We start from the raw sequence: 72,089 nt of genomic DNA, 5'->3' as shown, positions 1-72,089 counted from the left end.
GATCACAAATTGTCTTATTTTTTATATTCAAATACGGCGATAAGTTATACTTTTTATTACATTGGCTAATGACTTTTTTTCATGGAATTAATGTAGAAAATGTAAGGAACAATATATTTTACCTACGCATTCACAATTTGTTTTGATCCGACGTTATTGACAACTTGACAACGCCTATTGTTGTATGACGTCAGAGAGTGAAATAACCACGTTTATTTCACATGTGAAATTATCGGTTTTTATTTAACTGGAAAATCAATGTAATTTATTGCAACCAATGTAACAATTTATTTTATTAACACACCAAATCCAAAGAACTACAGATTATTATTTCATTTTTTTGTAAACTCAATGTTAATTGATCAGAAAAAAATGGGATAATAACAAACTGAAACTGAGGTAATCACGTGAACTCTACAAGTTGCAAGAACACGTGTGTCGACATTGTAAAGTTCACTCCCTATGTCTATATGTATCAACCAGTTTGTGAATGCATACTCAGTAGAATCTCTCTCTAGATCAGAATTAGGATTCAATTGGTTAATTACAGATAACCATAACACAAAAACCTATCATTTAAGATCTGAGATCGAAAAACAATTTTCGCCATTGGGTTGAAAAAACGAAATCGGGGTAACAAACCATAACCGAGGGAAACGCATTAAATATAAGAGGAGGACAACGACACTGAAACTGAGGTAATCACGTGAACTCTACTAGTTGCAAGAACACGTGTGTCGACATTGTAAAGTTCACTCCTTATGTCTATATGTATCAACCAGTTTGTGAATGCTTACTCAGTAGAATCTCTCTCTAGATCGGAATTAGGATTCAATTGGTTAATTACAGATAACCATAACACAAAAACCTATCATTTAAGATCTGAGATCGAAAAACAATTTTCGCCATTGACTTGAAAAAACGAAATCGGGGTAACAACCCATAACCGAGGGAAACGCATTAAATATAAGAGGAGGGCAACGACACAAGACTGAAATGTAACACACATAAAACATTTGAATTAGATTTTATACAAAATTAACAATGAAATGAATAGCTTATCAGGAATAAAAAGTGTAAAAATGCACGTCTCAATCCAAGTTATGATGCGTACACTATATCGTTGACATCATGACTATGTTCTGTACATGTAATTTAGATAATATGACAAACATCAGAAAATATGCAAATAAACGAATGTTTATAACATTCATAAGTGTTAGAACACCCTTATCAAACTTATTGGTTCATGCCTGGAAAAGTACTTAATTTAAAACTTTGTTTATTATTTTTAATCATAAATACATTTGACACGTAGCATTTTAAACTAAACCCAATTTGTATAATCACTCGAAAAAAATCTGACCTACTAAAAAAAGCCCGGACTGCTCTAAAGAAAAAACCCGAAATAAGACATTAATTTAGTCTCAAAATGTCGTTTTCAATGCAAAAACAAGAATTTTTGTAAAGTGTCTGTATTTTTAATGATATATAGATTCCATGTATGCATTTCCTTCAACATTATCAGTGTTTTGTGCATAAATATAGCATTATTCTGTATTTTGGAGTTTAACGAAAAAATAATCTCGGGTTAGTAATATCTTTCTATGTCAAATACTATCATACAAAATATAACTTTGCATATTAAACTCAAGCGTCTATATCACGTACTGTTGGAGATGAAATCTGTTTTTTTTTATATGTTTGCTCATATTTACTCGAAAAAAAGTGGTCAACCTCGAAAAATCCCGAACAAATAACTCGAAAAACCATGATCCTAGCCAGACACTATTCCTACCGTTGAAAGAACTTTGAACCAAAACATTTCTAAAATTGTAAATCATAGTATTTTGCTTGGTGTTTTTTTCCCCGATCTTATTGATTTTTAGAGGGCGAATGTAATCGGTCATGCATGATAAACATTTAGTTAACTGACCCTTAACCAAAAGACCTACACAGGTTATAACGAATTTTGATGATCATTTTTTTTTTATATAGAAGATTTAGACCATACTTATCCCTTCTCGTCCAATAAAAAGTCACTTTTTAGCCCTCTAATTTTCATAATACATGGTTTTCCATGCACTATGAAATGCTATACATGAATGACTTTAATTATGAAAGTGAACTCGTAATAACTGCACTAACGAAGTGTACAATCACCTGAGACATTTTTATTGGGAAAATAGCCTACTGATTAAAGATGAAAAGAGAAAAAATTAAAATAAAAACCTTTTGAATTTTGCCAAATTTCATGCATTACTAATGGAACAAATATACAGAATACACAAAAAAATAACTCGCAAGGATAAATAAAATGTTATATAAACTACATTTGAGGGAATTATTTTCTTTCAAAAAACACAATGCCAAACTGCTGATATATTAAGCAAAGGATTGTTTTCGGAAAAACACAATACATTTTGATTCATCAATGAAAAGTAAGCATTTAATGTTGAATGGTCTGAGTTCAAATATTCATGCAGAGAGTTTTATATTTATAGAAAAATCAAATTTCAAAAAGGGGTTAATAGTGTTGCTTTTAAGAATTAAAAAAACCTAAAGATATATAAGTATTAAATTTTACATCAAGCAAAAAAATAACAATGTATCCTTCACTAACTATGTCAGTGCCATTTCATTTCATCCATTAAAATGCTCATTACCTATGTTTATAAAAAGATAACTCTTACTTTGGTTTGAATATTACAATGGGAAAGGATGGTTTTGTAAGGCACTCAAAAGTGTGAATATGTTCTAAATTGGTCATTTGGCTTAAAACTTCGTAAGACATTACCAAGTGTTGTCTAACCTATAAGTCAATAAACAAACACCTGAGTTTTCTTTGATAAAGTCCACTTATTTAAACTTTATAAATCACCTTTGATGAGTAGATTTGAATTTTCCCTCTATTGTCCATTTCAATTACAATAATAACCCTAATGGGACTCTCACAAAGATGTCACATGACTTTCTTGATTTTTACACAACCTGTAGCATGGAAAAGATCATGTTTAGTAAAATCCCCAATTTCAGGATCTGCTTACCCCATCTGGAGTTCTTTTTTAAAACACAAGATGAATTTGTATATATTTAGGTGCTACAACTATTTAAAAGTTTACGAATTACACAGTATTTTCTGCATTCAGAGAAACATTCATGTTGTTAACACAGTTATTTTCGTAAAAGTGTAAAAATGAATAAGGAACCTTTTATATGTATTCATCAGTGATTTAAACAAAAAAAATCTGGTTGCAGTTTTGAACAGTTATTACTATGGGCATTCAAATATTTCTTAAATTTTGGCCAAAATAGATGACCTGATTGATTCTAAGTTTGTTGTAAGATAATAAATCAAAAGTATTAGCATTTTATTCCCCACAGGTGCTAGCATTTTCTATCATACTTTTCCTGATAGAGGGTTGCTGCTCACAAGGAAGCTATTAAATAAAAAAAAATCCAAATGGTGAATTTGAAATCATCTATTTGTAAATTTTACGGACGCCATCACGAGTTGGTTGACCGTTATGGAATAATGGTTTCACACATGATATCGGATATGTTCCTAACGTCGTAACTACAATCCCCTTCCCTTTCATAAATATGACCCACCGATTATCTGAAAAGCAGCAAGACGGGTGTCACATGTGGGGCAGGATCTGCTTACCCTTCTGGAGCACCTGAATTTTCCCTGAGTTTTTTGTGGGGTTCGTGTTGTTAATTATTTAGTTATCTTTGTTGTGTCATGTGTACTATTTTATGTACGTTTGTCCTTTTTCATTTTTAGCAATGTCGTTGTCAGTTTATTTTCAATTTATGAGTTTGACTGTCCCTCTGAAGCCTTTGGTCCCTCTTTTATATAGCTCTGCATATTACAGCAACAGCACAGATCTGTAGCGTTGTAATGTTATACAACAAATATTTGAAAGCCAAGAATGAATAACAACCAAAACGTTTAAAGTCGAGATACATTGTACTTGGAAAACTGCGTGTTATCGTACATTTTGTTCTTGTAATAGCATGTCTATTTTTTTTAAACCGAGTTTACGTAAATGTCGAATATGACTATTGGGTCAGCTTTCCCACACTACTAAAACTCAGTGCAAATACAGGCACTAGAACGATGCAGATTATGGTTATGGTATATTTTCGTATTATTTAAGTTACATTACACTCATACGATAAACATGAAAAAACTCTATGAGGGTCAGTTTTTTGTAATGCGTTTTCAAATGGTCGACTTAAATCTTAGAATTTTCAACTTTAATCTAGGAATTACCATCTTTTATCGTTGAATTTTCAGCATTAATTTGGAATCATCAACTTTAGATTTGGAATCATCAACTTTGTTTTTAAATTTTGGATTAAGAACTTTAATCTTGGAACTATCAATTGAATCTTGGTTTTTCCAACTTTTACCTTCGAATTATCAACTTTAATCTTTGAATTGGCAGCTTGTATTTGGAATTATTAACTTTAATCTCGAAATTTCAAATTTTATCCGTGGAATTATGATTTTTCCATCTTTTAATTACCAACTGTAGTCTTGGAAATGACTGATATTTTAATTCTAGCTCATATGTTGATGTATTTTTGAATGTGCTTATAATTCGCAGCTTAAGTTTTGGTGAAATTTGAATAGAACATAGGCTTGTATCTAGCTTCACAAAGCCTTATATTAATGACGGGTGAAATTTCCTAGTGATTGGTATACTTGAATATGCGAGCTGATCAGCATGTATGACACTATTTTCTATTGTTAATGACTTTCTGTATTGACGTGCTTCATTCTTTCATAATTTTATGTTGATTTGGCGTATGTGCCTATTTGATATAGATATGATATTGGACATCATATATAAATGGCCAAATCTGGTATTAGAATCAATCAAGGACTTTATATTTACATAAATATAAAGTCCCTAAATCCATGCATTCTAAAATCAAAATAACGTAGAAAAGTAAAGTTCTTTCTTTGTATATACTTATATATAAATTAGGTACCAAACATTAGTGATGCTATATAAAAATAGGAACATTTTTAAAGTAAAAAAAGTGGAACAGCTATACCTAAACTTTGTTATTAAATATCCATTTGTAATTATGTATGCAGTAAAAACATTTATTATAATATATTACTGAAAAGACAGATCGATATTTATAATAGGAATGACCAACAAAAAGAATGAAGCACAACTGAAGTCCTATGTTTTGCAGCGGCAAGAATACAGTGAGCCAAAAGTCACAATATTCTCGGTTCAGAAGTTCAACTAGATTAATAAAAGTCGGAATAACCAGTGTCGGACTTACTAGGGTCGGACATAAACACATATTCTTAAACCAGTTGTTGGTATGAAACGGTGTCATTAACAGATTTCTTCACTGGTACAGCTATTTCAGTAAATATCCCTGTATACTAGTACCTTAAGACCAGGGTTTCTGCCGGTAGTATATTTATAATTTTGTTAGTTTATATATTATATGTCAATAATACATTCTTTATTCTCTATAATTTAACAATTATAACTCTGAATAAATATCTTATAATGATATGATACTATACCACTAACTAGATTGCCTCATGGTAATTGGATTACAAAAACAAACAATTCGTTGTCTAACTATCCGCAAGATTACAAATGTGAGTTTCCAGAAAACCTTCAGGACACTCTTCTTAAAAAAATAATCCAATGGAAGAGATATGGACCCCATGGGATTCACTTTATACAATGATACTAATTGTATCCACTTCTGGATTTTTCATACTAATTTTGATGTTTTCTGCCTACAAATGCCACTCTTACATTCTAAACTACCTTTACTCATTCCGTCTACATCGCTTGCAAATAGATGGTTCTTTAAAATTAGACAACAGGGGGATTTTGCCTTTCATGCTTTCGTTGTTTATTGTGATACAGATAGAAAATGAGTCCATGCAGCGTTTGTTAAACGAATTGAACATGAAGGAATAAGGCTTTGCATTCATCGTGGTAATTTTGATGTCGGTGTTAAAAATTCAGAAAATGTTGACCAAAAATGGAAGAGCCGCTGAAAGTCGTAATAATAATGAGTAATATTTTCGCCGAAAACGAGTGGTGTCAATGGGAATATTATTGTGTGCAAGAACGTAGACGTCACCATGGAAAAGATGCATGTGTTTTAATCATGCTTCGACCTATTGATGCTAACCACGTGACCAGTTCTATAAAAACTTTATTACACACGACTCCATATTTAAAGTTCAAAGAGAGAGGTGGAGACGAAATATTCTGGCAGGCGATAATAGATGCGATCCATAAACCACTAAGTGTTTCTCCTATGGCAATATAAATATTCGTCTATGCCATTGAAATTGATAAAGATATGAGGAATTTCGATTTGAATTTTTAAATACAATGTATTGCTTTGTACCTTTATCAGGTCGAAACCTCTAGATTTCCTGACGTCAGAATATATTTGCATATAGTATATTCCTAAACACAAGGCCAATATGGCCTTGAAAAACTTACCAATCGACTCAATGAACTTCAATGCATAGTGGGCTACTACGAGATTACTACTACTTGAAATTACATGGAATTAGTGAGAAAACTGTCAACTAATATAGTGTCTGGGACTCTCAAAATAAATGTTTTTGTTCTATAGATATAGGAAGATGTGGTGTGAGTGCCAATGAGACAACTCTCCATCCAAATAACAATTTAAAAATTAAACCATTATAGGTTAAAGTACGGCCTTCAACACGGAGCCTTGGCATGTATGTTTATTGTAAAATATATAATATAATCTTCAATTTGGATGCTCAGATTTAGAAAAAATATTGTTTCCGGGATTCACGACTTGACTTTCGTTTTCGCCATGTAAAAGTAGTTAAACAGATTTTTCCTTTGTTATGTCCTTGTGCAATTATTTCCTATTCATTTTCTGTGTTAGTTGCATTTTACGTTATATTAGCACACAATACATACATGATTTAGTAATATTGTATATTTATTACCAATCATATAAGAGCGAAAAAAAAACGGATTGTTGTCCGTCATTTGTTTTAATATAAAAAAGAAACAAAAGTGGTTACAACCGAAAGTAGATTTAACAAGATAAGCATAGTTGGTCACACGGCTAGACAAATCATTTCATGAAGTTCTATGTTTGGTAGCGGCAGGAATCCAGTGAGCCAAAAGTCACGATGTTCTTGGTTCAGAAATTCAACTAGTTTAATAGAAGTCGAAATAATCAGCGTCGAACTTACTTGGGTCGGACATAAACACATCTATAAACTAAAACCAGTTGTTGGCATGAAACGGTTTATGTTCATGCTGTTAACAGATTTCGTCACTGGTACAGCTATTTCAGTAAAGATCCCTGTATATTCAGGTAGTATATTTATAATTTTGTTAGTTTATATGTTAAATGTCAATAATACATTCTTTATTCTCTATAATTTAACAACTATAACTCTAAATATATATCTTATCATGGTATGATAGTATACCCCTAACGGGAGGTATTGTTCTTGATATTCACATAATCTTTCAATCAGTTTAATTGAGATCTGGAGCTGACATGTCTGTTACTGCTAGTAGTTCTTTGTTAATTCATGTAGCATTGTCATTTTGGTTAGTTTTTTTCTTACCTATTCTGACATCGGACTCGGACTTTCTTTAAACTGAGTTTTACTTTGCGTATTGCTGTGTGTTTGGTTTTTTTTTACATTGGCCAGATGTGTAGGGCAGGATTTGGATCTCACAAAACATGTTTACCCCCATCTCAAGTAAAGAGTATGCGGCCTATATATGTTGGTCTTGTATGATTTTTGATTTAAGTTTATTTATATATTTCGGAGTTTAGTATGCCGTTCATCATCACTGAACTAGTTCAATTTGTTGTTAAAGGGGTCAGCTGAACCACGCCTCCGGGTGCGGAATGTGTTCGATGTTTTGATATTGGGTGCCTTCGGCTGTTTTCTTCTCTTTAATCTAGTTGTTGTCTCTTTAACATGTTCCCCTTTTCCATTTTCAATTTTAAAGTTGGACTTTCCAAGTTTAAACATTGATGCTTCTAAGATTAATTTTGACAATTCTAAAATTAAAGTATGAATATTCAAGATTAACGTTGATTATTAGAGGATTAATGTTGATAATTCCAAGTTTAAATTTGTTAATTCTAAGTTTGAAAAAACATTGGAACAAAGCACAAACAAGACCACATTCATTTTAGCATTGTATCGATACATGTGCATATTGAAATGATATTCAACCTACAACTATAAGTAGACATAAGAGTAACATTGTACACACTGCGTCATAAAATACCTTGTGAAGTTATTTATTAAATCAAAAGTCAGTATTTAACAAGAAAATATTTACCTGGCGTTTTGGTCTGAAGGATAACAAAAATTAAAGATCATTATTTCCTGGTTTAAAAATATTTGACGTATGTATTTAATAATGTCATGTGACATCATAATATCCGATATGAATCATTTGGTAAATTATGATACATAGATATTGAAATAATGTTTTATATAAATAAAGCCCTTTTAACGACGGAAAAACTTTTTTTTAACATGAAATATGATCATAAATGAAAGAAAACCGGAAAAAGTTTTATTTTAACAATAAGTTCCAATTAACATGCGTAATTGTTATGTAAGCGACTATAGAGGAGATGGTACAGTTATGCCATATACAATTTGTAGTGCAATTACATGTAGCAAATACTTTTCGGAAATCAATCTTTCATCTGTAATAGTTTGTTTGACATTGAGTCTCTTTGTGATTAAAATATGATCGGGTATGTTCCTTATTTTTTATTTGAATACATTTCATCTTTAAATTTTATTTTTTGTTTGTTAATTCTGTTTTTGTAAAATATGTTTAAACAAAATGTATGTTTCAATATTATATCTTCTTTCTGAAGACAATTTACTATTTTTTCGTGACAATTTATGTGGAAATTTACTCTCAAATTCCGTTTGCTTTTTAACCGGATATTTGGGACAAAAACGTCGGTCATTGATTTGGGGATTTACGGCGGCGGCCGGGCGGGCGGGCGGGCGGGCGGTCGGCAATCAAATGTTGTCCGTGCATTAACACATGAACCGTTCAATCAAAGCTTTTAAAATTGTGATATGTTGTTACTGACAACTAAATGAAGATCATGTTCAATAATGGGGATTTTGACTTTTACCGTTCAGGAGTTATGGTTCTTGAAAGATGAAAAAATAGAGTTTCCAGTCGTGTCCGTGCATTAACTCATAAACCGTTCAACCAAAGCTTTTTAAAAAAAAATAATAAGTTGTTACTGACAACTAAATGAAGGTCAAGTTCAATAATGGCGATTTTGACTTTTACCGTTCAGGAGTTATGGTTCTTGAAAGATAGAAAAATGGAGTTTCCAGTCGTGTCCTTGCATTAACTCATGAACCGTTCAACCAAAGCTTTTAAAATTGTGATATGTTGTTACTGACAACTAAATGAAAGTCATGTTCAATAATGGGGATTTTGACGTATACCGTTCAGGAGTTATGGTTCTTGAAAGATGAAAAAATAGAGTTTCCAGTCGTGTCCGTGCATTAACTCATAAACCGTTGAACCAAAGCTTTTTAAAAAAAATTAATAGTTGTTACTGACAACTAAATGAAGGTCAAGTTCAATAATGGCGATTTTGACTTTTACCGTTCAGGAGTTATGGTTCTTGAAAGATAGAAAAATGGAGTTTCCAGTCGTGTCCTTGCATTAACTCATGAACCGTTCAACCAAAGCTTTTAAAATTGTGATATGTTGTTACTGACAACTAAATGAAGATCATGTTCAATAATGGGGATTTTGACTTTTACCGTTCAGGAGTTATGGTTCTTGAAAGATGAAAAAATAGAGTTTCCAGTCGTGTCCGTGCATTAACTCATAAACCGTTCAACCAAAGCTTTTTAAAAAAAAATAATAAGTTGTTACTGACAACTAAATGAAGGTCAAGTTTAATAATGGCGATTTTGACTTTTACCGTTCAGGAGTTATGGTTCTTGAAAGATAGAAAAATGGAGTTTCCAGTCGTGTCCTTGCATTAACTCATGAACCGTTCAACCAAAGCTTTTAAAATTGTGATATGTTGTTACTGACAACTAAATGAAAGTCATGTTCAATAATGGGGATTTTGACGTATACCGTTCAGGAGTTATGGTTCTTGAAAGATGAAAAAATAGAGTTTCCAGTCGTGTCCGTGCATTAACTCATAAACCGTTGAACCAAAGCTTTTTAAAAAAAATTAATAGTTGTTACTGACAACTAAATGAAGGTCAAGTTCAATAATGGCGATTTTGACTTTTACCGTTCAGGAGTTATGGTTCTTGAAAGATAGAAAAATGGAGTTTCCAGTCGTGTCCTTGCATTAACTCATGAACCGTTCAACCAAAGCTTTTAAAATTGTGATATGTTGTTACTGACAACTAAATGAAGATCATGTTCAATAATGGGGATTTTGACTTATACCGTTCAGGAGTTATGGTTCTTGAAAGATGAAAAAATAGAGTTTCCAGTCGTGTCCGTGCATTAACTCATAAACCGTTCAACCAAAGCTTTTTAAAAAAAATTAATAAGTTGTTACTGACAACTAAATGAAGGTCAAGTTCAATAATGGCGATTTTGACTTTTACCGTTCAGGAGTTATGGTTCTTGAAAGATAGAAAAATGGAGTTTCCAGTCGTGTCCTTGCATTAACTCATGAACCGTTCAACCAAAGCTTTTAAAATTTTGATATGTTGTTACTGACAACTAAATGAAGGTCAAGATTAATAATGGCGATTTTGACTTCTACCGTTCAGGTGTTATGGTTCTTAAAAGATGGAAAAGTGGAGTTTCCAGTCTCGTCCATGCATGTTCGCATGAACTGTTCTACTAAATCTTCCCAAATTTTAAAATGTTGTTACTGATGACAAAATGAAGGTCAAGTTAAATAATGACGATTTTTACTTTTACCGTTCAGGAGTAATGGTTCTTGAAAGATTGAAAAATGGTGTTTCCAGTCGTGTCCGTGCAATTTCTCATGAACCATCCAACTTTTGAAATTTTTATATGTTGTTACTGATGACAAAATAGAGGTCAAGTTCAATAATGACAACTTTGACTTTTACCGTTCAGGAGTTATGGTTCTTGAAAGATCGTAAATGGCATTTCCATTTAGATTGTTGCATTTACAAAGTTGAGGTTGTGTACTTTTTATAATTTGATTAAACCTAAAGATTTTAAACCTGCAAACAAATCAAATTCAACTTATAAGTAAAACATCTATAAAATCTGAAGTCTTACAACTACTGATTCAGTTTGATTTTTCAAACAATCATCTTATGTGTACTTTTGATCTCCTGTGGTTTCGTAATTGGATTACAAAAACAAACAATTCGTTGTCTAACTATCCGCAAGCGTACAAATGTGCGTTTCCAGAAAACTTTCAGGACACTCTTCGAAAAGAAAATAATCCAATGGAAAAGATATGGACCCCATGGGATTCACTTTATACAATGATACTAATTGTATCCACTTCTGGATTTTTCATACTAATTTTGATGTTTTCTGTCTACAAATGCCACTCTAACATTCAAAACTACATTTAATTATTCCGTCTACATCGCTTGCAAATAGATGGTTCTTTAAAATTAGACAACAGGGGGGATTTTGCATTCCATGCTCTCGTTTGTTTATTGTGATACAGATAGAGAATGAGTCCATGCATCGTTTGTTAATTGAACATGAAGGTATAAGGCTTTGTATTCATCTTCGTAATTTTGATGTCGGTGTTCAAATTTCAGAAAATGTTAACAAATACTCGAAAGAGTCTTGGAAAGTCGTAATAATAATGAGTTATGATTTCGCCGAAAGCGAGTGGTGTCAATGGGAATGTGATTATGTGCAAGAACGCAGACGTCATCGTGGAAAGGAGGCATGTGTTTTAATCGTGCTTCGAACTATTGATGCTAATCACATGACCAGTTCTATAAAAACTTTTAAAATTACACACGACTCCATATTTAAGGTTCAAAGAGAGAGTCGGAGAAGACATATTCTGACAGGCGATTATAGATGCGCTCTGAACACCACTATGCGTTCCTTCTATGGTAATATAAATATCTGTCTATGTCATAGAAATTGATAAAGATATTAGGAATTTAGATTTGAATTTTTAAATACAATGTATTGCTTTGTACATTTATCAGGTCGAAACCTCTAGATTTCCTGACGTCAGAATATATTTGCATATAGTAAATTCCAAAACACAAGGCCAGTATGGCCTTGAAAAACTGACCAATCGACTCAATAAACCTCAATGCATAGTGGGCTACTAGATTACTACTACTTAAAATTACGTGGAATTAGTGAGAAAATTGTCAACTCATTTAGTGTCTGGGACTCTCAAAATGAATGTTTTTGTTCTGCGAATATGTTTATTGTAAAATAAATAACATAATCTTCAATTTCGATGCTCAGATTAAGAAAATTTTGTTTCCGGGCTTTACAATTCGAATTTCGTTTTCACTTTGTAAAAGTAGTTAAACAGATTTTTCCATTATTATGTCCTTCTGCAATTATTTCACGGGTTGAAACAGAGAAATTTTAGATGAATTCACCATTGTCTAGTATGTACATTTTTTAGCTCTTTTAAACCTGACAGGCGCGGATCCGTGGGGGGTCCGGGGGTTGGAACCCCCTTTTATAAACGACCAATGCATTTGACTTGGTACATGTTATTGGACCCCCATTTGTACTGGGTTAGAAACCCCACTCCTTTTTTTAAATGGCTGGATCCACCCCTGCCTGTATAATGTCATTCCAAAAACATTTCTGCCTCGAAAAACATAAAAACTGTCACTGAAACACTTCTATCTGTACTGGATGCGTAAACTTTTTCATCATGACCTGAACAAAATGTAGGAGCACCACAATATTCAGTATGCTTAGAATAAGTGTTATTAAAACGGGACGTAAATAGCTTCCCATATTTTGTATAGTCTCGTCCGTATGTTGCTAATTTTATCTTCCTCTTCCGGTATCAAAACTTTTTACAATCGATTTCTGTTGATTACTGCATAGTCATTGTGAATATTTTCTCGTATTCAAATTGTATACTTGAATGAAAATATGCTGTTTCAAAATTGTAGGCATTTTTGTATACTTAGAATTTCTTACAATGTAAGTTATATTTTGTCATTTCATACCTACTACATTTTGCGTTATGCTATTTTCGTTTTCAAACTTAAAATGATAGTCTTGTTATCGCTTATTTCTTCTGATTTCTTCTGCTTTGTAACTACCATTATTCTTCTGACCACAGATATATCAATTGCTTGGTAAAGTGTAGTTCTTATAGGGGTTTATCAATTTGCCTGTCAACATTTTGTTGCAGAAGTATAAAAACAAGAAGGTTTGTTTAAATTGCCACTGAGACCACTTAATGTTAAAGTTAATTCCTATGTAACGGTACGGTCATCAGTGGACATACGTTTTGATTTTAACAACAAAAAGAGACGTCAAAAATAGATGGTGCACAATAAGCTGGAAAAAATTGAGACCTATAATGTTATTTTGTAAAACATCAAATGCAATTATCATATCAAAGCCGGTCATATTTCTTTTGGTTAATTCAAATTCAAGGTATTTTTTTCGACCTTTTCGTATGCAATTAGTTGTGACGTATTATGATTTGGTTGTATTACCAAGTACATTTAGTATTGGCCCTTTGATATATAAAGATTTATACATGGCCTTTTCCATATCAGCCTGGGTATCATCCCAAGACCCCCATATCAGCCCGAGACGGAGTCGATGCGCTGATATGGGTCGAGGGATGATACCAAGGCTGATATGGAAAAGGCCATGTATTAATCGCTTTATCATATACTTCCAACAATAGTTTTATGTAAGGCAAATAATGAAATGCAACAACTAAAACAGTCAAAAACTTTATAAAGAAGTTGAGTTATGAATCAAATATACTATAAATGTCCAACAACAGCATCACTACCTCCATATATACATATGGTAACATTTCCTCTAAAAGCATTTTGAAACACTGAAAATTTGAAAGAGTTTTTTGTTCATTATTACTCCATGTTTGTTGTTCAAAAAATGATTCATAATTGTCAATGGCATTTGTTACCTAGTACTTAACTATCCCCACAAAAGTTCACGTAAATTGTATATTAATGCTAAGTATATGTTTAATTAATTTATCATATACTTAGCCTAAATAACATATGATTTTTACCGTATTATAATAGCTTTAGATTAAAGTATTTTCCATATTTTTTGAATTGGTGCTTAGCGGGCTGATATGAAAAGTTAATCACATACTTCGATTGTTATCACATGCCTTTCCGTAACGTTATCATATGGCATTCCGGTGATACTCGGTAAATTTCGGAAAATACACCTCAATGCTATGTTTTCAGTGAAAAAAATTACAAAGTAGTGTACAAAACAATTATTTGAATACTGGAAAGTATATTGTGTAAAATGATAAAATTAAATTAAAAAAAAAATTAAAAAAAATTATTAAATAAATGCATTTTTTTAAAGTTTTTCTGAAATATCATATATAGAAAGTTACTTTAAAAAAGTTGACTTTTCCAAACAATGTTCATTACGTATATTGTTGAATTTTATGTGTGTCGATTTGTCCATTATGATATTTAAATGTGGTTTTTTTTCTCCGTTGAGGCATATGATAGAAAGGTTTCTTATTGAATGTATCAAATTTTGGGTCCGACGTCCGTGAACTTTTTATTCTTTCAAATTCTTTTCGGGAACCACGTAAAAGGATTAATATATGAATCTGTTATTTTTCTCTACTGTTGAAGCATTAATGCGGCTCTTGGGCTGATATTGAATCTAGGGCTGATAATACATACGATATGAAAAATGCCATGTAATAATCTGATAGTATCAAAGGGCCGATACTAAATACTTAGCATTAATATGATAGCTTTTGCATATGTGTAACGAACGGAAGTACACAAGCAATAATTTTCCCACCCAGGCTGATAACCCATATCAGATGAGTCTCGTGCAAAAATCCATAACAGTGCTTCTCGTGCAAGTTATTTCCGGTGTTTCCGGTATCGGTTGTTTACTTTTACCATTGTGACGTCAGATATTTTTTATGACGACGTCAAAATTTACGTGAACTTTTGTGGGGATAGTTAAGTACTAGCTTATATGGGGGTCTCGGGATAATATCCAGGCTGATATGGAAAAGACCATGTATTAATCTCTATATATTTACTGTACACACTGTGCATTCTTGAAAATCATAGTCACTTTGAAGAAAGTTTAACCATTGACTACTTATTATATCTGAACTGTTGCGATAAACAACATAACTTTAAGCACTGACATGGTTTGTAATAAACTCTTTTAAATACTTCACGTTGCCTTTATGTGTAAAATGCAAACAAAACACATAGGTGATTTTATATAGTCATCAAAGGTACCAGGATTATAATTTAGTACGCAAGACGCGCGTTTCGTTTACACAAGACTCATCAATTGACGCTCATATCAAAATATTTATAGAACAAAACAAGTTCAAAGTTGAAGAGCATTGAGAATCCAAAAATCACAAAATTTGTGCCAAATACAGCTAAGTTAATCAATGACTTGGATAAGAAAATCCTTAGTTTTTCAAAATATTCAAAATTTGTAAACGGGAAATTTATAAAAATTACCACATTATTGATATCATGTCAACACCGAAGTGTTGACTACTGGGCTGGTGATACCCTCGGATACGAAACGTCCACCAGCATACTGATGAATTTAGTCGGGGAATATGCAAGGTACATTGTAGTTGGTTTAACGTGGATACTCTTTCCTAATGGATTAAGGCTGTTGATACAAATAAGAAATCTAAGACCATCTTGATCCAGACAATTTCAGACTGAACCAATGTCATCAAGTACTGAATCAGATCTATTGAGTAAAGTTGTAATCTAGTCGAATATAGTTTAGAACAGTTTAGTACTGTCGAGACAAGGTCAAGACTAGTCGAGTTAAAAGTTTGCTCTATTTTACTGGTTGAGCACAAAATCTGGCTTTTTAAGATTCTACGCAGTTGTTATGATGAACAATACGACGGGTGCCACATGCGAAGTCTGGTCTGTTTACCCTTCAGGAACACCTGATGTCACACCCAGTTTCTGGTGGGTTTCGTGTTCTTAGTCTTTATTTTTCTATGCTGTGTTTTGTGTACTATTGTCTGTCTTTTTTTAGCCATGATGTTGTCAGTTTATTTGTGTATCTATAAGTCCCATTGGCATCTTTCGCCACTGTTTGACAAATGGAATAAAAACAAAACGTAACAATACCTACTGCAAATACATGATGTAATATCATTGCAAACAGCAAGTATTATCAAAACTGATAATTAAGGTAATTGCCAAATTGATTAAAATTACAAGTAGTATCAGTTGGAAATTGAAACATGTTGCAATTTTGTAAACGTGATCATAAAGTCGTTTAGAAAATTTCGTAGATTTGTAAGGAACAAAATATTCAAAAGACATTTTAATCATGTGTTTTTATACGATCTCAACATATTTGCGTTAGTCTTATGATGTGGTGGTTTCTGCGTCTGAGGGCATGTTGGTACCTATGCAATAACTTTAGGATAAGTACATGGATCTTATAATAATTTGATACACCTAGAAAAATGGTTCAGATGAATTCTGAAGTCTGCTATCCTTGCTGTTTTGTAATGGGAAACCGACAACGGTTAGTTTCACTTTTCATGAAAAAAATGGTTTCGTAGACAATAACTTCAGTGTAAGCGTATGAAAGTGTAAAGAATTAAATAAAAAAAATCATTCGACAATAAATGGATTGCAATAAGGTGTGGGGCTATTGTCTTAGAGGTTTGTAAAGAGTAAAATCACAAAAACACTGACCCCTGATGAAAAATCAAAAGGGAAACTCCGTAACTAAATGACGAAATGAAAAAGCTCAATTACATCGTGTATAGGTACTGAAAAGTACTAAAATATTTATTTGCTCTTGTGATACATTCCCTGATATATTTATTTTGTCCATATTTTAGCACATGATTTCATACCATAATAGAAAGCATTTGATCAATGTTGGTGATTATTATCACAGCTGTTAAAGGATAAACAAGGGTCTTACAAAAACATTTGTTTTATCCTTTTCTCAGTCAATACCTTTATGTGGGTTATTATGGGGGTTATAATAGTATGTGTTTAGGAATGAAATGCACAAAGGGCCTTAAAAATACACAATTTTTCTGGTTCATAGATATTAACTTGAGTATCACTTCATAGAGCTCTCATGAATGTCAAAACATGGTTCCATAACACAAAAGATTGATTGAGGTTTATTTTTGGATGCTTTGTTGTAGCTGTTCAGAAGCTACGGACCGACAAGAGTCTAAAACAAATATTTTCTTGTTTCAGGACACTAATTTGTGTTTTAGACTATCAATTTATACTCCGAAAGGAACTATGGAATTAATTTTATGGGTCATAGTCTAAACCGTTTCATATGTGTGTTATAAGGGGCTACAAAAAAGAACGAAAAAACTATGATTTTCTGATTTATGGACAATATTGTCAGTATACATTGTATGTATATGTATTGCTATCATATAGTGTTACAAGGTGTAAATCTGTTAACGGATTGATAGTAATTTGTTATTACGCTGTTGGTTTAGAAAAAAGGGACTAAATCGAATACAGTGTTTATGTTTATAGGTTGCATTTCTATAAAATATATATAGACAATGTAATTTCCAATAAGAAATCCCTTTAACTATGAAGTTTCGTGAACAATTATATCCTAGAATGGAAGTTGATATGCACAACTATTTTATTCAAAGGTCAAATCATAGGGCTATGCGGCACATTTTCAACTTGTATATGCCCTGAACGTGTACGAGTTAAAAATTATACTAAAATTATGAAGTATTCCAACGTTACTTCCGACTACGGTATATGTCGCTATGAGGTGAACATGGGAACCAGTACATTTTTGTACGTTAAAACATGAACATATCTATGAATATTATATATCCCCCTTCATGGGACCTGGTTTGAGAAATAGCTATATTTAAAAAGTGCAATCTTTAGCAATATCAATGTGGTGTTATCCAAAATTATTGAATTGGTTGGTTTCTTTAATATGCTGAAACTAATAAAGTAATTAAAATTTCAGATTTGGGGGTTTGGTTTTGAAATGATCCATTTTAAGGTCCAAAGGGAAAAAAACTAAACTTTGTTTCATAAGCCGAATCAACTTGTGTAATGTTTTTTTATTATTATTTTGAGGACTATCTTCAAGTTGATCCACAATAAATTCCTCAGGATCTCAAATACAACTTAAACATACAGATTGTTTGGGTTCTTTTATATATCCTAAGAGTGTATTTAGAGTCTTGATTCGGGGCAATTGCAGTTCACAGTACGGTCCAAAGGTTACAAATGAGTTTGACTGTCCCTTTGGTATCTTTCGTCCCTCTTTTAAAAAATAAACATGTGTTTGGTTTAATAAACAGAATGGTTACGGTTCATTGATATGCTGAATCAAAGTGTGAATTTACAATTTTGATTTTGGACTTAATATACAAGATGGTTGAAATTGAGTCTAATTGAATGTTGGTTTATTTTCACTACAAATTGAATCATTTTTGTCATTTGGTATAGCTAATCCAATATTGTTTATTTTTTTTTATTTTGTATTAGAATCTAACGTTGGTCAAAAGTTGGTTCAAGATTAAACTGTTTGATTATTTCTTCGAAACGTACATCGGTGGTGATCTTTAAGGTGTGATATCTTACAATGTCTGATGGTTCTTTTTTCATTTTCGGCCCTTTTTGAAAACTGAACCCCATAAAGGTCTTAAGTGATAAAGAATCTAAATAAAACTTACTTTCATAAAAAAATGAAGAAAAAAAAATGTTTGTTTTTCGATTCTGAGATTCTGAATCCAACCACGGATTTTTAATTTTTATATTGGATCATAATAAGTGAATGTCTGATTTTTAAACTATTTACTACATTCATTATGTGTACAAAACTATGTAGTCATTACATATTGGCTTATAATCTTAATTTGAGAGAAACATGAATTTTAAGTTGAGTCATAGTTGACGAAATATTAGGAAAACAATTTGTGTGGTTTCATCACTTATTCATGGAAAACAGATTGGTCCACAGACATTGACTGTGTGGCAAGTGTTAAGCAAAATGTTCTATTCCTTATTGCATGTAATAGAAGGGTTGATATATTAATTTGAGTGATAGTATACATTAGATTTGTGGATTCAGATTTATTCATCAGGGTGATAATTGTGTATATATTGCGTTCTTTCTTAAGATTGTTAATAGTTGTTAATGTTTGTGTCATTTTGGTCTTTTGTGGATAGTTGTCTCATTGGCAATCATACCACATCTTCTTTTTTATATTTCTTAAGATTGTTAGCATGTTTGATTTTTTTTCTCATGGTTGAAATATTCCCTTGCCTATCGAAAACATGTTGAGCTAGTCCTTTGTCTATCTGTTGCAGTGGAAGATAAAAGTTCACAACCCGCCTCGAGCTAATCAATTGCATTTGTTTTTAAGATAATTAATATAACTAAAATCTGATTTATAAAGCAGTACATGCTCCGCCTGATGTAGCTTGATATGACCGTACAGGTCAAATCCGGTTTTTAAATATTGAATTTTTAGGGTCCCAAATTAAACTTTGTTGATTAAAATGTTAATTGAAATTACGGGATCCTTTAAAATGCTTTGTATATAAATTTTGAATTTTGGGGCTCAGTTAAGTTTGATTCCTTAAAAGGTTTATTATCGGGCTTCTTTGATATTCTTATAATAAGTATGCACTTAGATTTTTTTTATTAAACCATAATTGGTAAACTTGTATTTTTTCAGATCTTTGACTACATTTACATTGTATCACAAACCTATGTTGTGTCAGTCATAATCAAAATTCAATTAAAGCATAAATTTTGTATTCATACTTGTCTAAATTGTTCGGAGCCTGACCTCTACGGTCGTATAAAGCTGCATCTGGCGAAGCATGTTATGATTTATAAATCAGATAGTAGTGATAGTAGTTCACAGATAAAACCGAATACAATTGCATACAATGTAGCTCGACAAGGGTTGAGAACTTTATTGACCACGTCAACGGTTATTTTGCGTGATATATAGTCAATTGTGCTATCGTAATGTAACTTTTACCGATCCTGCGACAATTCTAGCTGGTGCATAAGTGAAATATGATGTTAGCAATAAGTCAATAAATGTTACGAACTATTTAGGCTTGAACCATCCAGGTTTTGTAAATTCATTATTGCACCTTTTGATATATTCCCTATTTCATTCATAAACATGTAACGTTGAAACAACAATAAATATATTTACAATATACGATCAAGCCTGATTTGATTACATTCAAATATGTTTAAGAATAACTTAAAAAGAATTTGACTACTTTTCATATCTATATATTTGACCAATTGACTGCTTTGTTCATACGAGTCCATGATATGTATTTACAGGCAGCAACTAAAACAATAAGTATGCAACCTGGGCTACTTAGGTATTTATATAACAGGAAATGATTGAATAAAATATTTGTTATCGTTAAAAAAAAAAAAAAAAAAAGTAGGTTACAGCATCCAGCTCGTGTACCTCTCAATATAATCTGCTTTTGATGCATATAACTTTTAACATAGTAGGTTGAATCAATATAACTGAGATAGTTTGCTAACTTATGAAAACACATAAGCAGTAGCCATGAATGATAGATGTAAAACGTACAGCACAGCATTATATGCCTACATGATTTTTTTCTCAAATTTCATAAAGCTTTGATACAAAATTGTTCTTATGCGGCCATAAAAATTGGTAAGCGACAAATAAAAAAATCCAGTATAAAGTATGACATGCTAACATTAAGCTATCAAACAGGTACATGAAACCATGTTGACTATTATGTTCTTCTATTGACCATTGAATAGTCTGCATTGACAGAGAAACAGTAAAACACAAGAGTGCACACACTGAAATGTCTCGCCTTCTTTACTAATCCTTGATACTATCTTGATAGACATTAATATAAAGCTTTATTACAACTGTCACATAAATTCAACATTAACCAAGAAAAGGAAACATTGACGTATTGCTTATAAATAAAGAAAAACAGACCAAAACACACAAACACTGAAAACTTAGCAGTGGACCGTGAAAATGAGGTCATAGTCAAATAAAACCAGCGTAACCGACAAAAAGATCATAAAATATGTCCATACACCAAATATAGTTGACCTGATGCATAAAGTATTAGAACAATAGACCACAACTAAAAAACTTAACTTTGACCACTGAACCATAAAAAATAAGGTCAAGGTCAGATGACACCTGTCAGATATACATGTACACCTTACAATCATTCCATACACCAATTATAGTAGACCTATTGCATATAGTATGAGAAAAACAGACCAAAACACAAAAACTTAAAAATAACTTCTGAACCATGAAAATGAGGTCAAGGTCAGATGACACCTGTCAGCTAGACATGCACACCTTACAATCATTCCATACACCAATTATAGTAGACCTATTGCATATAGTATAAGAAAAACAGACCAAAACACAAAAACTTAACTATAACCACTGAACCATGAAAATGAGGTCAAGGTCAGATGACACCTGCCAGTTGGACATGTACACCTTACAGTCCTTCCATACACTGAATATGCTAGACCTATTACTTATAGTATCTGAGAAATGGACTTGACCACCAAAACTTAACCTTGTTCACTCAAGTGAAAACTGTCTGACAGACAAGAGGACCTTGCAAGGTACGCACATACCAAATATAGTTATCCAATTACTTATAATAAGAGAGAATTTATCATTACCAAAAATATGAACTTTTTTTTTCAAGTAGTCACTGAACCATGAAAATGAGGTCAAGGACATTGGACATGTGACTGACGGAAAGTTCGTAACATGAGGCATCTATATACAAAGTATGAAGCATCCAGGTCTTCTTCCTTCTAAAATATAAAGCTTTTAAGAAGTGAGCTAACACCGCCGCCGGATCACTATCCCTATGTCAAGCTTTCTGCAACAAAAGTTGCAGGCTCGACAAAAAACAGATGTATTAATATCTTCTAGTGATGGGACTTCAATTTTAAAATGTTAACACACATAACATGCACAAATAGACATGTTGGAAAGTCCCAAAGATGACATCCTTATGCATTTATATAATCAAAACAAATAAAGTGAATTTTCTTTAGTGTTCAAACAAAACTATTTCGTTTGTTGAGTCCTACATATTTATTTATAGAAATGATAAACTAACTTTAAATATACCACCTCAAAATCGAAATGACAACCAATAAGAAATAGTATTTATATTAATTTCAATAAAACGATAATATCACTGTTTAGTCAAGCCTGGGCTGGAGAACGATATATTTAGCTCAGGTATACGCGAGTACAGTTAAGGTAAGAAATATGATTGTTTTTACTACTAAACAGATAAAATTTCATAATTCTAAATATAACCCTTATTTAAGGTAAAAAGTAAACTTATAACGAATTAATGGTTAGTTATCAAATTCAGAAGTATATTTGGATATTATTGTATTTTTAGTTTTGTTGAAGAAGATTTGTGGTTAATATATACATGTATCAACTAATTTCAAGATTGTTCTAGTTCAATCAGAATAGATTGATATGATTTATTTCACTTCATAATTATGCTGATGAAGGATATCTATTATCCGATATATTAAGCATTTTTTTTTTTTTTTTTTTTTTTTTGTGATGTTGAACCCCTTGAGACTTGTTATATATCATATTTTCCCATGTACTGTACCATAATCATATGATTCATCGACCCGTTATATTCATCGTTGGCTATTATTCAGTAATTTGAGATATGTAACTCATTTGTACTCTTACTCAATATACTCTAGCAAAACAACTATCAAAAATACTTTGCTCTGTTTAAACACTGATAACGATGATAGTACCAGACCACATCTAGGGAACTTTACCTGCATCAGACTCGGACTTCTCTTGGACTGAATTTTAATGTGCGTATTGTTATGCGTTTACTTTTCTACATTGGTTAGAGGTATAGGGGGAGGGTTGAGATCTCACAAACATGTTTAACCTCGCCGCATTTTTGCGCCTGTCCCAAGTCAGGAGCCTCTGGCCTTTGTTAGTCTTGTATTATTTTAATTTTAGTTTCTTGTGTACAATTTGGAAATTAGTATGGCGTTCATTATCACTGAACTAGTATATATTTGTGTAGGGGCCAGCTGAAGGACGCCTCCGGGTGCGGGAATTTCTCGCTACATTGAAGACCTGTTGATGACCTTCTGCTGTTGTTTTTTTATTTGGTCGGGTTGTTGTCTCTTTGACATATTCCCCATTTCCATTCTCAATTTTATGTCCTTATTAACCTATGTTACTAGTCAATGTATAACTAGTTTTATGATGGTATAAAGTATAGGATAAGCTTATACAAATTGAAAGAAATCATCTTGTCAAGTAATATTGACATATCTGTGAAACGAGTCATTGCTGATATTATGTTAAGAAGTATTATCTTACTCATTAAACATGTTAAATTAACAATTATCAAATTGGATTACGTAATTTCAAACAGCATATTAGAACGAAATTTCAAATTTTCTGTACACAATTTCTTGCCCTTGATGAAAATATAACTTAGAAGTTGTAATGAATCCAATTAATAGTTTGTCTAAAAAGTAGCTTGTTGTAGATTTGTCTTCGTTTCTTTTAAATCTTAGTATATAATAAAACATGTTTCTACCAAAAGAATGATTCGAATCGTAGAAGTGGTTTTCAAAATTACATATCAAATATACAATCACCTGTACATTACACGTTTAAATTACAGCATGATACAAAGTTGATATTTCGAGCTTTATAAATTATTTAGAGCAGATCATTTTAAAATTTAACACATTGAAATCTTTTCTATCAAAAAAAAAAGTATTTTAAATCCAAACAAAATGTCAACCTTATCTATAATGTGTATTGCAAGAAAATGGAAATGTTGTGGTAGGTCACAATTTTGACGTCTCGAAGATGTACATTTTGTACATATAATCAATATCATAGTAGTGATGATAACTTGTGTTTACTTGGTGGATGCAAACAATTAAAATCAATGAATTAATATCCAGAATCTAATGCGTCCTCTTTTTTTTTTAAATGTAATCCAACCTCAAAGGTAAATTTTAAACCAATAACATCCATATTATCTACCTGATTAAAGTAAATCGTTGGACTGTAACAATCAACAGAACGAATATAGAAAAACAGCTGCCATATCTCTGGGCGTGTCAAACCAATTAAGAAAGACAATGGAGGGTACGACCTACTTTTGAAGCTGTTTGTATTACTCAGTTGAAAGACAGCTGTTTATAGTTCCGTTCTATTGTCATATTTTAAGCGGCAAAAGCAGTCAAATTTGTTAATGTATCAAATATTACGATCCGGCGGGTAAAGATGTGTATTCATACACCAGTGACATCCACCACAAATGAAAAAGCAATTCAAAAAAACATTTTAGGATTAAACACATTTTTTCTAGAGGTTATTGATGTGTAAACCGGGGCGATTAACTCACAAACTGAAGACTTTTATGTCAAGTGTGTGAGTTAGAGACCTGGTTTACCTGATGGGTAAACCGGAGCGATTAACTCACAAACTGAATAAAAGTCCGAAGGACTTTTATGTCAAGTGTGTGAGTTAGAGACCTGGTTTACACATCAATAACCTCTAGAAAAAATGTGTTTAATCCTTATAATTCTTCAGCCAAACATACGCGATTATTAATTTACATTATTACTTGGATGGCTACTTTACATATATACCATCAGAAACATAATGGCATGTCGTAACTAAGGAGTACGCCGCCATGTGGACTTTCTAAAAAACTGAAATGTTCGATAAATGCAACAGAATCTATAATGAACTAGCACCTTCCTCAAAAACTTCATTTTAATTAGATACTATCCGAATTTGAAGCGTACAAGTAACGAAATAATCTTCCGTCTGAAAGTTTTCAATCGTATGACGTCGTGTTTTGCCATGACGTAAATTCGCCAAATCATTCGTGAAATTTCCCCGAATTTTATTTAAATTTTATTTTTATACATTTTCGAAGCTTTAGTGCATTTATTTTATTTCTTTTTTGGGGGTTATATATGCATTAGAATAGAAGCAACTGTTATGCAATTGTTTTTATAATCTCAACTTGCTGAAAATTCCAGTATCCCTGCAAGAATGTGTATTGCGCATGAATAGATTACAAAAGTAGTTTCGGAAACATGGTTTATCGAAGTGTAAACCAATAGAAAAATAAATTCTAATTCACCAATCCAATTCAAGTATTTATAGATATGCAAATGATATAAGAATTATACAAATATGAATGTCATAGACGCTAACAAAAGAAAAATGCTGTTCATCGTACATCTTAAAACAGAATCAAACAACAAAAACGGTTTAAGTAGTTAATTTTTCAAACAGTAAGTTATGCAACTATGTTCTGATAAAGTAGAAATTAAGTAACATATGTTTAAAAAAAAGTATAGAAAACAAGAGAATTTCGAAGAATCCAAATGCATCGGAATTGCATCCTTTAATCAAGCTACATGATGTGGTAAAATAACGCATTATGCATGGATAACTAGTATACAAAAAAAACATTATTGGATAAGAAGCAAATATAATTGTTAGATGTAAAACAAAATACGAGAAGATAGTTTTTCTTTTTTCAAACGCTTTGATAATATCAAAAGAAAGATAGAGTTAAAAAAAAGAGTTATGCTTGTAAAAAATGTAGTATTTATCAGTCATTAAATATCTTACAAATGGTTCTTGCCATCTATACTATTAAACTAGTAGACCTCAATTTTTGTGTCGCTTTTTGTCCTTTCACAATAAATTAATCATCTTGCCTATGTCCTATAGGTACTAAACATAGTCGCATTTGTTTTGATTTGTCAGATTGAGTTAATAATATGTTGGTAGGAAATCGGAAAAAAGGCGGCAAGATATTGTTCCCGTCATCAGAAAAGTCATAAAAAAGAATTCAGGTTTTAGATGTAATACCACCAAATCATTGTACGTCACATCCTTTTGTATACGAAAAAAAGGTCCAAAAATATGTTCCCTTGAATTTGACAGTTGTAGTTACCCAATCCTACATTTTATTGCAGTAAAACATGTATTTGTCATAAACATATATCTTGGGTATTTCAAAGCACCATTTTTTTATTTAAAGTTTCTATAGAATGTTTTGGAAACATGAGGTGACATGGTTACTAAAGCTTGTACATGGGTTGAATAAGGGATGGGGGCACATGACTGCTTAACTTCCAGTGATGTTTTTTTTTCTTATATGCAATGAAATGTTATGGGAAAATGTTTTATATAGTACTGGACAGGATAAAACTTTACTCATGCCAAGTGTTTATTTATTTGAAACAAAGATAAATTCTGATTTTTTTTTTTTAAAGTGCAAATTTAACAAAGACTAATAGGGGAAAATCATTCGTGGTATAATACCGGTTAAACTTGCATATAAACTCCGAGAGAGGACATTTTTTTCTCTCTTTTATCGACCTATATTCAATGATAGTACTACTATAATATTATATAGAGACTCTCTAAATGATAAAGCAGTAATGACCGGAAAAAACTTGGAGTTGATACATGTAGGTAATAGCAAAAAAAAAATTAAAATATAAAAATGAAAGGAGGGCATAAATAATCAATATTAATTTATTCAAGATTTAAATCCTACTACTTGCATGCTAATAGGGCTCTCAATAGTAAAAGCACTGATGGATTATCCATGACGCATATTTGATAAAAACGATAATGGCGAAAATAATGGAATTTAACACTAAAGGAAACAAATAACAGACTATTGAAGAAAAAGGAAGAGGGCTTTTGATACCTTTTCTGAAATTCTCCAGACATTAAGTATTTTACAAAAATCATTATACGACAGTTTAGATACTTCAAACCATGCTCTAAATACCCGCGATTTCGCGGGTGTGTTCTAGTTTCATTATAAAATTGACCTTAGCTTCTCTGTTATTTACCATCCGAGATAATAATTATACATATAAAAGATTTATAAGATTTATAAGCAGAAAAAAGAGGGTCAATGGGCAAACATTTGTAAGGCATTCGAATGGGAAAAACCAAAGGATTTCGAAAATTTGACAAAAATTCCAAAATATGACGCAAACAACCTTAAGTAGATGTAAACCTAAATTTGTAAGGTGTCTTTGAAAGCACAGATTCGGAAGCCCGTACATAGCTAGAAATTTTATTGTTTTTGGATATCATTTTTCCCAAAAATAAATTTAGTTTTTATCTTTAGACGATAGAATAAAAAGCATCACATTAGGTTTATGTATGTGCGAACAACCCTTTCTAAACCATGCATCCTCAGTGTAATATATTATTGTTTCAATCAAAATAGATAAGGAATACTAAGTAAAGTTTGAACACAGAGTACCGAGCAAGCTTGCCCACAAAATAACTTTTCGCAGTTTAATTTTGGAAGATAAAAAAGCACTTTCAGAATATTCCCCAACTTTAAATGTTTTATTTCTCTACTGGTTGTGAACAATGTCCCTTAGCGCTACACCAATGACACTAAGGTCCCTATCTGTGTTATAAAATTGCTATTGAAACCAGGGGATTTCATTAGCAAAATATATTTCCTTTTCATTTTCTGTGTTTGTTGCATTTTACAAAGTCGTTATATTAGCACACAATACATATACATGATTTGGCAAAATGTTATCTCAATTAAAAGAACTGACATTCTGCTTTGATACTATGAGATTATTTCTTATATCAGAATAATAAATTTCTTATTATTATCCTTTTTCAAAAATATTCTGTACATACTGTATTAAGTCAGTTTTGTTTTTGTCTAAGACTACTATAACATGGGAGGTGACCAATCTCTATGATATACATTGAAGTAGTATCAGGGTTTTGTTTTTGTAGTCCAATTGACTATGTATTTTAGAGCAGGTAAATATGAGTTTGGATTAAGTTTGAAGTTGATGCAGTATATTTTATGACATAATACCACTATTTTATTTCAACAAAGCATTTTCAAATTTTATTTACTGGTCAGCTTACATGTAGGTTATTATCCAATCAATAATTTAATTGAAAGGACTTAACAGTTGGTTGCAGGACTTTTGAATTCAAATTAAAAAAAGGAGAACAAATATAAAGCAAAACTTGAAACATTACATATAATAGGATTTATGATAACTGCAGGATATCAGATTGCAATGCAGCTTTTGTTCAGTTATCTTTGTGTTGATTATTATGTTTAAAATCCCATTCTGGTTCTTTGGCTGTTCAATTTTTTCCTCTTGATTAAGGCAAGCAACAGAAACTGTGCAACTTATATAGTTTCTTATCTCAGGGTGAATCCAGACAATTTTAAACATAAGTGGTGGTATTCTCAAACAAGGATAAAAAGAGGGTTCCAACTAACATGATCCCAATCAAATGCATTAATTAATCTTCCATAAAAAGAGGAGGTTCCAACCTCCAGACTCCCTGAGATCTGCCACTGTATCTTAAAGCAGCTATAATAAAACAAAAATTGTAAATGAACTTCTGTCCACTGCAGATTTATTTTATTTTCATCCAATGGTAATGGTCACAATTTTGAAGACTATATTTCCTTTTTTACCATATTTTTGTTTTAATGTAATGAACAGTTTAATTCTATTATATCACAGGTTCTTCTGACAAATGACTGATTAACCCCTCTTGTATCCTTCAATCTACCAAAAGGGTGTTTGAGAATATAGAATAAGTCCAAGTTTCAGAGAAAACGTCAGTCTGTGAAATGTAGGTAATTGTCTTCTTTGGAAGTGTTCAAAAACCTGTAAGGGAGCTACCATTTGATTTTTATGGGGGAGCTAGGATGAAAAAAATAGGCAGAACAGGAGTTTTGAGTAAAAAAAAAGGCAGGATGAGACATTTGCCAAAAAAAAGTCAGGACGACAATTTAAGTAAAAAAAAGTCAAAATAAACTAAAAAAAGGACAAAAATTTTCATCCTAGCCCCCCCCCCCCCCCAAAAAAAAACAATGGTAGCTCCCTATGGTTTACCTTGTTTAAAGGAAAGTCAGTTTGTCTAATTGTCATAGAACATGGCTTTCTATGCACTATAACATGCTATAAACAAATGACTTTTATTGTAGATTAATCATGAATGTGAACTCTACAAAGCAGGTCTAATGAGGTGTACAATCCCTAAATGAAAGGCGGCAAAGGTGTGGGTAAAATATATTTAGTATGTTATTTTAAAACCAATGTTTAAGAATCGATTGCTATGGATAAAAAAGAAAGTTTATTGTGAAGAAAATTCAAATAATCAATATATTGATCAATTGAAAAAAAGCATCTGATTGTAAACCATAATCGATTGATAAAGTATTTTTCATATTATTAACGATACAAAATGTTATCCTGTGTTTTATAACAAAACGATAAAAAAGACCATCTAAATAATTGACATCGCTTTTAAATGTAATAACAAGTCAAACAAATGGTGTTAAACATGTAACAAATACTCCTAAAAGAATGCCCAACGTGATAATGCCAATTAATTTGGGTGATACATTTATTTTAAACCATAGATATTAATCTACATGTAGCAATAGATCAAATAAAAACTTAAGCATATCACCTCTTTTTCCGTTGCCAATATATCAAACATTTTGATTAAAAGAAACGTAGGTAAATATTACACTTACTTCTGAACCAATGACCTTTACGGATATGAAAGTATGAACTTTCAAAAAGAAAATATCCCATAAAAACAAATAAGACAGTTACTTTTCTGCTAGAACTTATGTCTAGTAATATTATGTATGCAACGCAGAGACAGGTGATGTTGTCTTCTATTCATGAATCCTTTTTATGTATCGACATGATGATGATTTATATATCGTAAAATACATGTAAATTGCCGTAGACTTTATATTTGACTTATAAAGGTACTACATAAATATTGTATACATATAAGATGATGTGGTAAGATAACCAATGAGACAACTATCCTCCTGCTAGATCAAATGAAGTTCATGTTAGCAACTATAGCTAGCCTAAAAAAGCATTAGTGTTAGGGAACATAAGATCAATTACCGATAACATTTTATTTTACGTAAACAGCATCATAGTAATTGGTATTTTCTTATATTTTACTATAATATTGTTCTTCTGCACAAATTTTCATTCTGCCTGGCAGATTAGATCACATTTAATAAGTTGATCATTTTTCTATTGTACTATCTTATGAAATTGTTCTCTGTTGTTTATTGTGTGTCACAATGTAAATATGTTTGTGTTGCTATAGCATGTAACTACTGCTTTGCAAATAAAGAATTCATTCATTCATTCATTGGTCCTGAACGATCTATAAAACATTCGTGAAATGAAACAATCTACAACAAATAAGCTTCACATTTGAGGCAGACAGAGTGAAGAATGTAAAATCAGATTATAAAAATATATTTGTTTCCAAATTATGAAAACTTTACTGTTTTCATATTTTTAGCAACTAACAACTATATTGAAATGTTATTGATAATATTATGCGGATCAAGTTTGATTTCAGTTTCAATAAACATGGCAACTCCAAGCAATATAAGGTGTGCAAGATGCAGTATGGTTGTGCTAGATGTATGTAATGCAATAATGCAAGATCTGATGCAACATCAACCTATATCAGCGCCAGATCTATATAAGATGATTATGAAAGATAGATATTTTCTAACGAAAAAGATTAATTCAATTGAAATTCACACAATCCAAACTTTAATAACAGACGGATTTTCCAAATTAGATTTCTCAATTATATACAAGATAGCGAAGTATTTTAGAGGTTTGATTCCTACACCAACAAGAAACTGGGGTACAAATCCACTGCCAAATGAAATTGAGGAAGGTGATGATGTAGAAAGGCTTCGCCGAAAAAGGAACTACATGGTTCATAAGGTTGATGCAGAGATATCAGAGCAAGTCATGAACGAATTCTTTACTACCAGTATTGAAATTGGAAGGCGTATTGATAATTATTTGAATAAAACAGGTGAAGATGGACATGAAGAAAAGATTAAACACTATCAGTCTTGTTCTTTGGAACCGGAAACAACAGAAAACTATCTCCGTGCTCTTCGGGAAATAGAATGTCTTAAAGGTAACTAATTCCAATACATTGATGAACAGATAATTACGAATATAAAATATTACTGATCGAGGTAGAGCATATGTTAAAAGGCAAATTATATATTGCGTCGAATATCCATTTGTAAGCAATGGTCATTATATACTAGCATTCTATAGATAGATAAAATTCCATATTTAAAAAAAGGTCATTATTACAATGTAATCATGAAGGATGTGGTAGATTGTGAAGGGAGTCACATTAAAAAAAAATACAAGATTCATGATAAACATTTTTTTTACAAATTTAACTGCTTTCAAACTGGTTTTTTTCCGGAGTGCAAGGAGTACGGGATTTTTGTTTACAAAATAAATTAATTGACATATGTGTAAAAATTCCAAAAACAGTTGTGATACATGAAATTGAATAATAAAAAAAAGTATAAAAGTACAGTTTCGGTAAATGACAATCTTCCGATGTTCTTTTCTTCAGGATACGAACATATTTCTACACAGTTATTTTTTATAAACATTAAAAAAACAGCCAAAAATATCCAACTGTTCTTAAACTTAGATATCACACACTTCTTCGTTGTGCACATATTTCCAGAATTAAGCACTTCTAGTAAAGTCATAAATTGGCTAACAACATTCTGTGACACGATTAATTCCATATCTGTAAAAAAATATAAAAGTTGTAAATACAAAAGAACCACCCGCGCTATCAAAATTACAGTAAATGACAATGCTAATGTTTACAAAATACAAGACGTTTTCAGAAAGTCAGTAATGAAACTAAAAATAGAAATTAACTTTACCTGTGCTATTTATAAGTCTAAAAATAACTACATGTTTATCTGGGTCACGATACATAGAACAGGTTTATACATTTTGCTAGATTTAAATAAATCGTTTAAGAGATCAACAATTAAACTTCTTTAATACTATAATGAAAACAAAAAACTTCCACATTTGCTCACTTAATTGTCAAGGTTTAGCGAGAAAGGAAAAGCGCTTTAGATTATTCTCTTGGTTTCAACAGCAGAAATGCGACATTTTAATGGCACAAGAAACTCACTTGTCAAAAGATTTGATAAAGCAAATTAACAATGAATTCCATGGCAAACATCTTCACAGCCTAGGCACAACAAATTCAAGGGGAGTTTCTTACTTTATTAATAAATCACAAGACTTTAAATTAATTAATGAATTTTGTGATAAAGAAGGGAGAATTATTATAATTAATATAGAAATTCAAGATAAGATTTTTACCTTAGTAAACTTGTATGCACCTAATGAAGTTCATGCAAGAAACCAATTTTATAAAAAAGTAAGTAAATTAATTGAAGAACACACTCTTGGTGCTCTAATAGTAGGGGGAGATATGAATGATTTACTCTCAGCTTTAGATACAAAGAACAATAAATTACATAAAAAGTTAAAAAAGCCAGTCAATGGTTTAAAACAATTAATTAAAGCACATAAATTGATAGACATTTGGAGACAATTAAATAAAGATAAAAAACAATTCACATGGAAAAGAAAAAATTCTACAAATGAAGCTAGTAGAATAGACTTCTTTATAATATGCACACAAGCACGCCTAAGTACTGTATCTGCTGATATCAGGCCTGCACAAATTTCATTCACAGACCACCAGGCTATTTCGCTTAAATTAGACATTTATGCAAATAATCGGGGTAAAGGATATTTTAAAATGAATAACAGTATATTGACTGATACTCAGTACAATAAACTAATAAATAAGTTAATTGAAAAGTATGAGCAAAATTTTAATCTTACAAATGTCCTAAATCAGTGGGACCTGCTAAAAACTGACATAAGAGAGTCTACTATCCAATACTGTAAATCAAAAGCCAGAGAAAGGAAAAATAATTTTTTAATAATGGAAAACAAACTAAATCTTTTAAATGAAAGATTAGACAAATTACCTGATAGGAAAAATAATGAACTTTTTAATCAAATAAAAAATTTAGAAAAAGATTTAGAAGAGATATACTCTTTAAAAGCCAAAGGAGTCCAAGTTAGATCAAGAATAAAATGGGTAGAGGAAGGGGAAAAAAATACTAAGTACTTTTTATCTCTAGAAAAAAATAGACAGGCTAAAAAATCTATTAATAAACTAATGACCAAAACCGGTGAGGTTACTGTTGATCAAAGTGAAATTTTAGATGTAAGTATTATAAATCTCTGTACAAAAGTACATGTCCCGAAACTGAAATTTTAAAGACATACATAGAAAATACCCCCATTGATCATTCTTTAACTCCTTGTGAAAGCAAACAAGTGGATGGTAAATTAACTTTAGAAGAGCTAACATCTTCTATTTATAATATGAAACTAAATAAGACTCCAGGCAAAGATGGCTTAACAGTTGAGTTTTATCGACAATTTTGGCCAAATTTAAAACATATTGTATTGAATGTTTCTAATACATGTTATGATAATGAAACTTTATCTGAGACCCAAAAGATTGGGATAATATCATTGATTTTCAAAAAAAATGACCCTTTGTCCTTAGATAATTACCGTCCAATTACTTTATTGAATACTGATGTAAAACTTATTACATATACTTTAGCACAAAGACTAAAAAAAATCTTACCCCTAATTATACATAGAGATCAAAATGGTTATGTTAAAAATCGATATATAGGATTTAACGTACGCCAAATTCAAGATATTATAGATTATGCTGAAAACTTTAATATTGATGGAGCTATACTATTTATTGACTTTTCTAAAGCGTTCGATTCACTCGAATGGGACTTTATGCTGGAATCATTAAAAAAATTTGGATTTAATAAGTCTTTTCAAAAGTGGGTCAAAACACTTTACCATGATATAAAAGGGTGTATTTTGAATAATGGGTGGATTTCTGAAACCTTCGGGATTCAACGGGGAATTCGACAAGGATGCCCTTTAAGCGCGTTATTGTTTGTTTTATCAGTTGAAATACTGGCTTGTAGGATAAGGGATAATAATGATCTGAAAGGGATACAAATAAAAATTGATAAAAATACTCACAGCCTAAAAATCTCACAGCTAGCAGATGATACAACTCTCTTTCTAAGATCTAAAAATGAAATAAAAAATGCACTTAATTTAATAGAAACTTTTGGATCTTTTTCAGGGCTTAAACTTAATAGAAATAAAACAGAAGGTATATGGTTAGGTAAACTAAAACACTGCAAAGACAAATTTGAAAGTATCAATTGGAAAGAGACGGTGAAAAGTCTTGGCATTTATTTTGGCCTGAACAAAAAAGAATGTGAAACAATAAATATAGAAAGACAGTTTGAAAAATCAGAAAGGATACTAAATGATTGGAAGAAAAGAAAATTGAGTATGATAGGAAAAATAACTATAATTAAAACACTAGTTATTCCCAATATAACATACGTTGCTTCATTGATAAATCTAAGCAGTGAAATTATTAGTCAATTTAAAAAAATCTTATTTAATTTTTTATGGGAGGGTGGTAGCGAGAAAGTTAAACGCTCAGTGTTAAGAAATGATTATATTGAAGGGGGATTAAAAATGAAAGATATTGACGCATACATTGAGGCTATTAAAATAAATTGGGTTAAAAGATTAACTGATGAGACTTGTGCTAACTGGAAAATCATACCTACTTTTTATTTTAGAGAGTTTGGGGAAAATAATTTAATATTTAAAATGAATCTTAATACTCATAAGTCACTAGAAAACCTTTAAAAACTTACCTACATTTTACTTTGAAATTTTGAAATGTTGGATTAAAAATGGAGGTGGAAAGACGAAAGTACCTGATAATTATAGAGATATAAGAAAGCAAGTTATTTGGGGAAACCAATATATAAAAACAGGTGGTAAAAGTTTATATAATGGTAATTGGGTAAAGGAAAACATAATTTTTGTAAATGATGTAATTGATGATAAAGGAGAAATTTCTCATAAAATATTAGATAAACTTAAAAAGAAACAAAATTGGATTTCCGAAAAATGTTCCCTTCGGAAAGCTTTACCCAAAAGTTGGATCCAAAAATTAAAGAGCAATATATCAAAACATACTAAAATCAACATTACACAAGACATTAAAATGTTAATTAATGAATTGTATTACGATCTAGACAAAATTAAGTTTAAAGAAATTTATAATATTATTATCAGGTCAAATAAAGAGCTTCCAGTAGGTTTTTGCTCATGGAAAAACCAACTATCAGGTGAAAATGTTATATATTTCATTAAGAAAAAATTATCTTTCACCTTTCTTTTTTTAAAAGATAATAGATTAAAAATGTTTAGATGGAAATATCTGCATAATATTTCAGCTATTAACCATAATTTGTATCGCTGGAAGGTAGTTAATAGTGAAAACTGTGAACTATGTTCTAAATCTGATAGCTATAATCATTTTTTCTTTGAATGCACATGGGTAAAAAATTATTGGACATTACTACACAAAATATTTATGTATCTTAATATTGGGCAACATGTTTTTTGTCTACAAAATCTTGTAGTAGGGTACAAAATTGAAGATGTGGATTATCATGTACTTAATCATATTACAACAATTGTTTGCTTTGTGATTTATAAATGCTTTTATTTATCAGAAAAGAGAACCAAATATGTGAATATGATGTCAGTCCTAAAAAACGAAATTGATACACAAATTTTATATCATCCGGAAAACTCCTTTTTGAGAAAATTTCAAAGAAAAATTTTAGAAAATTGATTCTCTGGCTGTCATATTTATAGTTGATTGACCTACATTTTTGAGAATCACTAAAATGTCATTGAAATAAAAAGAAGGCAACAAATGACAAATTTCTAACGAAATTGCTTTTTAATTTTTTGTTTGATTATCATATATAGTATATCATTCAATGTTTAGCGTACTTGAAAGATAAGACACTATCTAAAAACTACCATAATTCAATTATACTGACCTCTTAATCCGATCGAAACCATGCTCTTTCACTTTCGATTAATCCAAAACTAAAAGCTAAACAAAAGACGGTCAAAGTTCCGTTTTTCTTTTCATTGTGAAGTAAAGTACATGTTGTAGACAGCTATTACTCTGTTAATTGTAACTAACACGCAATACTACATGTATGTAAAATTATAAAAAGTTTACCAATAAAATCCCCTGGTTTTATTGGTAATTAACCATACAGGGCAGAACCTTAATGCCATTGTTGTAACATTATGGAGATTTGTTAACAACTAATTTAGCAAAATAAAGTATCTGAAGTTGTAAAAAAAAAAAAAAAAAAAAAAAAAAAAAGATGTTGTATGATTGCCAAATATACAATTATTTCTATGTCGTAACATTCCAATGGCGCCTGCATACAGAGTATATACCAATTGGTACGATATTCCCGTACTTGTATTCCCTATCTTGAGTTCCTTGATAGGCAATTGCTACTCACAAGGAAGCTATTAAACCAAGAATTTCAAATGGTGAAGTTGAAATCATCCCTTCGTAAATTTTACGGCCGCCATAACGAGTTGGTTGACCGTTATGAAATAACCTTTTCACCGATGATATCGGATACGTTCCTTATGTCGTAACTACAATACCCTTCCCTTTTTGCAAATTTTACCTACCGAATACATTTTTTTGTAAGACTATTTACCGGATTTGCAATAACATAAGCAACACGACGGGTGCCACAGGTGAAGCAGGATCTGCTAACCCTGATACTACCCCCTGTGTTTGGTGGGGTTTGTGTTGCTTTGTCTTGAATTTTCTATGTTGTGTATTCTGTACTATCATTAGACTGTTTGTCTTTTTTATTTAAGTCATGAAGTTGTCAGTGTATTTTCTATCTATAAGTTTGATTTTCTGTCTCTCTCTCTCTCTCTCTCTCTCTCTCTCTCTCTCTCTCTCTCTCTCTCTCTCTCTCTCTCTCTCTCTCTCTCTCTCTCTCTCTCTCTCTCTCTCTCTCTCTCTCTCTCTCTCTCTCTCTCTCTCTCTCTCTCTCTCGTATCTTTCGTCCCTCTTGAATATCCATAGGAGATCTAATGTCGTAGATGTGAACATGTTTATGTTATCTTATAACCTTCTAATATGTAGATAGGTAAAATAGTCTTGTGTGGTAACGGAACGCTTTAGGAGCGACATACACGGCTTACTAGACTTTCACTAAATGTTTATGTTTTTTCTAAAATACTAAGGTCAATCTACAGATAAAACAACATCACTTCTGTTTCAATCTTATTTACCCCTAGTTAGCGAACATTATTTTTGTGGAACTTGAAGTCGTTTCAACATACAGATTTTTGTCTGTTTTGCTCACCTTTTGATAATACAAATGGACAGATTATTCATTTAAATTGTATATTAAATTATGGATTAACGATCCGATGGCACATCTTATGAAATCCAATCGTGATTTATTTTTTTGCAAGATGATTTTTTTTTAGATATCAGGAATGACAGTCGTGTATCTACTTGATTTGGAAAACATTCAATTTATAATAAGCCATCTGCGTTATAAGTTTGTTTTAACAAATTTTTACGTCATTGTTTTTAAATAAATATTTTTTTCTTAAATATTCAGCATTTAAAAAAAAACGGAAATATTCAAGACTATTGCATTTTTTGCTACCAAACCTAAGTAGAAATAATCGAGTTTTAGGTTCAAATTAAAAAAAAAATTGATTTCTTAATTCCCCAAAATATGTTTTTAATCATCTGGCAAAAAATATACAAAAAGTGATACACAAATGTAGATACTTATAGTGTGTTTGACACCATACTGCATGTACGATTTGATATGTCAAGAAATGATTGAATACCCACACAACGATCTATTTCAAATTCACTTTGTTATTTTTTTTGCAGAAAAATTGACATTAAAGGTTGGCAACAAAGAACTTCATTTCTATGAAGGAAATTCAATCGCACATGTTGTGGCAAAGTTAAATGAGTCTCAGAGCTTAAATGGTATGTTTTACAAATAGTTCTGTATTTGGTGAAATTTTAGGTATATATCATATTAAAGATGCATTATCTTTTTTGTCGAGCCAAGAAGGTCAATTGGTCTAGTGGCATAATGCTAGCGATTTGGTGTCACGATATCTCAGTAGAATGAGTTCGAATCCCGACCATGAAAGGACAAATAATTGCTTCCACAGATTTACACGTCTAACATTGTTCATGTTGAGCTGTTATTTATACAAATTATACATAAATAATGTGTGTTCAGTCTTGTATCACCATCACTGATATTCAGAGGAAAAAGAATCTGTCGTAGAGTTGTCACCGGTTTAGACGTAATTTTGTATGTCTTCTGTTTGGTATTAGATGAATAATAAAGATCCATTTTGTTACATCTTGTCATCTGTTTATTTGTCAATTGCCAATGACAGTCAATAGGGCTTTAGCACATCCGTTGTTTGACCTGTTAGTCAAATGCGTTTCTTAGCTCATCGGGCACGAAGGGCCAATTGAGCTTTTCTCATCACTTGGCGTCCGTCGTCCGTAGTCCGTCGTCCGGTGTTAACTTTTACAAAAATCTTCTCCTCTGAAACTACTGGGCCAAATTAAACCAAACTTGGCCACAATCATCATTGACGTATCTAGTTTAAGATTTGTGTTTTTTTACCCGGCTAACCAACCAAGATGGCCGCCATGGCTAAAAATATAACATAGGGGTAAAATGCAGTTTTTGGCTTATAAATCAAAAGCAAATCTGTCATGGGTGAAATTGTTTATCAGATCTATCTGCCCTGAAATTTTCAGATGAATCAGACAACCCATTGTTGGGTTGCTGCCCCTAAATTGGTAATTTTAAGGAAATTTTACTGTTTTTGGTTATTATCTTGAATATTATTATAGATGGAGATAAACTGTAAACAGAAATAATGTTCAGCAAAGTAAGATTTACAAATAAGTCAACATGACCAAAATGGTCAGTTGACGCCTTTAGGAGTTATTGCCCTTTATAGTCAATTTTTAACCATTTTTCGTAAATCTTACTTTATTTTTACAAAAATCTTCTCCTCTAAAACTACTGAGCCAAATTTTACCAAACATAGCCAGAATCATTTTTAGGCTATCTAGTTTAAAAATGTGTTTTGTGACTTGTCAAACCAACCAAGATGGCCGCTACGGCTAAAAATAGAACATAGGGGTAAAATGGAGTTTTTGGCCTTTAACTCAAAAACCAAAGCATTTAGAGCAAATCTGACTATGGGGTAAAAATTTTCATCTGGTCAAAATCTATCTGCCCTGAAATTTTCAGATGAATCGGACAACCATTGTTGGGTTGCTGCCCTTAAATTGGTAATTTTAAGGAAATTTTACTTTTTTTGGTTATTATCTTGAATATTATTTTAGATGGAGATAAACTGTAAACAGCAATAATGTTCAGCAAAGTAAGATATACAAATAAGTCAACATGACCAAAATGGTCAGTTGACGCCTTTAGAAGTAATTGCCCTTTATAGTAAATTTTTAACCATTTTTCGTAAATCTTAGTTAACTTTTACAAAAATCTTCTCCTCTGAAACTACTGGGCCAAATTTTACCAAACATAGCCAGAGTCATCATTAGGCTATCTAGTTTAAATATTGTGTTTTGTGACTTAGCAAATCAACCAAGATGGCCGCTACGGCTAAAAATGGAACATAGGGGTAAAATGCAGTTTTTGGCTTATAACTCAAAACCAAAGCATTTAGAGCGAATCTGACTGGGGTAAAAAATTTATCTGGTCAAGATCTATCTGCCCTGAAATTTTTAGATGATTCGGACAACTTGTTGATAGGTTGCTGCCCCTAAATTGGTAATGTTAGGGAATTTTGCTGTTTTGGGTTATTACCTTGAATATTATAGATAGAGATTAACTGTAAACAGCAATAATGTACAGCAATTTAAGACTCAAAAATAAGTCAAAATGACCAAAATGGTCAATTGACCCCCTAAGAAGTTATTTTCCTATATAATCAATTTTTATCTGGTCAAGATCTATCTGCCCTGAAATTTTTAGATGAATCGGACAACTTGTTGATAGGTTGCTGCCCCTAAATTGGTAATTTTAGGGAATTTTGCTGTTTTGGGTTATTACCTTGAATATTATTATAGATAGAGATTAACTGTAAACAGCAATAATGTACAGCAATTTAAGACTCAAAAATAAGTCAAAATGACCAAAATGGTCAATTGACCCCCTAAGAAGTTATTGTCCTATATAATCAATTTTTATCTGGTCAAGATCTATCTGCCCTGAAATTTTTAGATGAATCGGACAACTTGTTGATAGGTTGCTGCCCCTAAATTGGTAATTTTAGGGAATTTTGCTGTTTTGGGTTATTACCTTGAATATTATTATAGATAGAGATTAACTGTAAACAGCAATAATGTACAGCAATTTAAGACTCAAAAATAAGTCAAAATGACCAAAATGGTCAATTGACCCCCTGAGAAGTTATTGTCCTATATAATCAATTTTTAACAATTTTCATAAAATTTGTAAATGTTTACTAACATTTTCCACTGAAACTACACGGACAAGTTCATTATAGATAGAGATAATTGTAAGCAGCAAGAATGTTCAGTAAAGTAAATTGTACAAACACATCACAATCACCTAAACACAATTTTGTCATGAACTGTCTGCTTCCTTTGTTTAATTCACATATACCAAGTTGAGCGACACAGGCTCTTTAGAGCCTCTAGTTGAAGTATACTTTTTTTCACTTTTTTTTGGTCTTTTCGTAAATGTTATTTGTGCTTTATTTAGACTCCTCTAAAAAGACATTTTTTGAATACGCAAACGTATAAATAATGCGGTAACGTAACCATAGGTTTGAACGTTGCTGTAATGTGGACTAAGTATATTTTGTTCGAAAAAACGCAGGTGTCAAAAAAAAATCAAACTTAAAGATTTATAAAACCTGCATCCTTAGAGAAAAAATTGACAGAAATACATCATTTATTAATTTAAATGCATATTTCTTTACAAAATAGATCTCATATATTGTTTAAATGTCAATGCTTTCATTACTTAACCAAAACATCATCTTCCTTGGGTTTTGGCTAAATATAACTTGAACTTTTGTTCATTCAATTTTGAAAGAAATATACAAAATCGTGCTGTACTTAAAGAAATTTAAATGTTTAAATGTCAATAAGAATACAACGACATACCACTATAATAGCATATGCTTCTCTTTATGTACATTTTCATTGACAATTAAACCACGTACACTGACCCAATATTTCTATGTGTTCGCTTTAACCTGTGATGTATCGCGAAGTATACAGTTATTATCAAATGTAGTTTTCATTAATGCCATTTTCTTGTAAACTTAAACCATACAGAATGTTTTGTTGTTTTTTATAAGAAGGGGATCATATGACTCCAGTGAAACTGATATTACATGATGTTAAAGATGAGGACCAGCAAATAGAACTGTTGAACAAATTACGTACGGAGAACAACTTCGACACTGACAATATTAGGTTTATAAGTGCAACAAAAGAATGCATAGCGGTCTTCGTGTATATTCGAACTACGATACTCGTAAACAGTACCATTCGTTCATCAGAAATAAAGCTGTTTGTACAAAAAATGATTTCGTCGACAGGAATGATGTTTTATGTCGAAGAAGATTTGAATATAGTTGTTGTTTCATCGGAAGGTAATACAATTCAAATGTCAATTATACTGAAATAATTTTACATTGCTTGCATTCAAGTTATAGGGAGATATACTCGTGAAAGGATACGTAATGGTGTCAAGCATGGGGATGGGATCGTATGAGCATTTACGTACAATTCATCTGCAAAATTTTCTAATATATTTTATTTATCATCAAAAAGCAGAACAACTCGGAAAATGTTTATCACAATTGCTTCATGGTGTATAGTAAGAGAAAGAAAAAAAAATGAACTGAAAAGGGCAAAGAGTCGACACTTTACCCAATCCGATTCATTTAAACAAACGTTTTGAATCCATAATATTTTATGGTCGTAATCCTTAAAATTATCAGATATTAAAAACTAAATCTAAAATGCATACATGCCTGTAAATGTCTTATCATAAATTAAAATTGTGTACGCAATACACGTGTTTTGTCTTCAGAAAAATCATCAGTGTGTCAGATAGTGCAGTCCAATAGTTATTGATGTTTCGTTTGAAAATTTTGGGATAATTTGTATCAAAATCGAACGTGAAAGATAAGGCAACGCTTTATTTTGAACGTGAAAACAAGTTCCCTTTTGCTTGGCCGATTGCAATTATAGTTATTTGTCGTTGCCGATAACAACGTTAATTTTTCTAAAAGTAGTAATGTTTTTCTCATAGTATTTCAACAAGTTAGAGAAACAGTAGGATTGACATGTTTTCATTTTATTTACAGTATCAGATATCCCATTCGAAAGTTGAAATGTGTTTAAACTCAAACCTTTAAAAGAAAAAAATAGATAGAAGTAAAACGATTTATTTAAATAGAAGTAACATAATCATTGTATTATTATCATTATCATTTAAGACGAAATAAACGAATGTCCATCAAATGAGATTGCAGAAGATGTCAGAGAACAAAGTGACATTTCATTAGTTCTTAATCTTGAGATGGGAAAAAGAGTGATGCAATCAAACGAGTCGGTAAAAGAAAATTTTGAAAGATTTCTTGGTAACATATACGAGAGAACGAATGGAAGTGTTTTCAGTCACAGAGAAGATACTCCGTTTAACGTCGTTTTAGCTGAAAATGACAATGGTTTGTAATTTATCATTAATATCGTTGTAGAAATAATACACATTAAGTATGCACTTTTATTAGAGAAACCAAAGGGACGTTTAATAATAATTGAAAATAAAACTGACATTTAAGTACACACCTGGTGATAATTTTAACTCGTAAGGTTATATATTTCATTTCGTTTGAAATTGGGGTTTTCCCGTTAGGTATTTGTAGTTATTATATATAGATGGGAATTAGTGTAACTAGTTTTAGAACTAGTTCTGCAGGAGTATTTACTATAAAGTCTGATGTTACGTGTACAAGGCACGATAAAAGTTTTGGCGGTTTCTACGGGTGGGGTACTATATAAAGTTTGGCATTTAAATGTATTAGTATCGAAGGTGCTCGCAGTTAAGTCGTATAGTACGAAGTTAGTCACATAAACTTACGTTTATGATGTCCGATACTGGTTCCGACCATGATGATTTGAGACCGTCCAAAAGAAAAGAGAGTACATCAAATACCGAGTTGTCTACTGATGGTGCCGTATCGTTGTTTTCAACAGTTTTAACGAACGCTCTAGAACAGCAGAAGGTTAATTCAATCAAACATTTCGAAAACCAATTTATACAACCAGTGAAGTCAACCGGTGTTTCGACTCCAGATTTCGTTTTCAAGAGAGAGGGACATCGCATTCAGTACTTATTTAATACAGAAAGGTCCGACACGATTTCAAGAATAGAGAAACTGATAAGGTCCAAATCGTACGTTCAGGCGTTGGAGGTATTAGCAGAAGAGAAAGAAACCTTGCGGAAGAGGAACAAAATTGTGAAAATCGCCGACAAACATGGATGGGACACCGTTAATGAATATCTTGATAGTCCTTTGGCTGACGATAAGGATGATGCAGCCAATTTGCGTTCCGCTATTGCCAGTGCTTCTAGAAAAAGGAAAAGTTCAAAACCGTATGATCGGCCCAGCAATAAACCTACAGAAAGTGGAAATAAATTCAACGCAAAGAATTTTTTTCGTGGGATTAGTGAAAACAGTGGATTCGGAGAAAATGCAGGTCAGTCGCAGAACAGATCCGGGAAATGCTTCTATTGCAATCAACAAAGACATTTCGCCAGATACTGGCCATTCAAGGCAAGTCCGTCAGCAACAGTCAGCACGGCCCCAAAGGAACAAGAAAAGTCACAGTAAAGAACCGACGTTAGATGAAGATACTACGAATGGAGTTGAGTATAATTTTGACTTTATTAACAATTATGAAATTAAATCTGGAGATCAAGTTATTAACGTTAAAGGGAATTTAAAACATAGTGTGTCTTTTTGGAAATCTGTTTTACAGGCAAATGATTTTATCTTAAATACAATATAATTTGGCTATCTTATTCCATTTAATATTGAACCATGTTGTATTTATTTACCTAATAACAAATCAGCTCTTAAGCATGCCACTTTTGTTGAAAAGTCAATAGATGAACTTCTTACTACCAATTGTATTAATGAAGTAGAGTGTCCACCTTTTGTAGTAAATCCGTTAACTGTTTCGGTACAAAGCTCAGGTAAAATAAGACTTGTACTAGATTTAAGACACGTAAACAAATATGTTGAAAAACAAAAGGTGTTAATGAAGCATTATCTTTCGCACATAATTCAAAATACATGTATAAATTTGATTTAAGGCATGGTTATCATCACTTAGATGTGCATTATGATCATCAAACATTTTTAGGTTTTTCATGGAAATTCGGCAATAAAACCAGATTTTTTACTTTCACAGTTTTGCCTTTCGGTTTGTCATCAGCAGGTCACATTTTTACTAAAACGCTTAGAGTTTTAGTAAAATATTGGAGAGTTATGAGTATTCCTATTGTGGTTTATTTAGATGACGGGTGGGGAACTGCAGAAAATTCAGAAATATGTAAAAATATGGCTTTACAGGTTAAAAGTGATCTAGAAAAATCTGGTTTCGTTGTAAATAATAAAAAGAGTGTATGGACACCTGTTCAAATTATGGAATGGCTAGGTTTTAATTGGAATTTAAAAGACGGAACTTTAGAAATGCCTGTGAAAAAATTTGAGAATTTAAAAAACATAATATCTGCTTTATTTGAATGTAATATACATATCACTTGTAGAAATTTAGCTAAAGTGTGTGGAAAAATAATTTCTATGTTACCAGCATTAGGCAGTATTTGTCAAATTATGACAAGACATTTACATATGACTATCTGTTGTAGAGATTATTGGGATTCTTTTGTATATTTGAATGAAAATGTTATTCAAGAACTTAGATTTTGGTATTTTTACTGTGAAAAAGTTAGTTTTAGGCATATTTCATATTTTCATAGAATGCCCGAGAGAATTGTTTTTTCTGATGCCAGCGAATATGCAGGTGCTGGTTATATTGTAGGTTCAAATAATGTCGCTCATTTTATGTGGGATAAATCAGAAAAAACCAAGAGTTCAACTGGGAGAGAATTAAAAGCAGTAAGCAATATTTTACAGTCTGTACATAATCAATTGAGTGGAAAACTTGTAAAAATTTACACCGATAATCAGAATGTGACCAAGATTATTAGAAAAGGTAGTATGAAGTCAGAGCTTCAGGACATAGCTTTAGATGTTTTTTAATATATGTTTAGATAACAATATTGTATTAGAAATTGAATGGATCCCGAGAGATAAAAATATTCAAGCTGACGAATTGAGCAAAATTTTCGATTTTGATGATTGGGGTGTTTCAGATATTATTTTTAAATATTTTGATAGATTATGGGGTCCATTCAATTGTGATTTATTTGCTGACAGTAGAAATAAAAAAGTATCTAGGTTCTTCTCAAAGTTTTTTACACCTGGTACCTCCGGTGTTGATGCATTTGCATATGACTGGTCAGCATTTAATAACTGAATAGTTCCTCCTATTTATTTGATTACTAGGGTTATTAATTATATGCGTATATACCTATATGGAGTTACTTTCTTTCAGAACATCAGGTCATTCTTTTTCAGAATCAACCCGGACGATACCATGTTTCAATGGTATATGCTCCACGGCATAAAATAATGACCTGTGTAAGGTCATTATTTTCCTTGATTAACATGCAATCTATGATTTACTTCAAAATTTTATTCGACTAATAGTTTTTTGTTGCCGATTTGAAATTTATTTTCAAAAGTTCAACCGATGATAGATGTAAAAATAACCATCATTGTAGTCCCGCAATTTGATTTTAGAAACAAATAATGTGAAGTTTTGTTGATTTATCGCTATAATAAAGAAACATTATCATATATGTAAGATGAATTTTAATGTAGACTTTCATAAAATAAATCCAGATTTAACATATTCGTGTGTAAGATGATTTTGAAAATCTTATTGAGTTAAACTGAATAGGTTGATTGATTTTTAGTTGCTTGCTTAACGGCCAGTGGCAAATATATCATGAATGTTTAGAACGATACACACTGAATAGGAAATCATACTGTGACCTACATGCATTTATATTCGTCTTCGTGTCAGTTCTTTACTTTTTAAATTTATGTATACCTTTTACTCTATCAAATGATCAACTATTAAAATAATCTTATATTCTATTGAATAACATTAACGTAACTCACGAAAGGGTCAAGTGTGGAGGGTATATAAGTTTATCCTGATTATCCTTTAATAAAATGTATTGCTATTCGAAAGACAATCTTTCTGAATTTTTCTTTCGATTCAAGTAAAATGGTTAAATAAATAACAACTTTTCCGCGATAGAAATAAAATAACAAATAGAAAAAAAACATACCCCTCCCCCTTTTCCATAAGCTAAGTGGTACAATAAATAACTTACAATGTGTCTTGTGTTTGTCATACACCGTTATCGGGTGGTAACAATACATTTTTGTCTTACTTCATGCAGTAACAGTAATATTTTTATTGTGTATGGATAACAATTTTTTAAAGGTTTATATCTAAATTATTTAGTGAGTTTTATTTCACATTTTAAATGAGCCGCAGGGCGTAATAAAACCTGAACGGATTAGAAAGGAATATCCCACTTTAGTGTTGTCGGTAAAATAGGATACTAAATTTTACAAATCTATATAAAATTAATATTTTTTGACGGTATATAAGTCAGATAATGCATGTTTTAAGGTTTTTCTTGTCGTAGAACACACCTCGGGGTGTTCTACGACAAGAAAAACCTTAAAATATGCATTATCTATAACTTATATGCAAGGCAAAAGGTGCATTAGTAATACCTAAGTGGAAATCAGCTGTGTATTGGCCTATGATTGTGAATCGTTTAACATATGAATATAAATACTATATTAAAGATTTTCGTGAGTACAGAAATCCGAAATCATTTGTTAGAAAAGGATCGGAAGAAAACAGTATCTTTGCTAAGCAACCATTTAACAGTAATGTGTTAGTGTTGTTAGTTGATTTTACAACTTAGAAATTTAGATGATTATCTATTTAGATACAATTATATATGTGTATGTCACACAGTGTGAAATGTTTACGGGTGAACAATATAGTTGTTCTGTGGTACAATATACAGTGTTATGATGAATTATGTATGAACTTTCACGAGCTATGTTGCACAGTGTAACATAAAGAATCACACAGATGATGTATGTAGATATGAGACGTATATATTAATAGAACTTTAATGTTAAGATACATGTATGTATAAAGATTTTAAATTAGGTTTTTTTCTATTTACAGACTCAATGGAAACAGTTCGAAGAATTAGCCAATGATTCTAGATTTGTCAAAATTGTCAGTGCATTGCCATCAATTGTGGAAGCGTCTAGCTCAAAATCTACTGTTAAAAAGTATAAATTTTATTTTGGAAAATTTCGTATTTGGTGTTCCGATTGTCAACTTGAATTTTCTCCGGCTAATTCAACTACAGTATGTTTTATATCGGTTCACTGATACAGCAAGGTGTTGGCGTGTCCGTTTTAGAATCTAACTTTTATTCAATTAAATGGTATCATGACATTAACTTTGAATACAATCCTTGTTCTGATAAGTTGTTATCTAATATTTTGGAAGGCGGTCGTAGAATTTTGAGTAAACCCATCAACAAAAAAGAGCCTATTACTACTGACATTTTAAAGTTAATTGTTTCTAGATACGGCTCCGAACATGATTTGTCTAATTTAAGAGTGTGTTTACTATGTCTTCTTGGATTTTCCGGTTTCTTACGCTACAGCGAGTTAGCAAAGATAAAAAGAAACAACATTGTTTTTTATGATACTCATGTTGAGATTACTATTGATAAGAGTAAAACAGACATTTATAGAAGAGGAAACACGGTTATAACTGCTAGGACCGGGAATGAAACGTGTCCTGTTAAGTGGTTAAAAATTTATTTGAAATTAGCTGGTTTAGAATCTGATTCTGATTATTTTATTTTTCGGTCTTTGTCATTTTTGAAATCACAAGGTGTATACAAGCTAAGCAAAAACAATACATCCTTATCGTACACTAGACCTCGTGAGATATTACTTAAGGCATTGGAAGACATTGATTTGGATAAATCTAAATTCCGGTTGCATAGTCTGAGAAGTGGAGGTGCTACCTCAGCAGCTAATAACGGGGTTTCTGATAGATTATTGAAGGCCACGGTAGATGGTCATCAGATCAGTCGAAAGATGGTTATATTAAGGACATTTACATCGTCAGTTGGTAGTATCTTTGAATCTTGGCATCTAATTCTGAACTGTTTCATTTCCTTTGATTCGATGTTACTGCGAGCAACTAACTCTATTTCTGTGTTTGTTTTGTTTAAAGCCTAATTGAATTTAGAGTAGAAATACTTTAAATTCGGACGAGCAGGGCGAAAGAGAATTTAAATATATTTCATTTCGTTTGAAATTGGGGTTTTCCCGTTAGGTATTTGTAGTTATTATATATAGATGGGAATTAGAGTATTTACTATTTATAAAGTCTGATGTTACGTGTACAAGGCACGAGAAAAGTTTTGGCGGTTTCTACGGGTGGGGTACTATATAAAGTTTGGCATTTAAATGTATTAGTATCGAAGGTGCTCGCAGTTAGGTCGTATAGTACGAAGTTAGTCACATTAATGGCTGCTATGTTTATTACATGTATTTATATTATGTTGTTTGTATCGAAGAAACTTGTATTATAGAGTGAAATAAAATTTGTATCGCAAGAGAAGATAATAATGTTACTGCGAGCAACTAACTCTATTTCTGTGTTTGTTTTGTTTAAAGCCTAATTGAATTTAGAGTAGAAATACTTTAAATTCGGACGAGCAGGGCGAGGGAGAATTTAACATTCGATAAATATTGTAGTTTAGTTTTAGTTTAAACATATTTGTTTATAGTGGATTGGGAAACAAGTTTTGCAACTTATATTAATCCCTTTCCACTTTGCGGGTGCGAGTGCTGCCTTGTAGCGGCATTAGCCTACCCTTTTCGAAATCTACAAGGGTGTCTTTAACGTGCAAGAGATATGGATCTCTCTTAACACGGGTCAGCCATTTATCGTCCCCTTCCGACGGACTATCATCGTTTCCTCAAGACCATACTCGCAAATGTTGTCGTAGTTACGGGACAACTGGAATATATATATATATATATCAGTCGAAATTTGGGAAACAGATATTCAATAATTGTCAACCAACTACTAATGGCCTGTTAAAATTTAAGGAGGGATGATTTTTAATTCATCACTTGGAACTTTTGGGTTTAATAGCGTCCATGTGACCAGAACCCCACTCTTAATGAAAACATGCCTAAAATATCGTTTCAACGTGGATATATATATATTGTGTATGCAGCCGTATCAGTAATATTGCTACACAGATATGTATGTTCATACTTTACAATTAAAGTCATCTCATTGTCGTAAACGTTGTGCTTTCCAATTTCAATTTCTAGAAAAAATAAAAAAGATCGCATTCGGTTTATTGTATCAATGTAATGATTAATAAACTCATCATCTATACCAGGATTGATTTTTCTATTTATGCCAGACGCGCGTTTCGTCTACAAAAGAATCATTAGTGACGCTCGCATAAGCAAATGTTAAAAGATGAAACAAGGTAGATTATTATATTCATGAGGTAGAACAGCCTTAGTATTTTTAAATTTTGTTAACAAATAAATTATTATTTTGAAAATATTAATGATAAATCAAGTTAACACAGATTACTGGGATTGTGATACCCTCGGGGAATAAAACTCAACCAGCAGTGGCATCAACCCAGTGGTTGTAAATTAACTTATCATTTTTGTTGCTTTTGGTTTAGATAGCTAATTATTCTATAAAGGGTAAACACATTTAGGTGTGTATGTTTAGGCATGCATGATAAAAGTTGTGTGCAAGAACGTTTTGCAAAATCGGTTATTTGAAAGGATTGTGTAAGATAGATTACCTTAACCGTATATAGCACAATCTTTTGAAATTTTGAGTCCTGAATGCTCTTCAACTTTGTACTGGTTTAGCTTTATAACAATGTTGATCTGAGCGTCACTGATGAGTAAAATGTAGACGAAACACGCGTCTTGGGTATTAAATTATGATCCTGATACATTTGATAACTTTGTGATGCACACTAAATAACCCGAGAAGTGTGCAAAACACTTTTATTTATGTTATTTCGAATAGACAGAAAATATATTACTGCTATTTCTTATAATTTAATTCTAAACTCAGATTTAAACTAGAGTACATCACGAAAAAACGTTGATGACGCATGACTGAATTATGTGTATAAGCTGATTTACATTGCGTTACATCCAAAATTAAATTATTAATGTTGAGAATGATCTCAGCCTTTTAAACAGATGTTTTTCTTCCTAATTTAAGTATACTAAAAGATATATATAAATTTTATATATTGCCTCGCTCAGAGTTCAACATCTGGAAGATTTGCGTCAGCAAAGCTTAGATATCTCACAATTTTTAATCTATGTTTTATTTTGATACTGATACGATGCAGACTAACTATTTACTTAAGAAGGATAATGGGCTATTTTTTTTTATATTACCACAGAACATATTTAAGAGCCATATTGCTGTATTACTTTTGTTTATAGATTACATTCAATGATAATGGTCTTCGAAAAGATGTTTTTTCGCAGTTTCCTAATTCAAATAAATATAACTATTCGAATATGTTCCAATCTTAACTTGTTCTTCAAGTGATTTTCAGAGAGAGGGTTTGAAGTGATCCGTCACCCTAAAAATGTCAACAGTAGAGTAAACAAATAGTTGTTTTATCAGCATTTTATTTACCTCTTTTGGATGAAGTTATATGTATATATTCTGTAAAATTATCGGATGTTACATATACGCAAGAGACATTAATTTCAAGTGTATTGAACATTTTGCTTTTATTTAAACTCAAAGTAATCTGCAACGCTTTCGTTTTGATTAAAATTTTCACAAATACAATACAGCAGTCCTTAGATACGCCTCATGCTAAGAGTGGTACGTTTAAGTGTTTAGATAGGATCTTGTTTAAGGTTCAACTCTGTTTAACTTTCTTCTTTCTGAAAATAGATATAGGAAGATGTGGTGTGAGTGTCAATGAGACAACCCTCCATCCAAATAACAATTTAAAAAGTAAACCATTATAGGTTAAAGTACGGCCTTCAACACGGAGCCTTGGCTCACACCGAACAACAAGCTATAAAGGGCCCTAAAATTACTAGTGCAAAACCATTCAAACGGGAAAACCAACGGTCTAATCTATATAAACAAAACGAGAAACGAGAAACACGTTGAAAACACACATAAAAGTAGAAACTTATAAAATTTAGTTGTTGCAGTCGTTGATAACGAATCTGTTGGTTTGCTGACTGATAATTCAACACAAAGTAGAGATGCCAATGGTTATTCTTTAAATTCTTGTAAGTCGAAAGTATCTAAGTAATCAGCTGAATATTCTATGAAGTGTTACCGTATCTATGATACTTTTAGGCGCGTTTCACACAATTGTAGTGTACGAGCTTACTACACAATCGGTTATTTGTCAATGAATGGTCTGTGTTTCACTGTGAATTATTGTAGCTGTTGAGACGGATGTTTTGTTTTTCCTAACTTAAGATAATCTTAATTATATGAATAAAACTTGATATATTGCCTCCTTCTATTTTTCCAGGATTAATCTGCGTCAGCAACGTTTGAAACGTTTGAATATTTTTAACCAATTTGTATATAAATACTGTGATGTTTTACATATAAAAAGTATGGTGCAAGCCGACGTTTTACTAAAGTTGGATAAAATGCTATTAAATGATTTTTTTTTTATTAACACAGAACATATTTCAAGCTATATTTACTATTAGTGTTTACACTAGTCAACAAATGAAACGATACAAAGTAATGTATTTTCCATATAAAAGGAATTTGGATACACCGTACAGGAGGTGATCTCAGGTGTTTCGGTAGATTTAACAGAGCCTGCTTCACATGTGGCACCCATTGTGTTGCTTATGTTATTACAAACTTGGTAAATTTTCTAATTCGGAAGGTCACATTCTTAGTAAAATGGGAAGGAGATCGTAGTTAGGACATAAGGGACATATCCGATATCATACGTGAAACGGCTATTCAATTACGATTAACCAACTCGTGATGGCATCTGTAACTTTTACGAAGAAATGAATTTAACTTCACCATTTGGATCTCTTGGTTTAATACATTTGTAGTTTCCTCAAGAGCAGCAACCCTCTATCATGATAGGAAATAAAAAGTGTTGGAATATCGTATCGATTGGGAGATATATACTCCGGATGCATGCTCTGCCAGAATGTTATACCATCGAAATGGAAAGTTCACAATTGGAAAGCTGAAATCATCTCTTTTAAAAGTAATTTATCTCTTTTTTCCTTTATCTCTAGTTCGATGGGATAAATACGTTTCTCTAACTCTATGGAAATTTATCCCTTTCCGAACCCATTGTATAAAAAAATTTAATCAACGTGTGGTTGCTGGTGATCTCAAAAGATCATTGGATGATTTTAAGGGTCGTTGCCTTTTTAGCTAACTGAATGAAGCAAAATATGATAACAGGTGTTAATGAAATTGACAACTTCGTGCAATGTGAAAGGCACTCGAAGGGGATTTTTGGTTAACAAAAAAAAGAAAATGTATGTTTAATCATTAGAGAAACAGATTCTTACAAAGTTACTCGTGGATTATCTGATTTATCCAATCTCGATAGTTAAATTATAAATTTTAAAGTCCTCGCCGAGGCGGCTCGGATTTTAAAATTGATAATTTAACTATCTCGTTTGGATAAATCCGATAATCCACTGGTATCAATGTAAGAATCTATATTTAACATATATATCTAGTCACCAAACTTTGAATTATTTGGTAAGAGAACACCGTCTATATAGATAAAAGTAAAGTTGAAGGTCACATATTCAAATATATTACACAAATACGCATCTTATTCAAACTCAAAGTAATATGTAACGTTTGCATGATGATTAACATTTTTACAGATTCAATACAGCAGTCTCTGGATACGTCTCATGCTAAGAGGGGTGAGTTGGAGCGTTACTGAGCTGATATTTAAAACTGTCAGTATGCTGTTTAAAGAACACATATTATATTCCAGTTGGTGGTTCAACGCGGTTTAATATCCTGTCTTTTAAAGACAGTAACACATATAACGGTAGAAATTTCAATCGTTTATATCTGATTGTCTTTGTTCTGTAGACTGATAATAAACTATAAAGCGTTGATATGCCAATAGTTAATCGTTTTGTGCCTTGTAAGTCGATATGTTCGTTTACTTATATGCAACGTAAAACTACACTACATTTCGTAAAACCAAAAACTAAAGACTGTGAAATACCTTATCTTTATATCAAGTTTTATATATTAAAAGAATATGTGGTATGATAACCAGTATGCATTGCTGGTACAGTCTCACTCGATAATTTTCTTTAAATAAGACATAACTTTTCATATCTTTCAGTAAGATACATACAAGAAGGTCTGCTAGAACCAATGGAGCTATTGTTATGCCCAAGGACAGGTTTAGACAGGTGTTTACCATTAAAAGGTAGATGACAAATGTGCTATATAGTATAATTATTAATGTTGTAAGCAAAAAAAATATTGTTGTTTTGGTAATGGATCATTTCAAAAACGGCAGATATATTTAAAAAAAATTGAGCATTGTTTGGCTTTGACATGCTCATATGTTATAAGTGTGTTGTTTAATGTCACAGTTACCTGATCTTTTATAGAAATTTAACTGTAAAATATTTTCTGAATTGTGAAATTAACAGCTTTAAAATTGAGACTTTGGATTGGTTATGGAATACTTTGTCGATCAGTTAGTCGTTAACCATACTTCAACAATATATCATCCTAAAGGCATACGATACAGTTTCGATCCTGTATTTACAAGTTCGTGAAAATTTGCATAAAGGCTATTTTTTACCTTTCCACTTTGCGGGTGCGAGTTCTGCCTTGTAGCGGCATTAGCCTACTCTTTTTCGAAATCTACAAGGGTGTCTTTCACGTGCAAGAGATATGGATCTCTCTTAACACGGGTCAGTCATTTATCGTCCCCTTCCGACGGACTATCGTCGTTTCCTCAAGACCATACTCGCAATAGGTGTCAAGGGAGAGCCGAAAATTGAGTTCCTGAAATTTTCATCCCGAACGGGAATCGAACCAAGAACCTTTGTGTTAGTAGTCCGATGCACTAACCACTACACTACGGCTCTATTTAAAATATATGGTGTCAAATGTGGGATTCGAACCCACGCCCACATTCGAGAACCAGAACCTGATTAAATCAAATATGTTATAAAAAAATATACCTTAATGTGCTACTTTTTGAGTAAAATGAAGTCGAAATTTTGCATATTTACTCAAAATTCAGATTTTTGGTCGTAATTTCTTTTTCGAAAGAAAGACATAACTTTTTTGTTATAAAAGATAAACACAAATTGTTTTTTGTTAAATAATCGATAATTTCTGTATTTTATTAGTATCCGAAAAAATTATGCATTTTTTAATCAAAAATAGCTCATATTTATCAAATGTTCATGAATTGAGGAAAATACGTAATTTTTTGCTGCATGTTTATCAAAATTTAAAAAAAATCCTCTATTTACAGTTTTATAAAATTTGGCTCACATACTCTCCCTGCAAAATGTAACAAATCGCTGTTTTGAAAAATAGGGGTCCATGAACTCGTTTTCAAATTAAATCAGTTTGAATGAAAAAAATCAGTTGAAAAAATGCATCTTTTCCCGATATGTCACAGTTTGACGTCGCGAAAATAACATTTTACGTTAGCAACGTCATTACCTTCCCTGTACGTAAAAGAAATTGTATTGAGGAAATGATTTATCTATTTCAATGTTTCTTTATTTCAAGACGACTTTTTAAAGTAAGAAATAAGAAATGTAGGTGCTTATAACTGAAGAAGAATGTATGATTTGGCCTTTTTTTTTGGCCCATTGAATTCATGAAATTTATATATGTAGAGAAAAATGTAGACAATTAAAGGACTTTAAGAGCATTTGAAATTAAATTTTATTTATATATAATATCCAAATAATATCCATCAGAGGTTTATCATATATAAACTTGTCGAACATTTTACACTTATTGACTGGGTATGCGTGGAAAAGTTAGTTCATTGTCAACCGAGAAGCAACTATTGTCATGTATCGTAGCCAAGGACAATCATTGAAAAAGAGGGACGAAAGATACCAAAGGGACAGTCAAACTCATAAATCTAAAACAAACTGACAACGCCATGGCTAAAAATGAAAAAGACAAACAGAAAAACAATATTACATATGACACAACATAGAAGACTAAAGAATAAACAACACGAACCCCACCAAAAACCAGGGGTGATCTCAGGTGCTCCGGAAGGGTAAGCAGATCCTGCTCCACATGTGGCACCCGTCGTGTTGCTTATGTGATTACAAATCCGGTAAATAGTCTAATTCGGTAGGTCACATTCATGAAAGGGAAGGGGATTGTAGTTACGACGTAAGGAACATATCCGTACCGAGGGGACAATGGACTTAAAATTCGAAGAATATCCAGTCAATTTATGTATTATTATATCAGACATTTAATGTTGTGGCTTAATCAACTATCGTAATATAAAACGCAGTTACCCAGCTGTACTGTTAACACTTACTTTATTTACAATTTAAATACAAAAGCTACGTCCAGCATTATCGTAATCGTAATTAGTTAAAACACGACTTCTTCAGCTCCAACGGTTTTCCCAATATTCTCTTATCCTGTAGTTGCAGATGAAATTCCGCAAAAGAAAATGAAGCTTGCTATAATATATTCATAAGGGATAAATAGTTGGAAAATTTTGTGTAAAACAGGACAAAAGGCCAAAACGGTATAGTTGTGATATTATTGTATTTATATGTACATGTAGCCATCTGCGACAGCTTTACCAAAGAAGAGATTAAGCAACAAAACAGATTCACAAAGGGGTATAAATTATTACCTTGGGCTAAGCTGTTATTCTTAAAGCATGCATTTTTTTTTAAAGATATTCAATATTTATAAGAATTGGAAGGTTACATCAAGTACAGGTATTTTCCCGATGCCAGTTTGAATCAACTATATAATATTGTGTTTTATTTTTGTCCAAATTCAGATGATAAAAAAATCGACCGACTCGCATATGGCAGGCTATATAAAAAAGATGTCCTAAATAGGGAACGGTTACACAAAATCGAAGAGTTATTAATGCAATGGATCACATCATGCAACGAAACAGTCATAGAAATAAATACCATTGCAGATGATTTGGACGCGCACTTCCAACGGATATCGAAAGCTAAAATTGGTGGATCTGCAGCTGGAATAGTCGGAGGCATCATGGCTGCAGTTGGATTTGGTCTATCCTTTGTAACCTTTGGAGCCTCACTTGGTTTAACTATTGCAGGTTATTTTCCTATTGATAGAATATACAAACGAACACATAATGAAATACAAATATAGTTGAAATGTACGGTTATGAAATATCTCAATACATTTATCCAAATTTCTTGGGGTTTTTTAGATTTAAAAATGTTTTTCGTATACAAATTGATATACTTTTATACTTTTAATATCTATGGGATACAATATGAAAACGATGTTGAGTAAAAAGAATTAAAAGTTAGTTATTTTTACTGTCGCACAGGGTTAAAATTATTTCTCTAATTCTATGGAAATTTATCACTTTCCGATAAATCCAATAATCCACTGGTATCAATGTAAGAATCTATATGTATCTGACACTTGCACACAAACACTTTGTTCTTATAACTTACACATATAAAAATTGTACTAGACTCGATTTTTTTTTATAAATCTGTGTTTTTGTATCAGATATTTACTCTTCTATGCCTGATATATGTTGAATTGGTTGCGATTCGATTTGTGGAATGTGTGTTAGTATAATGTAGCATTGTGCGTTATCTCTTCTTTTTTTATGATAATCGTAATCTGGCAATTCGTGTTGAATTTCCCGCTGTTTGGGTTTTATTAAATTTTATATTGATTTTTCATTGACATATGGATTGTGTATAAACCAAAAAGAAGAGCCAATAACAACATATAAAAAGAGGTTACAATGTGGTATTCAACCGAGTCATTTTGTCATTATTGTTTCATCATCAAAGCAATACCGAAACAGTACCTATCAGTCATATGATTATCATGAATATTAATGTTTATTTTCCTTCACATATTCTTTTATAAAAAGTCGAAGGTGAAAAAAATACATGCCAATATTTGTCATTGATCACCCTAAATTAAGAGAAAAGTGTTGTATTCATTAGAGGTAGTCTTTTCATTTAGATTTTAAATGAAGAATTATAATATCAGGTAAAAATGCTGTTATGAGACCTCGAAATTGAAAGTTGTATCCTTTTTCTTTTATTTCACTATTGTTAACCAACAAAAAATCACAAACAAATTAGTTGTGCTTTGGTACAAGCTGTTATCGAAGGGATACAATTCAATCTTAATCTCGATGTGTTTTAATCACAGGGAAGATAAATCTTGTCACATGAGGAGGTATCTTTTAAACTATAGTCTATTTGTTAAAGTTGCACTAGCTGCTAAATTCAAGTCCACCGATTTCACTCCAATTATCATATTTAATTTATAAGATTGTTAAACATTTATCCAAACTATTCAAAGTCTTAAATAAACAGTTTACAGGTCGTGGGCTTGGTACAATGAAGCTTCATTTCGTGTGTATTTTAGTCTAGACGCCATATTATCTAAAATCGTGTAGACTCCCGGACACCTCCGATGGCCATATAAGCGATGTTAACATAGATATAGATATAATAGATAAAACAACTCCTGCAATTAGATGTTGTTCCATTGTCTGTTTAATTTCATATTATAGATTAAAACTATATGTTTATCATAGTTTTAACCTGTAAAAGAATGGGTTTCATTCGTGAATCGAATCAGTCAATCAAATGATTTGCCTGTTTTTCACTTTCACTGTTGACATTCTATTCCTTCGAATAAATTTTCACGGACAATTCATGCGGTATCAATCTCTAGCTGAGGAGTTATATTGATGTTCACATGAATACGGATTCAGTTGGGTCGAATTATTTACTTGCGAGTGAATAATTCAGTTTCCTAGCTTATTTTGACAATATTGAACCAAACTGGATGCTAAAAGCGAATAGTTATTTCACTATTTCACTTTCGTTAATAATTGATCAAAACATGTCATACTTTATACTTTTAAAATATATCGTAGCTAGTGCCCCTTTGAAACATCTTCTATGTATTTATTTTGCTACCCCATGTTTTATAATTATTTCCTCACTTTGGGACCCGGAGGTAAACTTTAAGAAAAACCCTTAGTATTGATTTGCTATGAAACCTTTGTAAAAAAAATTTTTAAAGATTCATAATTAGGCTATAAGGACGCCATTAAATAAATAGATAAGAATTATAAGATCTTTCAAACAAATTTGTGAAGAGATGTTTTGTATTGGTCATGTGTGTTTTAAGGCCATACGTATAGTTGACAGTAAACAAAATGTGCATGATAGTTAAAAACGAGATGTGTTGAAAATAATGGCCATCATTACAGCAAAATTCCTGACTCATATTTGCTTATTGGAAACAAATCAGGTAGAATAATATAATTTGTATCCAAATAATTGATTGTTAATGGGTGCTAGTCATTGTGACACTGATAAGGTTGTAGACGGAATTATGAGAACTCTGGAATGAGAGGGCTTCAAATGGGAATTGGGTGGATGGAAGTTGTAGGAAAGAACTGTTTAAAGTCTTAAAACAGGAATAGTTCATGCTTGACGAAAGAGGGCAGATGAACCGAATACGGAGTTAAGTAGGAGTTTAGGGAGGGAACTGGAAATCAATATATACCACTCACTGATAGCAATACAAGGTAAAGGGGAAGGGTCATGTATGTAGCAGGAGCAACTCTGCAAGGGATGCGGACCACAACCAGTTCTAGTTTGTGAACTGATATATGAAAAACGATATATGACTTATTTACTAGTGTTATCTAAATAAAACAACAACAAAAAACAATGGAAATAATATGTAATTTATTCACTTAGTACAATGTTTATCATGTGGACCAATAGTTGAAAATGGAGCATTGCATGACTTGAATAATTATCCGTTTTAAGAACGCATATGGCAGATTCCCTTATCTCATATTGATATTTTGGAAGAGATAGCTTTCCATAGTTGGACTGTGCGTCAATCCTCAGTTATTTGAATGATGATGATGGAAATGTTTACCCACCTTCACTGGCTATTCAGCCCTCGCACGGTCAGCTCTGCATAGCGCCTTTTCATGCATTTAAATAATTCAATTCAATAGTATAAATCAAAAACACTTGAATTATTGAGTCTCTAATGCCCGCGTCACACTGTCCCGATTTTTACGCCGATGGAAACACGGAAACACGGTTATGGACATTTTCAAAATCGAGACTGATCTCGTCTGAGTTGTTGTCACACTAATGTTTACTCCACAACTATTTTGTTTTCTGTATGTCATATTTTGCCGCATTTGTTGCTTTCCTCACATCTTTCCTTTTGTCTACATCATTATGATATTCTTGAAAGAGCTGTTTTTCAGTAAAAGAGATCAACGAACCCATTACCTTACCCTTAAGAAAGATCAGTAAACATGGGCATAATCATGGGTGATTGTTCAGATTAGTGCACACATCTTACAGTTCAAACAAAGCAATGCCGAGCGTGGCATCCCCTCGTATGTAGCATATTGGGGACAAATATGGACACTATATTTGTATATGACACATGCAGAAAATGGTAAATTGAATATGCATATGTGATACATAAACTATAAAGTTTTCCCCTTCAAGCCCACGGTCTTCTGTCTTATGATTAAACCAGAAATGAAATATACAATAAAATATGTATTCCATATTGATCAAACAATTCAAAACGCGTAATGCCTTCGGCATATAATTTAAATGCATCGTAATAAAATTAACGGTACCAATGTTCTTGCACCAGATGCGCATTTCGACAATACATGTCTCTTCAGTGATGCTCGTGGCCAAAATATTTGAAATCCAAAGCTGATATAAAAGATGAAGAGCTATAATCCAAAAGGTCCAAAAGGTATAGCCAAATCCGTGAAAGGAATCAGATCTTTGCATGAGGGAGATACATTCCTTAATTTATAATAATTTCTAATATTTTGTAATAGCAAATTTTAATAACACAAAAAATCCGTATTTTCATGCCAGTACCGAAGTACTGGCTACTGGGCTGGTGGTACTCTCGGGGACTAATAGTCCACCAGCAGAGGCATCGACCCAGTAAACTGTACACGACGTCTTTTATACATCGTATGACCATCGCGCCATCATCGTAATCCAATGTGTAGCTTTCGCGAACCATCGTGTAGGCTTCGGCTCAGATATGAAGCTTAAATACTCGTCTTCAGTTAACCTTCGTATGTCCATCTTTTGCTATCGTATATAATTTCGGCACCATTGTATAGACTTCGTTATTCATCGCACTTGCTTGGGTCACTTTTTGGTATGTTAACGAGATCGGGACCAACTTCGTACGAACTTACAATTTTCGCATTTTGGTGTCTATCGTATATAAAAATCGGGACAGTGTGACGCGGGCTTAAACGAAGCTATGAATGATTAGCAACGATGACCATAAATAAATATCTTTAACAAATGAAATCAAAATCAAAATAGCAATATTTATTCAATTTAACAGATATTTATTAAATAAGAATCATGTTAATATTAAATCATAGAAGAAGCAATTTATATTTTATAACAAGGGAAATAATAACTATATATTAAGCCTGTCAGCCAAATGTTTCTAGAAATAATTTGTTTTTGTAAACAATTACTAATTTTTTTAAAACACACACTGAACCTTACATGCTTTTTTGTTGAAACAATTTTATTCTTAATTGCCAAACTGTACAAGAAAACTGTGTTTGAGAATACACTACAAACGACAACTCGAACTAGTATGCTACTCTTACTTATTGATAATATAAACAGAAAATTACTTTAAAAAGCGGTAATATGTAGCAATTGATAAAAATCAGAATGCCGTAGTAAAATTCATCAGGAATTTAGTCTGCTTTGCAGCCAGATAAGTGAACTTGTACAAAATAATGATTTCAGCGAAAGTGATGAATTGTCCTTTCCAAAATAACAATCAATTCAGGTATTTAACATTGCTAACATATCTTGATACCACGATATAACATCGATAAAACTGTCTTGATAAATATACCTTATTATAAAAAAATGCAGCCACAGTGTCTTTTTCATCGACGGCCAAACAAACAATATGATGACAAAACATACAACTATGGGGAGTAAACTTCTCCGAAAATATTAAATTCTTAAATTGAGTTATCGGCCTTTTCGCGCAAAACGACTATTGAAAAGGTTACTAAAGGTGTGAACATTATCAGTGATACAGTTGGGTACAGACCAAGCATTATTTGAAGTAAACGCACGTTAACACCGTGTGCAAATTTTTCGTAAGTAAACTTCAATGAACGCGTTTACTAGTAAACACACGAATATAATTTCGTTATAAAGGTCAAAATGTAAAAACGTCTGATGTCTACTCGAGTAAACTCGCGTTTACTATGTGTCCATTTATTCAGCAGTAAACGGGCGTTTACTTAAGATTTTACAAGTTTATTTTCACGAGCACTTCAAAGTGAACGTGTATTTACTATAGATGTCACAAGTTAATTGTTACGTCTATTTGATTTTTTTTCTCGAGTTAACTGATTTGTAATAATAAAATAATTTGGTGTACATGTAAGCAATCTTTTTTTTGTTAAACGACCTTTACGTAAACATATGTATGTGTTTAAAACTGTTACAAATTGCAAAAACAAATTCGAAATACTAGTATCAACTTTTATTAAATGCAAAACATCGATTCCAAAAACTATAATTAAAATATTTCTTATAATTTCTTTTCAAAAGTGGCATGTATATATATCGACCTACAAAACTATATCCACTGACAGAAACGTCGTAGAAAAGCATGTAAACCCTGTCTAGAAAATTGAACATTATCTTATCGTATCAAATTATCTTCAACTTCAGTAATGTTTTTGCCAGATCTTATTTAACTTATTATCTCGCGAATGTAAACTGAAAGTTTGAGATGTTTTTTCAGTTCCAGGATAAATATTCGTGTTGTATTTATATACGAGGATAAGTATTTAATCAATTAAAGAAGTGATATAATATCATTAACTGTAATCGTAAATATGATAATCGTAAATGGACAGTTGGTCATTTTGATGTACACTATCATGAGATTTGTTAGGACAGTGTATCCAGGATACCTTGACAATCTGTGTTAACACGCGTTTACTGTTTATTATGAGGTGCAGAGCAAGCATTACATGTAGACGCCCGGGAAAAGTTAACGCGGGGTATAACATCGTGCGCTTCATGTAAACCCCGCGATTAATCGGAGTAAATTTCAAAATTAAAGTGGATATAAAAATTAAACATGCGCTTTTTTTTCGCGTTTACTATGCATGCTGTGAAAATCATGTTCAGCAAGTGTTTGACTTTGATTTAACTGATTTTCAATTACTCTCAGCTGCAATCAAAAATGCTCAAAATTGTCTTCTTCTTATACGTAACCGAATTGCAAACCATTGTCTCTTAAATATTTTTCTTGTAATGTAAATATGGGTGGTTTTTTTTTATTGTTGTGAAATTAATCCATTGATATATTATGTAGGTGGTTATATTGCCTGGGCAGGAGGAATCGCCAAAGGTGGCTCCGTTGCTACTCATGCAGTTCTCTCACGAAAACGAAGAACATCAGTTGAAGAGATTTCAAAAAGATATAATGAAAAAATGAATAAATGGAAAGAAGAGTGCTTGACAATAGGTATTATGTTACAAAATAAAGTTAACCAGCCAAATCGCCATTCAAGCCTGGCTGAAGAATTTCCTCATTGGTTTAACTTTTGGGCTAAACTTATAATAGGGTCATCTCAAGTTAATAAGAGTACAGAATGGGAAAGTATCGCTCAAATAATCTTAATATCGTTGCGCATAGATACTGCCTTTGATGATCCAGATATAGGAAGATGTGCTGTGAGCGGCATTTTGTTGATACCGCTAGATTTAAACAACATTGTTGATTCAGTTATTGATGTCCACAAGAAAAATCCACATAGAATATCATCATCTATAAGAGCAATTGGGAAAAAAATTAAAGAGAAGTGTCCAACTGAAACCGAAATAGAAACAATGATAAGAGAAACAATAAATCGTTTGTGATATCATTTAAATGACACTATTGAAAATATTGACAATCAACTAATTTTTCACCAGAGATTCATTTTTTCAATAAAGTAAGATCCGACTCGAATTTCAAATAATTTTTGACATGGTTTTACACGAGAGAGAGAGATATTCCAAAAAGTGTCATCCTGTTAGTCATTTAAGATGGTATGGGTGACTTCCGCAATCTTGGTGTCGCTCTCACTTCATATGGAATTTCCTGACCCCATATATATCGTATTAGGTAACTTACATACCATGTAACAAATACTATATATGGAACTTTGTAATAAAGAGTAAGATGCAAACTAATTATTACATATTTTTTTGTGTTCATTTTGTAAATGGAAAAAAACTAACCGTTTCAAGCTTAAATGTAAATGTTGGCCTATTAAGAACAATAATTAAAGATAAGTTATGTGATAGTTTTTTTATTTTCTACGAGATTCAAGACAGACAGACAGACAGACAGACAGACAGACAGTATACACCTATTGACTGGGTGTGAGGGTAATGGCAAGTTTGTTGTCCCTGAGATACCAACTATTGCTCGAGGCAAAGCCGAGAGCAATAGTTGGTATGCGAAGAGACAACAAACTTGCTATTACTCGCACAACCAGTCATTATGTGTTTTATTATACTGAACAAAAAAGTCATCAAGTGTTTTTAATTATATATCAAATTAACTAATTTGCTAAAAGTGTACATATATCATCTGAAAGAAAAGAAAAAAGAGTCATATAACTTGACATGCACAAGATGAATTATATATGGTTTTTTTTTTATATAGTTCTTCTTGTATTTGTAAATATTTGATTAATTGCAATCAAGACTAGAAATACTTGTTCAATTTTCCGTGCATATGATAAATTTAAGCTAAAGTAAATGCACCAAACGAAAATTCACTTTTCGAATACGACGACCGAACCCATATTATGATAACGGTACTATATTTTAGATCTTTAAAAATGCACACGAAGATTTTCTGTCTTTTATATTTGCAACTTGTAGGTGAAAGTACAATCGACACACACAGGTTATACCGTTACAATATAAGAGTGTGACGTTGCCAAGCAAAATAGTCAATGACATCAGTATTGTCCAATGAAAAGTAAGCATGAAAAAGTACGGGAAAGATGATTATGAAACTATTAACAGGGGTAATAGTCTTTGAAACTATTGACTGGCAAATGGTCTGTGGAATGAAATAGCACAAGTATTTCATTATTTTTCATATAGAAAACATACTGAAGTATAATAAAATATTTTATTATAATGTCATATACCAATACTGAACAATATCATACATCACAATATAAGTATAAAAATAAAAATAAGAATTTAAATCGAAGTTGAAATATCGGTATCCAGCAATGACTAACTTATGAGACACTTTTGCTTTAAAACTTATTCTAACATTCATTTACAAATGAATAAATAAAACTTTTACATTACCTTTAAAAAAACATTCTGTTATACACAATATTTTCTGCGATTAAACATAAAATATAAAGAGTTTGCTAAAAAGGGTTGTATACAGTCATGTGACATCAGAAAGATTAATTTGTCGTCATGATTAAATCGTAAAAATTTGGGTTAATTAAACTTGCTTTCAAAAGTAGATCACATCGCAGATCTGAAAAAAAATCACATTGCATTAAAATGTTTTTCATCTTCTACACAATCAACTGTACAATATTTACATTTTCTGTCGTTAAGAAGAGTTTTTGGCTTGGTGTTACGACCTGTCTCTATAGCTAAAGGTAAAGACCCACTTTTTAAATTAGATAAAATACGTCTATGTTGTCTATCATTTACATTTTTGAGATATGAACTTGTTACCATCTATTAGGGAAAAAACTATTAAAACAGATAATTTCAAGGTCAGCTAAGGGCATATTTCACAATCAAAACAATTGATTGGTACGAAAAAAATAAAGATAGACAAGCACTTTGAAAATTAGGAATGAGGACACGACCCCTGATATAGACACGGATAGAAATGCAAAACAATATTTGAACAAATGACAAAGATATACTAAACAAGTACGTTGAATTAAATTGAAGATAAAGATCACATTATTTGTAAATGTCTCCTTTAATTTAAAATGTCTTATGAAAAGAGTATAATGTTAACTATTGATAAGTTGTAAAATAAAATCAAAATGTTGGAAACATTTGTATTCAAGAGAACATAGTGGTACATTGTATTCCACATTATTGAAATTTGTATCAATAATGGTTTTTACACAGAAAACTTTCAATATAGTACATTAAGACTTTTTGCCAGTTAATAAAACAATATATGGATTGTGACGTAAAATTGTGCTTTATATGGTTATTGTTAAATTTATAAATATATGGTATAGATTTACGAGTTTGACTGTCCCTTTGGTATCTTTCGTCCCCCCTTTTATCCATGCTCTAAATTATGTAAGTAGATTTGACATGACTTTTGGACAAACAATGTTGTAAACTATCCATCTAACTATTCCTAATATTATTATAGATTATTGGTATCAATATGCTGTTATTAAGAATGGAAATTGAGTTGCTCAATTCCACAAAGACTGTTATATAATTTATTAGTCAGTAAAAGTTAAAGATAAACAAATTTATGACAATTTATATCATAATGAATATTGAATTATGTATTCTGAGACAAATAGCAGATACTACATTAGTTTCTTGTTTCTTGATAATCAGGTAGTGTACACACATAAGATTAATAATAATTAAACAATTATCGTAAACATCTGTTGTTTTGACAATACTTAGAAATTCTATTAGTAGTGGTCAAGACATCAAAGATAATTTGATAATCAGTAAATACAATAAAGTCTATAAAAGCATAGGTTTACAATTTGTGTTCAATTCGAACACTTATTGTATTCTAGGTAAGTTTGAATTAATTTGAAATAAACTATTTATTCTTAAGATCATTTCTAATAGTTAAATTTATTTATTTTTCATTGAAGAAAGTTTTGAGTTCATATGTACCGTATTCATTATAACTGTGGTTTTTTTTATATATTAAGAACAATTAAAAATGTAAGTTTCATTTATATTAATATTTTCACTTTACAAATACTTTGGAAAAAACAATGTATCAAATAATAACTTATATTGTAATGTCTTAATTTTATTCTTCATTAAACAATTTGAACACTTATTGTATTCAAGATTTTCTCTACAGCGACAGCAATGCCTTAAACCATCATAGGCATTGTCCACGGCTAGTTTCCCCCAACATGTAAAGACTCAACCTCAGCTCTCACAGATGTAGTTCGTTTGTTGAGAGTCTGAGGGAAAAGTACAATAAGCAGACCATGATATATTACGAAAACAGCAACACAACATTAACCACAATTACAATATATGTAATCTGTTTATTTACTCCTGTGTGTAATATATATCGTTTTGGCCTTGGTAAGGTTGTAGTTAAGGATAATAAAATTTTGTTGATTTTGTTTATATTTGTATATGACATTCAAAATATTTTTTGTTAAGTATAAAAAAAATTACACACTACTTTGTTTTTTTCATAAAACCTCTAATTGGAATAAGAATGTGTTATCTTATCTTTAATTTACTATCAAAATAAGAAGATGTGTTATGATTGTCATTGAGACAATTTCCCACCCGAGACCAAAATGACACAAACAATGTCCATATATAGGCTACTGTCCGACTTAAAAGAATGAGTTTATCTCATACTGCATAGTCAACTATAAAGGGCCCTGAAATGACAATTGTAAAACAATTTAAACGAGAAAATCTAACAGCATGATGCTAGTACAAAATGATAAACGAAAAATATATATAATTCCACTGAATTACAGGCAACTTAATTAAGACAGACAAATTCACAATGTGATGTTATTAAACACATTAGCTTGTGCCCAACCCTCTTATTAACCTCGGACAGTGAAATATATGAACACAACATGAGTTAAAAGGGTTTAACTGATCAGATCGATGCAATGTACGAAAACAAGTAATAGATAGTGGACGTCCAATATACCTATAACTATATCCCCATATCAAAAGGAAAATATGTAAAAATATGAAAACACTCGCAGTTACTCGACATCTGGTTCAAAGCCAAAAAATAACCATCAAAACATCATGCATCTAAGACAAAATTATCAATCAGTAAACATCAAACTTCAAATGGGTAAAGTTTTTAACAGTCAGAGACAAACATGGCCTTGTTAAATGTCAAGATGCAGGTATCGTTAGATTGTAGAGCTATTGTGCATATGTATAGAGAATAAATATTTCAAAGATCCAATGATAAGTTTGAATTGAATACCTTTTAGAATCGATTTATATAAAGGGTCGACTAGTTTACCAGGGTTATTTCTAAATTTCCGGACTAGGTAACAACTCTTAGCAAACTTGGAATGTGCTAAACCCTTAAGTTGTCTACAGAAACAACAAAACTTAAAAACCAAATATGTATACTTATGGAATAATTAAGAAAAGTTTTATAGTAATGTGTGGTAATGGTTTACCTGTAATACATAGATAACTTTCATTAAAATCCGAAACGTCACAACAGACACGTGCATAGCAACTATAAACACGGTAAGATGGTGCCATCACTGTAAAAAAAAAGTGTTAAATTAGCATTAGAGAACGAAAAATCGTCCGTTTCGTAGTAACTTTTAATGAATAAAACTGTTCAATACGTTGTACCGATTCGATTGCCAAGGAATCTGCTAAACACGAATCATACATAACAAATTCATGAACTGTGTGTATCAATGTAATATAATCATGTTAGAACTGCTTGTTTGCACAAGAAAATTGATAACCGCTTGCTGAGCGGGATTAGAAATACATCTAATGAATAATCATCAACGGCTACACCATACGTACAATGCATGTTTTGTTTTTGCTTGTTGGTGTTCTAGTAAGTAGAGTCTGCCATTTTCGTTTTGATTTTCAATTCAGTCATTTTGTCTCTTTTTCCTGCTATATTCGCTATTGTACATGAGAATGGTTTGGACGGCCAAGCCTGCATTTGTGTTTCTTTTATTGTATACATTGAATAATACGTGATATTCTTTACGAATAATTAAGTACAATATCTAAAAAAAAAAGAAAAGTTGTAAGGCTATACAAGAAAAAGGAAAGTTGTGAGTTCGATCAATACCTAATTAGTATTATAATAGATATAGGAAGATGTGGTGTGAGTGCCAATGAGACAACTCTCCATCCAAGTAACAATTTAAAAAGTAAACCATTATAGGTTAAAGTACGGCCTTCAACACGGAGCCTTGGCTCATACCGAACAACAAGCTATAAAGGGCCCCAAAAGTAGTAGTGTAAAACCATTCAAACGGGAAAACCAACGGTATAAGTTTTATAAATGGTCAGTACTATTTACCACAGCAGTGTTCAAGATAGATATAAAAAGATGTGGTATGAGTACCAATGAGACAACTCTCTCATCCAAGTAACAATTTGTAAAAGTAAAGCATAATTTGTCAAAACACGGTCTTTGGCTAACACAGAACACCAAGCTATAAAGGGCCCCTCAAATGACATGTGTAAAACCATTCAAACGTGAAAACCAATGGTCTAATATATCTAAAAACTACTAAACATCAGATTCCCGACTTAGGACATGTGTAAAAAAAATTGTAAGGGTTCCGCGGAACCCAGTGTCTCGCCTATTTTTGCTGTAAATCGCAGGCTCAACAACAATGAGGAAAAAAATCAATAAAAATATTCCTCTTGTTACTATTTTATGATTGTAAGAAAATCTAAGTTTATTTAAAAGTAAATTACAGAAAAAACGGAGTAATCTTTTTACAAACTTTACTTCTGGATATAATCTTATGATCATAAATAAGCTTCTGTCCAAGTTTGGTACAAACCCAGGATAGTTTAAGAAAGTTATTAAAATTTTTAAAACTTTAACCAGAGTGAATGTAATGGTACCCCGCAGAAAAACTAAGTTCATTTAAAAGTAAAATATGGAAAAATGAGTTTTTTATTTACAAAATTTACTTCTGTATACTATTTTATGATCATAAACAAGCTTCTGTCCAAGTTTGGGCAAACCCAGGATAGTTTAAGAAAGTTATTAAAATTCTAAAAACTTTAACCACAGAGTGAATGTTATGTTTCCCCGCAGAAAAAAACTAAGTCCATTTATAAGTAAAATACGGAAAAAATGGAATTTTGTTTTTACAAAATTTACTTCTGGATATTATCTTATGATCAGAAACAAGCTTCTGTCCAAGTTTGGTACAAACCCAGGATAGTTGGAGAAAGTTATTAAAATTCTAAAAACTTTAACAACAGAGTGAATGTTTTGTTTCCATGCAGAAAAAACTAAGTCCATTTATAGTAAAATACGGAAAAAATGGAATATTTTGTTTTTACAAAATTTACTTCTGGATATTATCTTATGATCAGAAACAAGCTTCTGTCCAAGTTTGGTACAAACCCAGGATAGTTGGAGAAAGTTATTAAAATTCTAAAAACTTTAACAACAGAGTGAATGTTTTGTTTCCATGCAGAAAAAACTAAGTCCATTTATAGTAAAATACGGAAAAAAATGGAATTTTATTTTTACACAATTTACTTCTGGATACTATCTTATGATCATAAACAAGCTTCTGTCAAAGTTTGGTAGAAATCCAGTATAGTTTAAGAAAGTTATTAAAATTTCAAAAACTTTAACCACAGAGTGAATATTTGTTGACGCCGCCGACGACGCCGACGCCGACGGAATGTAGGATCGCTTAGTCTCGCTTTTTCGACTAAAGTCGAAAGCTCGACAAAAATGCAAAAGGTTTAAACGTTTTAATAGGTACCAAAATTCGCCCTTATCTGAAGCAAAAGTGCATCAAAACATAAAAAAGACACACTATAAAATTTCAATAAAACATAATGAAGGTGATTAAAATTTTGAATGATTATAATTTGTTTCTAAATACAATCCGTAGAATAATGAAATAATAAAATCAGTTATTATTGGAATGTGATCATAGAACGTTTTCACCTTCGTAAGAATTCATCATCAATAGTTGGGTCACGTGTAGACGCGCACAAGAGCGTATGTGCTGTTAGGTCTCTCATTAAACACTTCTGGAATTCGAACACCGTAGTTAGATTGTAATTATCAACCATCTGATAAGTCTATAAGGTAGCAAATTTTCTTTCCAAATCAGAAAGAAACAAGTGGGTGTCAATGAACAAATCGTGTATGTCTTAAATGAGTTTTCATCCCACAATCATACTTGAAAGACAAAACTTATATTAGCCTTTTCATTTTGATTTAGGTTTTAATGTAAATTTAGAATAATAGGTGAAAAAGCCTTTGTTAGACCTCGAAATTGAACGTATTATCCTTTTCCTTTATTAAAATATTGTTAATCAATAAAAAAAAACACCAATCAAATAATCGTGCTTTGGTACTGGCTGTTATCAAAGGGAGACAATCCAACATCATTCTCAATGTGTTTGAATCCCAGGAGAGATATCTCTTGTTACAAGACGGGGTAGCTCATCAACTATAGTCTATTTTCAAAACAGATATTTATTTAACATTGAAAGACTCCAATAATAAACAACGCACCCGGCAGAGCACAGCTTCCCATGGTCGGACTGAACGTCAGCTTCAGTCTAGGCAGCCCTGTATAGCGACAATAACATATATTGATACCACGATGATAAATTGATAATACTGGCGTGCGTGTTAAATAAACATTATTGTCAAAGAATGCAGCAAGAGTTTTATCGTAGACGGCCAAAGAAACAATCGTGATGATAAATAAAGGCAACAGTAGTATACCGCTGTTCAAAACTCATAAATCCATGGACAAAAAACAAAATCGGGGTAACAAACTAAAACCGAGGGAAACGCATTAAATATAAGAGGAGAACAACGACATAACACCGAAACGTAACACACACAGAAACGGACCAAGCATCAGACAAAACACCACGAGAATAACAAATATAACATGAACACGAAATACATGAATTTGGGATTGACAAGTACCGTGCCACGTCTTATCTCAATATCTCAAAAATAAGAGAAAACACAAACGACTCAACGTTAAAATGCAACACACACATAAACGAACAATAATATAACAATGACCATCTTCCTGACTTGGTACAGGACACTTTTTAAGGGGAATAAAAGTGGTGGGTTGAACCTGGTTTTGTGGCATGCCAAACCTCGCACTTTAATGGCAAAGCTAAATATAACATTGAGATGACAACATAATATTACAG

General features: G+C 31.7%; 1 protein-coding gene and 1 long non-coding RNA gene across 2 annotated transcripts; one reads left to right on the top strand and one right to left on the bottom strand.

Annotated features, from left to right (window-relative positions):
- The first annotated feature begins 30,746 nt into the window (after nucleotides 1-30,746).
- On the top strand, nucleotides 30,747-63,824 carry LOC134684747 (uncharacterized). The gene is made up of 6 exons (XM_063544054.1): nucleotides 30,747-31,323; nucleotides 38,143-38,244; nucleotides 41,646-41,942; nucleotides 42,795-43,025; nucleotides 53,963-54,049; nucleotides 63,277-63,824. The coding sequence occupies exons 1-6, from the start codon at nucleotides 30,753-30,755 to the stop codon at nucleotides 63,822-63,824; spliced, it is 1,836 nt and encodes a 611-aa protein (XP_063400124.1). The 5' UTR covers nucleotides 30,747-30,752.
- LOC134683994 (uncharacterized) lies at nucleotides 31,904-36,470 on the bottom strand. The gene is made up of 3 exons (XR_010101133.1): nucleotides 36,242-36,470; nucleotides 34,338-34,386; nucleotides 31,904-31,965 (listed from the first exon to the last, which is right to left on the bottom strand). It is a non-coding gene; the product is annotated as an uncharacterized LOC134683994 (long non-coding RNA).
- Nucleotides 63,825-72,089: the final 8,265 nt, after the last annotated feature.

Source organism: Mytilus trossulus, chromosome 9, assembly GCF_036588685.1.
Source record: "Mytilus trossulus isolate FHL-02 chromosome 9, PNRI_Mtr1.1.1.hap1, whole genome shotgun sequence".
NCBI lineage: Eukaryota > Metazoa > Mollusca > Bivalvia > Mytilida > Mytilidae > Mytilus > Mytilus trossulus.
The sequence above is the reverse complement of the archived record's forward strand: the minus strand, read 5'-3'. Positions and strand labels throughout refer to the sequence as shown.

Excerpts from the sequence above, each read along its gene's own strand:
- LOC134684747 (XM_063544054.1), top strand. The coding sequence starts at position 30,753 with ATGGCAACTCCAAGCAATATAAGGTGTGCAAGATGCAGTATGGTTGTG. Across the intron at positions 31,324-38,142 it reads GGAAATAGAATGTCTTAAAG|AAAAATTGACATTAAAGGTT; the intron begins GTAACTAATTCC and ends TTTTTTTTGCAG. Across the intron at positions 54,050-63,276 it reads CAGGTGTTTACCATTAAAAG|GTGGTTATATTGCCTGGGCA; the intron begins GTAGATGACAAA and ends TATATTATGTAG.